Consider the following 72089-nt stretch of genomic DNA (forward strand, 5'->3'; position numbering starts at 1 on the left):
CTGTCTCTTGCAGGATAAGGGATGTCTCTTGCTGTATACGGGCTGTCTTTTGCTGGATAAGGGATGTCTCTTGCTGTATACGGGCTGTCTCTTGCTGTATACGGGCTGTCTCTGGCTGGATACGGGCTGTCTCTGGCTGGATACGGGCTGTCTCTGGCTGGATACGGGCTGTCTCTGGCTGGATAAGGGATGTCTCTGGCTGGATAAGGGATGTCTCTGGCTGGATAAGGGATGTCTCTTGCTGGATAAAGGCTGTCTGGCAGTGTGAAAGGGGTCTTATGGGTTTATCTTCCTCATAAATTAGACTCAATGGATTCTCACCATATTTCTTGAACCCTAGTGAGTGTGGGTCAAATAAAGCTTGATTCCAAAAAACTTTTGGTCTCATTGTTGGGACCTAATTCCCACCACAGCCTCCTTAGTGTCATGCTCTCTTCCACAAATTATTCTAAGGTTGCCATGTCCCACTAAACCCGTATCTGCTTATTTTTTTTTGCGGTAGGAATTGGGTCCCAATGATGGTTTACTAGATGATAAAGATCTTATGGAAGAACGGTTTAGTTTTTTCAAACAATCATGTGATAAAAAGGTTTTGGGTATCATTATACACAGAAGGAAAACAAAATTGAAAAAATGACCTCTATATGGATACGACAGAGAATAGAGAAAAGGCAAACAAATTACAATATGTAGGGGGGTGTGGCCAGGATTTGATTAGGAACAGAAGTGCCTCGGGAGTGCTCCGTTGATCGGCGTTTCATCCTGCTGTTTCTCTGTAACTAAGGCCACCGCTGATACCCTGTGCCAATGGAGGAACATCTGCTGACCTTGCCGCTCCTGTCTTGACCAGGCTTGACCTCCCAGACTGTGCAACTAAGCCTTATGAACCTATCATACATTGTCCAATGAGAACATTTTAGGTTATCAGTACAACCACCTCCCACAGATGGGGTTAACAGATGAGTTAATGGAGAATGTCCTTGTTGTTGATCTCCTACCTTCACCAACTATGCCATCCATCTTCTTTTGAGATCAGTAGTTCCTTTTTAATAGCCTGATGATTTTGACGTAAAACCGTTACTGCTCTGTGATTTCCTGTTTGTAAGACTGGTGGCTGCTATTCCTCCTGTACCTGTACTTCCATCCCTACTTGCTGTAGTGGGCAAGGGGGGTCTCACAGACCCCCAGGCTGTACCATCCATGGAGGTGGTGTTCTCTGCTCCCTGCCAGCACTTGTTCTCCCGAAGCCATATCACCACCCCAACAGCCGCTCGTTATCTGTCATTGCAGCAGGGATCATTAGGATTGTGACAGATCTTGTATGTGAAACGCCAGTCGCCATAAATTCCCACCTCCTGGACCAGCTTTGTGATAGAGAGCATACTGGCTCATTGCCGGTCCAGGAGACAGGACTTTACCGCGACCGGCATTTCACATACAAGATCTGTCACAGCGGGAGATCCCAGCTCTGTCATCTGGCTGGCCGGTGTCTCCTAAGGATCCCTGCTGCACATATGAGACTGCACATATGGGTACTGAATAGACTGCAGTTATGGTCACTGATTAGACTGCACTTATGGGCACTACTGAGACTGAACTTATGGGCACTGATGCTGCACTTTGGGCACTGATGAGAGTGCACTTATGGGCACAGATGAGGCTGAACTCATAGGCACAGATGGCCACATAGGTTGCACTAAGGCTGCACTTATGGTCCAGTGTATTGATAAAGCACTGATGGGCCCTCATGAGGCTGCACTGGTGGACACTGAGTTGGCACTGATAAGGCAGCACTGATGGGCTCTAATAAATTGCACTGAGGCAGCACTGATGAGACTGAACTGCAAGGCACTGATAAGCTGCATTGATGAGACTGCACTTATGGGCACTGATGAGGCTGCACTGAGGCAGCACTTATGGGCACTGATCACTGTTAGAAAGATCTCAAAGCTACAGCAGGAGGAGGAATATTTCTAATACGGAATTACAGCAGAATACAGCGGGTAAAATATATCATTATGGGCATGTGCCTACAGTTCGGTAATGATTACATAAAGCAAGTAAGGGCAATATGTTTATCTCCTGTTGTGGCTGGAGTGGGAGAGCGCAAACATGCTTTGCATTTATAAGGCTGTAACCTACCTATCCTATTGTGTGTTACTGAGTAGTGTGGCTGCCTGCAGAATGAGAGGTGTGATTTATGTTGTAGTGGGCTTGTTCACATTTAACATGTACAGGCCTAGTGTACTCTCCCATATTCACTGCAATTCTCAAAGCATGATGGGAAGTGTAGTTTGGTTATAGTGTACTGTAGAGAGAGGAGAGGATATGCTGTAATCACTGTTCTAACGGTGTGCCATCAGATATGGCGACCCGTCAGAATTGGTAACAGAAGTGACGATTCGTCCCGCCATCTTGCTACACCCCGCACTCCTCCACAGTAAAGATACACAGAGAAGTGGGCAAGCGGACATCTTGTTACACCCACTGAAGTTTTGCATTGCACAGTTATTTTTAACAGGAAACTGAGCTTATATGGTGAAATACAGTATTTAGAAATCCAACGGACTGTTTAGATGTTGAATTTTAAAAGCAGCGGCAAACCTGCTAATCTCACAGGTTTGCTAATGTGTCAGAACAGCACTGCTTTTATAATTCAACATGTAAACAGTCCAATGGATTTCCAAATACCGTATTTCACCATATATGCTCCGTTTTCTGTTAAAAAGAACTGAAGTGCAAAACTCCGGTGGGTGTAACAAGATGTCCACTTGCCCCTTCTATGTGTATCATTAATGTGGAGGAGTGCAGGGTGTAGCAAGATGACGGCGACAGAATGTCACTTCCGTTACCAATTCTGATGGGTCGCCTAATCTGACGGAACAACAGCTCCTCCTTGGCAGAATAGATGCTGCATTTGTTAAATTACAGAGGACTTCCTGAAAGTCCTAGCCCTTAAAGAGTAACTCAACTTATGTTGAGAATAAAACATTCTTCTCTGGGTACATTGCAAGGATTTTGACAAGCTTTGATGCAGATCGGTCTGGGGCTGCACAGCCCTATACACAACAAACTGTGATGCACCGTGTGTTCTGATACCTTTCTATCAGAAACCAGCATAGACTTTTTCAGCAATTTGAGCTCCAGTAGCTCTTCTATTGGATCAGCCTACACAGACCAGCCTTCACTCCCTACATACATGACTAAGACTTGGCCACCCATGACCCTGTTGCTGGTTTCAGTGGTCTATTTAGGTTTTGTGCTGCCCTAGGCCTGACTAAGCTCGCGCACCCCCTAATTTAACTATGACCCACCCCTTCCTGTCAAGGCCACACCCCTTCCTTTTTAAGATCCGCCCTGTCATCTTCATGGGAGGACAGAGGGACACCGCGGGAGGACAGTGAGCGATACGGCATCTTTTCATTTGGGGGGTAAGGGGATATGTGCTGGGTGCTTTGGGAGGCTCTTGCACTGAAGTCGTGTCCCTCCTCTGTGGCTCCTCCTCCTCCTGGCTGTGTACTGAGTGTGTGTGGCTGACAGTGGGGAGAGAGGTGTGGGCTGCTACGGAAAGCCCATCGCCGCTTGTGGGACTCCACGAGGCAGATGTCCTGGGTGCCCACGCTGGCGCATCCCTGTCTGGCCAGTTACCGAAACTCAGTGCCGTAACTTGTTGTGGGCTCTGGGACAGTGGCGTCACTAGGGTTGGCCTAGAGGATATCAGGTTAGGTACTTCCTAATGGCTCAGTTCCTGGGAACAGTAATGGATAATGGCCAACAGGCTCTCTTACCAGACCCGGTGAAACTGCAACAGTGATTCCTCCGGCTGGACGTTCGCTCACTCTGGGTTGCCCAGGCCAACTCTAGTCAGTAGTGTAGCATGTCTCTACCCTGGCAGTGGCTTCATCTTTCTTCCCCTCTGGTGGTGCGTGTACAGCGTGGCTCTCTCGTGGTGCGTGTACAGCGTGGCTCTCTCGTGGTGCGTGTACAGCGTGGCTCTCTCGTGGTGCGGGTATAGCGTGGCTCTCTCGTGGTGCGGGTACAGCGTGGCTCTCTCGTGGTGCGGGTACAGCGTGGCTCTCTCGTGGTGCGGGTACAGCGTGGCTCTCTCGTGGTGCGGGTACAACGTGGCTCTCTGGTGGTGCGGGAACAACATGGCTCTCTGGTGGTGCGGGAACAGCGTGGCTCACTCTCTGGTGGTGCGGGTACAGCGTGGCTCCTCTCTGGTGGTGCGGGTACATCGTGGCTCCCACTCTGGTGGTGCGGGTACATCGTGGCTCCCTCTCTGGTGGTGCGGGTACATCGTGGCTCCCTCTCTGGTGGTGCGGGTACAGCGTGGCTCTCTGGTGGTGCGGGTACAGCGTGGCTCTCTGGTGGTGCGGGTACAGCGTGGCTCTCTGGTGGTGCGGGTACAGCGTGGCTCTCTGGTGGTGCGGGTACAGTGTGGCTCTCTGGTGGTGTGGGTACAGCGTGGCTCTCTGGTGGTGTGGGTACAGCGTGGCTCTCTGGTGGTGCGGGAACAGCGTGGCTCTCTCTCTAGTGGTGCGTGGCTCCCTCTCTGGTGGTGCGGGTACAGCGTGGCTCCCTCTCTGGTGGTGCGGGTACAGCGTGGCTCCCTCTCTGGTGGTGCGGGTACAGCGTGGCTCCCTCTCTGGTGGTGCAGGTACAGCGTGGCTCTCTGGTGGTGCGGGTACAGGGGTACAGTGTGGCTCCCTATCTGGCTTCCCCAGCACAGTATTCTCTTTTTCTCCTCCTGTAACCCCCCCAGCAGAGTGCATGCATGCTGGGGGCTGTAGCATGATGTCTGTGGACACACACAGGGGCCGCCATTCTTTAGGGATTACTTTTCCTATGATGCCCCAGAGTCTTCTGATTGGCCCTCTGCTGTGGCCAATTATGTGGTGGGAAACAGCGGGGAGGAAGCTGGGCGGCGGGACACAGCGAAACCAATTAGAGCCGCTCTCTCTCTTCTCCGTTCAGCTGACAGAAAGGGGAGGGGGGGCAAGCGGGGGAGATACACAGACAGCCCGCATCTCTCCTCTCCCTGTCACAGATCTGCTGCTCCATTTACCAGAGAACTCCCCCGCTCGCCCCCCCTCCCCTTTCTGTCAGCTGAACGGAGAAAAGAGAGAGAGCGGCTCTAATTGGTTTCGCCGTGCCGCCGCCCAGCTTCCTCCCCGCTGTTTCCCACCCCATAATTGGCCACAGCAGAGGGCCATTCAGAGAAAGAGAGAATCACGGCTTTACAGGGCGGCTTGATGGCTCCTGTGCGGGAGGAGAGCGGGTGCCGTTTTGGTGGGGGGGGGGGGGGGGCGGCTTTTTTGCCGCCCCCCACAAAGTGCCGCCCTAGGCCTGGGCCTTGTTGGCCTAGGCCAAAACACAGCACTGGCTGGTTTTCCATCCTTGGACTAATTTTGGTCGGTCATGACCACTGCAGACTGGGAACATCCCACGAGAGCTGCAGTTTTTGAGATGCTCTTACTAACAGGTATATCAGCGTCAATGTCACATCACTTCCTCAAACTCAACCTATCCAAAACCGAACTCATATTTCCTCCCCCACGTGCCACTTCCCCTGATTTCTCTGTCAAAATCAACGGCTCAACTATCAACCTGTCCCCCCATACCAAGGCCCTAGGTGTAATCCTGGACTCTAAGCTATCCCTTCGGCCCCACATCCAATCTCTGCAACATCTCCAAGATACGCCCCTTTCTAACCAATGACAGCACAAAGCTTCTAGTCCACTCTCTGGTCATCTCTCGCCTCGACTACTGCAACTCCTTCCTCATTGGCGTACTTCTAAATAGGCTATCCCCATTTCAATCCATCATGAACGCTACTGCCAGGCCCATCCACCTTACAAACAGCTCTGCGTCTGCTACCCCTCTCTGCCAATCCCTCCATTGGCTGCCACTCAACAAATTAAATACAAAATACTAACAGTAACTTACAAAGCCATCCACAACCTGGCCCCCAGCTACATCTCTAACCTAGCCTCAAAATACCAACCAAATTGTCCTCTTTGATCCTCCCAAGACCTCCTGCTCTCTAACTCCCTTATCATCTCATCCCATGCTCGCCTCCAGGGCTTCTTCCAAGCCTCTCCCATCCACTGGAATACCCTACCCCAATCTGTTCAACTATCTCCTACTTTGTCTACTTTCAGACGATCCCTGAAAACTCACCTCTTCAGAGAAGCCTATCCTAGCCACACCTAACAATTATACATTTATTTTATCCATCAGCACATCCCCCATAGTTATTACCTCTTGACCCTCCCTCTTAGATTGTAAGCTCTAAAGAGCAGGGCCCGCTGATTCCTCCTGTGTTAAAGTGTATTGTATTTGTACTGTCTACCCTCACATTGTAAAGCGCTGTGCAAACGGTCAGCACTATATAAATCCTGTATAATAATAACCCAGCCATCTGGTCATTACAAAGTATATTCTTACACTTGCCCATTTTTTTCTGCTTTCAACACGTCAACTTCAAGGACAACATGTTCACTTGCTGCCTAATATATCCCACTTTCAGGTACCATTTTAAGGAGTAAGAATGAGCTCAGGCGTATTCCCAACCATATGTGCAGAGCCCACCAGGAATTAGGAATTCGGCACTGCACAGCGCTGATCACAGGCAGTGAGACATTTCCCAATCTTTGCAGCTGCGGATCGCGAAAAAGTTTCACTGCTTGCGATAAGCGCTCTGCGGTACCGACTTCCTGGTGGGCTCTGCACGTGCGGTTGCGAATACGCCTGAGCTCATCCTTGGTAATCCGCTAATCAATGTTTTTCACGTTACCCGTCAGTGGTCATAATGTTATGGCTGATCCGTGTATATACGCACAGAGGGGTCTACTTCAGGCACAAATTACAACCAGTGGCCACTACCATCACAATCACATACACAAACACACACAGGAGGTTACAAAATCTATGATATTTATTGACAATAAAGTCCACACCGGGGAGTGCAGGCTGCTACAATTGGAGATGAGGGGTATGAACCTCCATCCACATACACAGTTGTCTGGCAGGTGCGCGCGCATCAAAATCCCACTGCAGGGGTTAAAATAAAACCGCGCATGCGCAGTGCCGGTAGGCGCTGTCTTTGCTGCTATACCGTGTTCTGCGGACGTCACTGCAATTCTGCAAGATGGCCGATCACTGGCGTCGAGTGTGTGATACGTACCAGAGGGCAATCGCTGCCTCCGAGGTGGAGTCCAAAGATGATCCGGAGAATGAGCCCTACCGCTCTAAGTACCGGGCCCGGGAGCTCCTGCGGGAGGTGCGAGCTCTGCTGGGGGCGGAGGAGGAGAGCGGGGAGCGGCAAGAGGACGAAGCACAGGACGAGGATACACAGAGCATGCTGGCTGCACGCCGGGCTGTCATAGAATACCGTCTGGGAGTCAACCACACCGAGACCGAAGAGATGTCTGCCGGGGAGGAGCACCTGGTGAAAGGGACACGCCTCCTGGAGAGATACCGCCTGTCACATGACTGTGTCTCCACCTACATCCAGGCTCAGGTATGTAGAGTGGTGTCACGGCCCAGGCTTAGGTGTGTAGAGTGCTGTCTCCGCCCACATCCAGACTCAGGTGTGTAGAGTGCTGTCCCTACCCACGCCCAGGCTTACGTGTGTAGAGTGCTGTCTCCGCCCACGTCCAGGCTCAGGTGTGTAGAGTGCTGTCTCCGCCCACACCCAGGCTCAGGTGTGTAGAGTGCTGTCTCCGCCCACACCCAGGCTCAGGTGTGTAGAGTGCTGTCTCCGCCCACACCCAGGCTTACGTGTGTAGAGTGCTGTCTCCACCCACATCCAGGCTCAGGTGTGTAGAGTGCTGTCTCCGCCCACACCCAGACTCAGGTGTGTAGAGTGGTGTCCCCGCCCACGCCCAGGCTTACGTGTGTAGAGTGCTGTCTCCGCCCACGTCCAGGCTCAGGTGTGTAGAGTGCTGTCTCCGCCCACACCCAGGCTCAGGTGTGTAGAGTGCTGTCTCCGCCCACACCCAGGCTCAGGTGTGTAGAGTGCTGTCTCCGCCCACACCCAGGCTCAGGTGTGTAGAGTGCTGTCTCCGCCCACACCCAGGCTCAGGTGTGTAGAGTGCTGTCTCCGCCCACACCCAGGCTCAGGTGTGTAGAGTGCTGTCTCCGCCCACACCCAGGCTCAGGTGTGTAGAGTGCTGTCTCCGCCCACACCCAGGCTCAGGTGTGTAGAGTGCTGTCTCCGCCCACACCCAGGCTCAGGTGTGTAGAGTGCTGTCTCCGCCCACATCCAGGCTCAGGTGTGTAGAGTGCTGTCTCCGCCCACATCCAGGCTCAGGTGTGTAGAGTGCTGTCTCCGCCCACATCCAGGCTCAGGTGTGTAGAGTGCTGTCTCCGCCCACACCCAGGCTCAGGTGTGTAGAGTGCTGTCTCCGCCCACACCCAGGCTCAGGTGTGTAGAGTGCTGTCTCCGCCCACATCCAGGCTCAGGTGTGTAGAGTGCTGTCTCCGCCCACATCCAGGCTCAGGTGTGTAGAGTGCTGTCTCCGCCCACATCCAGGCTCAGGTGTGTAGAGTGCTGTCTCCGCCCACATCCAGGCTCAGGTGTGTAGAGTGGTGTCTCCGCCCACATCCAGGCTCAGGTGTGTAGAGTGGTGTCCCTACCCACGCCCAGGCTTACGTGTGTAGAGTGCTGTCTCCGCCCACGCCTACGTGTGTAGAGTGCTGTCTCCATCCAGGCTCAGGTGTGTAAAGTGCTGTCTCCGTCCAGGCTCAGGTGTGTAGAGTGCTGTCTCCGTCCAGGCTCAGGTGTGTAGAGTGCTGTCTTTGCCCACATTCAGGCTCAGGTGTGTAGAGTGGTGTCTCTGCCCACGTCCAGGCTCAGGTATGTAGAGTGGTGTCTCCGCCCACGTCCAGGCTCAGGTATGTAGAGTGGTGTCTCTGCCCACGTCCAGGCTCAGGTGTGTAGAGTGGAGTTTCCGCCTACGTCCAGGCTCAGGTGTGTAGAGTGGTGTCTCCGTCCAGGCTCAGGTGTATAGTGTGGTGTCTCCGCCCACGTCCAGGCTCAGATGTGTAGAGTGGTGTCTCCGTCCACGTTCAGGCTCAGGTGTGTAGAGTGGTGTCTCCGCCCACATCCAGGCTCAGGTGTGTAGAGTGGAGTTTTTCCGCCTACGTCCAGGCTCAGGTGTGTAGCGTGGTGTCTCCGCCCACGTCCAGGCTCAGGTGTGTAGAGTGGTGTCCCCGCCCACGTCCAGGCTCAGGTGTGTAGAGTAGTGTCTCCGCCCACGTCCAGGCTCAGGTGTGTAGAGTGGTGTCTCCGCCCACGTCCAGGCTCAGGTGTGTAGAGTGGTGTCTCCGCCCACGTCCAGGCTCAGGTCTGTAGAGTGGTGTCTCCGCCCACGTCCAGGCTCAGGTCTGTAGAGTGGTGTCTCCGCCCACGTCCTGGCTCAGGTATGTAGAGTGGTGCCCACGTCCAGGCTCAGGTGTGTAGAGTGGAGTCTCCGCTCACGTCCAGGCTCAGGTATGTAGAGTGGTGTCTCTGCCCACGTCCAGGCTCAGGTGTGCAGAATGGTGTCTCCGCCCACGTCCAGGCTCAGGTCTGTAGAGTGGTGTCTCCGCCCACGTCCTGGCTCAGGTGTGTAGAGTGGTGTCTCCGCCCACGTCCAGGCTCAGGTGTGTAGAGTGGTGTCTCCGCCCACGTCCAGGCTCAGGTGTGTAGAGTGGTGTCTCCGCCCACGTCCAGGCTCAGGTCTGTAGAGTGGTGTCTCCGCCCACGTCCAGGCTCAGGTCTGTAGAGTGGTGTCTCCGCCCACATCCAGGCTCAGGTCTGTAGAGTGGTGTCTCCGCCCACATCCAGGCTCAGGTCTGTAGAGTGGTGTCTCCGCCCACGTCCAGGCTCAGGTGTGTAGAGTGGTGTCTCCGCCCACGTCCAGGCTCAGGTGTGTAGAGTGGTGTCTCCGCCCACGTCCAGGCTCAGGTCTGTAGAGTGGTGTCTCCGCGCACGTCCAGGCTCAGGTCTGTAGAGTGGTGTCTCCGCCCACGTCCAGGCTCAGGTCTGTAGAGTGGTGTCTCCGCCCACGTCCTGGCTCAGGTATGTAGAGTGGTGCCCACGTCCAGGCTCAGGTGTGTAGAGTGGAGTCTCCGCTCACGTCCAGGCTCAGGTCTGTAGAGTGGTGTCTCCGCCCACGTCCAGGCTCAGGTCTGTAGAGTGGTGTCTCCGCCCACGTCCTGGCTCAGGTATGTAGAGTGGTGCCCACGTCCAGGCTCAGGTGTGTAGAGTGGAGTCTCCGCTCACGTCCAGGCTCAGGTATGTAGAGTGGTGTCTCCGCCCACATCCAGGCTCAGGTCTGTAGAGTGGTGTCTCCGCCCACGTCCTGGCTCAGGTATGTAGAGTGGTGCCCACGTCCAGGCTCAGGTGTGTAGAGTGGAGTCTCCGCTCACGTCCAGGCTCAGGTATGTAGAGTGGTGTCTCTGCCCACGTCCAGGCTCAGGTGTGCAGAATGGTGTCTCCGCCCACGTCCAGGCTCAGGTCTGTAGAGTGGTGTCTCCGCCCACGTCCTGGCTCAGGTGTGTAGAGTGGTGCCCACGTCCAGGCTCAGGTGTGTAAAGTGGTGCCTCCGCCCACATCCAGGCTCAGGTATGTAGAGTGGTGTCTCCACCCACGTCCAGGCTCAGGTGTGTGCAGGGGTGTACCTAGAGCATTTGGCACCCGGGGCAGATCCTATATCTGGCACCCCCCCCAACTTTAAAATATAAAAACACCCCACTGTGCCCCCTGCATACCTCCAGTATCGCCCAATTTTTTTTTTTTTTTTATACTGTGTACCCCCTCTCCACACTTCACCTCTGTACCCCTTTACATCACACAGCCCCCCGCATCTCTGGACCCCTTTACATTTCACCTACTCCCCGCAGCTCTCGACCCCTGCATGTTACACAGCGCCCACCCCCACCGCTCTGGACCTCTGCATGTTACACAGCCCCCCACAGCTCAGCTCTAAGCCCCTGCATGTTACACAGCCCCCCATCCACAGCTCTGGGCCCCCTGCATGTTACACAGCCCCCCTCCACAGCTCTGGACCCCTGCATGTTACACAGCCCCCCTCAACAGCTCTGGACCCCTGCATGTTACACAGCCCCCCCCCAGCTCTGCCCCTTCCTGCCTTACTCATGCAGAGGGGAAGACACAGCAGCGCTGAACAGAGGGCGAGAACTGCTGGAGTTCATGTTTCATATTAACAAGCTAATGATTGGTTGCTAGGACCACCTAGCAACCAATCAGTTGCTGGTTTCCTTAGAAAGTTAACTCCAGCAGTTCCTGTATTCAGCGCTGCTCTTCTGTCTATGTCCAGGCTCAGGTGTGTGCACTGTGTAGAGTGGTGTCTCTGCCTACCCCCAGGCTCAAGCGTGTGCACTGTGTAGAGTGGTGTCTTTGCCCACATCCAAGCTCAGGTGTGTGCACTATGTAGAGTGGTGTCTCCGCCCACATCCAGGCTCAGGTGCGTGCACTGTGTAGAGGGGTATCTCCTCCCACATCCAGGCTCAGGTGTGTGCACTATGTAGAGTGGTTTCTCCTTCCACATCCAGGCTCATGTGTGTGCAGGGTGTAGAGTGGTGTCTCCGCCCACATCCAGGCTCAGGTGTGTACAGCTGAGGGTAAAGGTGATGGACTGGCCAAGCATGTCTCCAGACCTAAACCCAATTGAGTATCTTTGGGGCATCCTCAAACGGAAGGTGGAGGAGTGCAAGGTCTCTAACATTCACCAGCTCCTTGAGGTCGTCCATGGAGGAGTGGAAGAGGACTCCAGTGGCAGCCTGTGAAGCTCTGGTGAACTCCATGCCCAAGAGGGTTAAGGCAGTGCTGGAAAATAATGGTGGCCATACAAAATATTGACAACTTTGGGCCCAATTTGGGCATTTTCACTTAGGGGTGTACTGATTTTTGTTGCCAGTGGTTTAGACATTAATGGCTGTGTGTTGAGTTATTTTGAGGGGACAGCAAATTTACACTGTTATAACAAGCTGTACACTCACTACTTTACATTGTAGCAAAGTGTCATTTCTTCAGTGTTGTCACATGAAAATATAGAATAAAATATTTACAACAATGTGAGGGGTGTACTCACTTTTGTGATATAGTGTGTGTGTGTGTGTTTGCCATAGTTTGTAGATGCACAAACCAATCAATATACACTTATTGGAATTTTTTTTAACCAAAGACATAGCATAATACATTTTGGCATAAATTATGAAGAAATTATATGAAAAGAACATATGATACAAAATTTTGTTTGGGTACAGCGACACCATGAATTTCCAGTTAAAGTAGCGCAGTGCTAAATAGTAAGAAATGGCCTGGTTATAAAGGGGGTAAACCTTCCGGAGCTAAGGTGGAAAAAGGAATGTGCAAATTCTTCAGTGTCCATGGGGTTGGAACACGTGTACCTTAAATTAACCACTTGCCGCCCGCCATATAGCAGAATGACGGCGGCAAAGTGGTTTCAAAATCCTGACTGGACGTCATATGACGTCCGCAGGATATTGAGCCGCTGCGCGCCCCCGGGGGCGCGCATCGCAGCGATCGTTGTTGCGGTGTGTCAGTCTGACACCCCGCAGCACCGATCTAGGTAAAGAGTCTCTGACGGAGACTCTTTACCACGTGATCAGCCGTGTCCAATCACGGCTGATCACGATGTAAAAAGGAAGAGCCGGTGATCGGCTTTTCCTCACTCGCGTCTGACAGACGTGAGTAGAGGAGAGCCGATCGGCTGCTCTCCTGACAGGGGGGGTCTGTGCTGATTGTTTATCAGCACAGCCCCCCCTCGGATCCTACCCAGGACCACCAGGGAAGCCGCCCAGGACCACCAGGGAAGCGATCCACACTGGACCACCAGGTATGCCCCTAGACCACCAGGGAAATGCCACTGTGTGCCCTGGTAGCTGCCAATATGTGACCAGGCAGCTGCCAGTCAGTGCCCACTTCAATGCCTACCACTGCCAGTGCCACCAGGGATGCCCATCAGTGCCTCATATCAGTGCCACATAGCAGTGCCGCCTATCAGTGCCACCTTTCATTGCCCATCAGTGTCGCCTATCAGTGCCCATCAGTGCTGCATATGAGTGGCACCCATCAGTGCCGCATATCAGTGCCCATCGTCAGTGCCCGCTCATTGGTGCCACCTCATCGGTGCCGCCGTATCAGTGCCTGTCAGTGCCGCCTTATCAGTGCCCATCAGTGAAAGAGAAAACTTACTTATTTACAATTTTTTTTAACAGAAACAAAAGCAAAACTTTTATTTTTTTCAAAATTTTCTGTCTTTATTTATTTGTTTAGCAAAAAATAAAAACCGCAGAGGTGATCAAATACCACCAAAAGAAAGCTCTATTTGTGGGAACAAAATGATAAAAATTTAGTTTGGGTGCAGTGTAGCATGACCGCGCAATTGTCATTCAAACTGCGACAGCGCTGAAAGCTGAAAATTGGTCTGGGCAGGAAGGTGTCTAAGTGCCCTGTATTGAAGTGGTTAAACTGTTGAGCCAATGTTTTCTTTTAATAGATTCAACAGCTCTTTATTGCAGTCACCTTGTAGTATTCTATTATATGCAGCTGTGAAGACTAATCTGATGGATATTTTGTGGCCTTGCATAATTCTACAGGATTTGCTGTAATTTTAAGATATTTTTCTGTTTTCCAGAATAATCTTGGAATTCTCTGGGCTGAGAGAGGAGAGATCATCATTGGACAGAAATACCTGGAATCTGCTGAGTCTTTATATCTTCAGTATATGAAAAAAGTAAGCCTTTCTCTCTTTCACTCTTTCTCTCTTTCTCTCTTTCTCTCTCTTTTTCTCTCTCTCTCGTGATCACAGGTGCAATGTCAGGCTCATACAAGCCCTGCAGCTTTCAGCCCGTATCTCTGTATGGACTGTCAGTTTGAAAGCTGCAGAGCTTGACGAGGGTGCTTATCGGTGCCCTCACAGTTCACTGAGATCTACAAGCTGTCTGCTGCGGTTGCAGAGGGGACTTGTAGTTCTCCCATTCACAGATCACTGTGAACGAAAGACTCCCCTGTGCGGGGGGGATTGGCAGTGGTTGACTGTTGGAGCATGTTACCTCCTAAATATAGGTGTAACGGGTAACATGCTTCAAAAGGCTAACTTGGCCTTTAAATCATAGCTAAACCTAGAGTTCTTGTACTTCTGTAACTATTCTTTGGGTTTTCTTGATGTTATAATAGGGATGGACAGCACATCTGACTAATTGGGGGGGGGGGGGGGGGGGGAATTTGTCCATTTAAAGCATTTTTCTAGCACCTGGTATAAAAGTACATTTTCTTATAATATTCTTTGTCCTGCTTATACTTGGTTTGAATGAATATTTTCAAAACCTATTTTTTTAAACTGGCCATAAATTGTTTTTTTATCATCCATTTTTTTTTCTATGTAGAAACACACATAGCATGAAAATGTATGTTAATCTTTTGTTCCAACATTTATTTTTCAGATTGGCAAGCCCCCAGTTGATCCCGATGAACACTTTAAACCTGAGGAGCAGAAGCTCACTGAGCAGGAAAGATCAAAGAGGTTAGTTTTTAAAGCGTTAATAACATTATCTGTAAAGTCACCTATTCCATGCCTGCTTACTTTCATGATGGTGTAAACAAATTAGACAGCAGATACAAAAATATATTTATTTTTTTAATTAGAAGAAAGTTTTTTTTATTTGAATGCATTCAAGCATACATGTTCCATAAACTCTCACAAAATAATGTAGTGTAGAAAAACAAATAGTCAATTATAGCTTCCAACTTCAACGTACAGATGTCAGCTCACTGAAGAGAATATACAACCCCACCTAGTGGCTGAAAACAGAAATGACAGTACCAATAGAGCACCACTATCGCACATTCCAAAGTCGCAGATGCAAGAATATTTTAGCTGCCTTTTTTTTTTGCACTGCCCATTCCTTGTCCAGCCTGCTACATGTTTCAGCCTTGGTCATTGGGCAATTAGTAGTTAACCCTTTTTTAATTTTTCTTATCCAACCACATACAATAAATAAAAGTAAATTACATTATGACAATATACACTGATCAGCCATAACTTTATGACCACCCACCTATTATTGAGTAGGTCCCCCTTTTGCCACCAAAACAGTCCTGACCCGTTGAGGCATGGACTGCACTAGACCTCTGAAGGTATGCTGTGGTATCTGGCACCAAGCCGTTAGTAGCAGATCCTGGAAGTTGTGAGATGGGGTCTGCATGGATTGGACTTGTTTTTCCAGCACATCCCATAGATGCTCGATCAGATTGAGATCTGGAGAATTTGGAGGCAAAGGCAACACCTCTAATTCATGTTCCTCAAACCATTTCTGCAGTGTGGCAGGGTGCATTATCCTGCTGAAAGAGACCACTGCCATCAGGGAATACTATGTCCATAAAGGGTTGTACTTGATCAGCAACATTATATGTTAGGTGGTAATGTCAAAATATTATCCACAAGAATGGCAGGACCAGTTTTTCAGCAAAATATTGCCCAAAAGTATCACACTGCCTCTGCAAGCTTGCCTTCTTCCCGTACTGCATCCTGGTGCCATCTCTTCCTCTGCTAAACGGCGCACATGCACTGGACATCCACATGATGTAAAAGAAAATGTGATTCATGAGACTAGGCCACCTTCTTCCATTGCTCTGTGGTCCAGTTCTGAGGCTCATGTGCACACTGTAGGCCCTTTTGGCTGTGGACACGGGTCAGTATTGGCGCCCTGTCTGCGGCTACATAGCCCCATACACAACAAACTGTAATGTCAATTTTTTTTTCTGCTTTCAACACCTCAACTTGAAGGACAACATGTTCACGTGCTGCCTAATATAACCCACCCACTTTCAGTTACCATGTAAGAAGATAACGCAGCCCAAGACACATTTTGGTGTCTGGAATTATAGACCTGTTCCTGGGCATATTTGACTGGCTGATTCAAAAAATGGCACCAATTTTTCAGCTCTAGTGTTTGAAATACAGCATAAATGCCATATACTACTCTTCACACTCAGGGCTGCTGTTAGAAATCACGAGGCCCCATACTGCCTACCTGACAGGGCCCCACTTCCCTCCTATCCTAACCCCCCTATAAAATGCCAAATGATATTTAAAAATGCACAGCTGGTAAGACAGGAGGAGAAGCTGCCAGCGCTGCAGGAGGAGGCAAAAGAGGATCAGTATCTGCAGTAAGGCAGTACAGCTGGCCTTCCTGCTCAGCTGGTGCCCGAGCCCCTCTTTTGAACTGATGGGGCCCGGGCCCAGTACAGGAGGGTTGGCTGTACTGCCTTATCAGCGGCCCTGTTCATGCTGGTCGTCCATCAAAAATCAGGATAAGAATATGGCAAAATACATCAGGATAATCCAGGCAGCACTGGTTGTGAAGTAGCCATAACCTCTTTGGTACTCGATCTGCAAAAATGAAACCATGCGAGTGGCAATATACACACACCTCCTAACCTCCTATAGGATTATAACTATAATACAGTTGATAACTTGTACTTTAGAATTTTTTGCTGTAAAATTACATTTGGAAGTTCAGGAACATGTAGAAGAAGCTACAGAGTCAATCTGATCTTTTGCACAGGGCTAAGGGCATTCTACCTGCCCACATTTGACAGTGCTCGGGCATGGTAATTGGCTGCTTATTTACCCAGCATTGCGTTGTGAGTAGAAGGGGAGAGAGTCACGTGATCCTTCTATTCAGAGGTAATGGCTATTTCTTCACTACAGGCAGCAGGCTAAGGTGCTGGGAGAGTGGAGGAAAAGAGAATAATGTACAGGTTGGGGGGCATTTAGGTGTATCTGTTGCTTTGACTTGCATTAACAAGGTAAAGTTTAACTTTAACTGTATCGTTCAATAACCTTGGTGGCTGTTTTTTTTTTCAGATTTGAGCGTGTATACACCCATACAATGTACTATCTAGCGCAAGTCTACAAACATTTGAAGCAGGATGAGAAGTCAGCTCAGTACTGTCATACAACCCTTCAGAGGCAGCTGGAATATGATGGCTACAACCCAGTGGAGTGGGCAATCAATGCAGCCACATTATCACAGTACTATCTGGGAAAGGTAAGGTACTTTTTTGAATGAGTATTATTTATTTTAAATTCTTCCTTTTTTTTTTTTTTCTTTGTGCAAGCGGTTGCAGTGTAGTGGTGTAGCATTTACAGGTTTAAAACAGGCAATGAGGAGGCAACAAATCGCCTCCTCACCGCCTGTCAAACATTTCTGGAACGCAATCCACAGAGTTAAAAATGGTTCCACATTAAAATTCAACAAAATAATCAAAGTTCCCGCTGCCTACCTTTCATTCATTTAAACATTTATTGATCAGCTTTCCTGTATTGTGAGAGTATGGGGAGGATCTCAAATGTAAATGTTAGTGCTGTTGACATCTGTTATTGGCCCTCACAGAGCTACTCTGATTGGTGCTGTCTAAGAACACCACGGACTCCACCTTACCATTTTAAAACATGTAGCAAAGTTAAAGGGTCTTGTGTTTACTGTGCTCAAAGTTCTGGGCTGGTTGCTAAGGGAAGTGCTGTTTGCCAGGGGAGCAAAGGCTCACGTAAGTAAAAGTGCTTTTTCCATCCTAGCCAATTGTTTGAAGTCCAGTATTTTATAAAATTCAGCTATAAGGCACAGCATTGGCTGTAAATAAGAGGGCATGGGTTAATTGACTCCTCATCTTTTTACTAAAAGAAGATATATATTAGAGAGAGATGGGTAGATGCATATAATTTTATTCCCCATATATGGCCTCTTGCTTTTAGCCTGGTAGTAGACTTTTTATATTAGCTGTCCCAACCTCTTTAAATACTGTAGCCAGTGTAGCCCATCTGACACAGTTCTAACATTTCTGAACCAATATTCTGTTTATAAACACAGCAATGTTACATGGAATCCAGGCACTGTCTTGCTGCGGCCAATGTCATCTTCAGCAAAGCTGGACAGACTCCTTCCCCTGAAGCTGCTAAAGAAGGTATGTTCTTAGTTTGGTAATATACTCCTCTTGTATAAACCATATAACATCTGCTCGCATTCGCCATTCAGCAGCCATTAGGGAAGAATTTGATGTTTGAGTTCCAGGTCCCCCATCAGCTTCTAACTCTTCCAACCTACCCCTCTCCAGTAGAAGGAAGATAACGCATGTATTTGAAGCAGGATTGCATGATGGATCCATATTCAGACCTTTTTATAGTGGGATTAATGTAAACGTATTTCTTGATTGCTTGTTGGAAACTAGATTTCAAGTGCTAAATTCTAAGGCTTCATGTACACGGGACGTTGTTCAACCTCTCCTGAACGATTTAACTTGACAGCTAGAAACCGGCGTCTAAAAACGGCTGTTTAGTTGCGTTTGCATCTAGAAGCATTTGAAGAAAAAAAAAATTTATTTTTTTTTCAAAATAGCCAAAAATGAAAAACGCCTGTAAATGAAACGCAACTAAATGCGAGTTACCACGTTTAGCCATGTTTGGCATTTGAAATTCCTCTAAACAGAGCTTCTGAACGCATTTTTTTTGGGTTCCAAAAAAAACCTCTAAACACAACTGCCTAGAAACGACTATAAACGACCCCGTGTACATGTACTGATAAGATAACATAGAGGAGGGTTCAGGAGGAGTTGAAAAAAATGCCCAACTGCTCCTAAACGGCCGTTTACCAGCAACAGTGTACATGAGGCCTAAATGAACTGGTGTCCCTTATTCTTATTATTCTTAAAGTGATATTAAGCCTTTAACTTTTTTTAAATTTAAATAACAAACTTGTTTTACCTGCTCTGTGTAATGGCTTTGCTCAGATCAGCTCCAATCCTCCTCTTCTCGGGTCCCCCGCCAGCGTCCTGGGATTCTCCCCTCCGCTGAGTACCCCCATAGCAAGCGGCTTGCTATGGGGGCACTTGTGCATGCTTTCTCCCTATTCCTGCTCTGTGTGTTCACTTTCTCGTTACTGGTTGTAAATGACAGCAGCAGGAGCCAATGGCTCATACTGTGTCTCAGCCAATAAGGTGGGGGAGAGCAGCTGCTCACATTGCTGGATCGAGATGGGGCTCAGGTAAGTATTGGAAGGTGTCTGAAGGGATGCTGCACACAGAAGGGTTCTTTACCTTCAGGAAGGTAAAAAAAACTTTTATCCTTTAGAATCACGTAGGTATACGTTCCGCGCGCGGCTGGCCACGACGATCGGATCCGATCAGGAACCGATCAATCCCCAGGCCAAGGCCAATAATATCTGGCCTGGACCTGGTGATCGGTCCTGACAAATGAGATCCTTCCCCTGTCTGTGTAACTGTAAACACTGACAGGGGAAGTGACGTCATCTCTCCTCGTGTCGGTCTTTTCCGTTCCAGACCAAGAGGAGAGAGCATCTAAAAGTGAGTTGCACAACACTACACTGACACCAGGTCACATAGGCACACAATTAACTCCCTCGATCACCCCTCCCCCAGTTAACCCTTTCACCACCTGTCACTGTGTCACCTAGTACAGCAATCAGATTTTTTTTTTTTTTTTTGATCGCTGTACTGGTGTCAGTGACAAAAATCGGTGTTAGGGTAATTAGTCTTAGGCCCAGATAGGTCTAGGGACCCCCCCAACCCCCCCCCCCAATAAAGGTTTAACCCCTTGATTACCCCGTCATCTGTGATAACGGGTGATGCAGTTTAGCTAGTTTATTTTTTATAGCGTCAGGGCACCCGCCGTATTTTACCCAATAAAGGTTTAACCCCCCCCGACGGGTGATCAAAGTTAGGTTTTAGCGTCAGATAAGTTCTGCGTCGCCCCAGGCAGCGTCAGATTAGTGCCAGTACCGCTAACACCCAAGCACGCACCGTACACCACCCTTAGTGGTATAGTGTCTGAACGGATCGATATCTGATCTGATCAGATCTATACTAGTGTCTCCAGCAGTGTTAGCGGGATCAGCCCAGATACCTGCTAGCACCTGCGTTTAGCCCAGCCCAGCCCACCCAAGTACAGTATCAATCGATCACTGTCAAAAAACACATAACTGCAGCGTTGACAGAGTCAGGCCTGATCCCTGCGAACTCTTTTTTTTGCAGCGTTTGAAGCAGTCGCTGACAGTCAGGTGCTTTTTTACCTGTGAGTCTCACTAGTGTACCAGTAAATTTAGAGACCAAAATGTCAAATTGAAGGTACACTAGTGAAGAGGCCTACACGTTTCTGAGCATGACAGATAGTGAAGAGGAAGTCACTCATCTGTCAGATTCAGGCTCAGAATATGAACCTTTAGACAGCAACGGCACCCTGACAGATAGCTCTGACGACGGAGTTGTGGTCCCTGCCAAGATCAGGCGTACCAGACCCCGATCTTCTTTTGCTGTCGTTGAGCTGCAAGAACCGCAGGTCCCTCGTATGGAGGAGAGAGCCAGTACTAGTGCCGCTCATCCTTCTGGTGAACTGCCAAGCACCGGCGGCCTAGTACATCCTGGTCATACATCCAGCCCTGCAGTAATACTTGGTGACGTGGCGAGTCCCATAGGTGCAGTTCAAGCTGGCGAGGTGGCAAGCACAAGTAGAGGTCGACCGATATATCAGCCGGCCGATATTTGGCTTTTTTTACTTATTCGCATTGGCTGATTGTGCTGATAAAAAAAGCCAATTATACATTCAGCGGGACTTGCAAATGACTTCTGTAATAGAAGTCAATGCAAGTTTTCTGAAGGTTTCTTCTCTCCTCCTCTGGGCAGCCTGCCAAGTCTGATAAGAAGATACATTGTATCTCTTTCAGGTTCTTTTATCAATAGACTGAACTCCGTGGAGAAGTTCTCAGTTTAACCATTTAAAGACTAAATCTTTTCTGACACTTGTTGCTTACAAGTAAAAATCCTGTATTTTCTGCTAGAAAATCACTTAGAACCCCCAAACATTATATATATTTTTTCTAGCAGAGACCCTAGGGAATAAAATAGCGGTTGTTGCAATATTTTATGTCACACGGTATTTGCGCAGCGGTCTTTCAAACGCAATTTTTTTTTTTAAAAATACACTAATGAAATAAAAAAAAAAAAAAAAGCAGTAAAGTTAGCCCATTTTTTTTCGTCAAAGTTTTGATTACCTGTTTTTGTGTATTTAATATTTAAGATAGTTAGTTATTTTTTTTTTAATCTAAATTATACATACAAGTGAACTGATTGGAGGTTTGTTTTGTTTAATAAATGTTTAAATATAAAAAATGTTCTGTATCACTTATTACTTAAGGCTGCTTTCACACTGGAGCGGGCATGCGGTGACGGTAAAACACTGTTAGTTTTAGCGGCGCTTTGACCGTCATTTTAGCGGCGCTATTCGGCTGCTAGCGGGGCGCTTATAACCCAGCTAGCGGCCGAAGAAGGGGTTAAATGCGCCCCTGAAGCGCTGCTGCCGAAACGCTTTGCAGGCGCTTCGGCAGCGGTGCGCATTTATTTCAATGGGCAGGAGTGGTGGAGGAGCGGTATACACCGCTCCAAAGATGCCGCTTGCAGGACTTTTTTTTAACATCCTGCCAGCGCATCGCCTCAGTGTGAAAGCACTCGAGCTTTCACATAGACTGCAGGGGAGCCGTTTTACAGGCGCTATTTTTAGCCCAAAAGCGCCTGAAAAACGCCCGAGTGTGAAAGGGGTCTAACTGTTAGATTTTATGCGATGAAGGGGAAAAAAAAAGAAATCGGCCTAATATATCGGCCCCAAAAAATCGGCATCATATATCGGCCATCGGCCACCGCGATTTCTATATATCGGCTTTGGCATCGGCCAGAGAAAAACCCATATCGGTCGACCTCTAAGCACAAGTAGTGTCCCGCTGCGACCAAGAAGACAAACACAGGCCCGTCGTGCCCATAGTGCCCTTCCTGCTGCATTCGCCAATCCTAATTGGGAACCCACCACTTCTGCAGCACCCGTACTTCCCCCATTCACTGGCAAACCCGTAATTCAGGTGGAAACAGTTGATCTTACGTCACTTGATTTTTATTTGCTGTTTTTCACCGAAGATCTCTATAGATCTATTATGGACCAAAGCAATTTGTATGCTGGTCAATTCATCGCCGCTAATCCCCAGCTGACTCTTGCAAGATTGGAAACCAATTACAGTTTCCAAATTTAAGACCTTTCTGGGTCTTTCCCTCTTCATGGGCGTAACTAAAAAGAGTGAGTTGTGGTCATATTACCAAATTCACCATATGCCCTTGTTCTCTGCCTCCATGACCAGGACACGATACAAGCAGATCTTGCGGTTCATGCACTTCAATGACAATCAACTCTGTCATCCTCGGGGTGACCCTAGATTTGATCGGCTCTAGAAAATTCAGCCCCTCGTAAACCACTTCAACTAATGTTTTGCAGCCTTGTTTACTCCCGTCCCGATCAAGTTGTCTGCGTTGATGAGTCCCTGATTAAGTTTTCTGGCTGCTTGTCTATCAAACAGTATCTTCCCAGCAAGCATGCCAGATACGGGGTCAAGTTGTATAAGCTCTGTGACAGGGCCACAGGCTATACATGTAGTTTTATGGTTTACGAGGCAAAGATAGTCACGTAGAGCTGACAAACTGCCCTGACTACATAGGAAGCGCTGGCAAGATTGTGTGGGACTTGGTGTCACCCTTATTCGGAAAGGGGTACCATATGTACGTGGACAATTATTACATGAGTGTGCCACTTTTTAGTCACCTTTTTGATCAACAGATTGGAGCATGTGGCACTGTGCGATCTAATCGTCGGGGGTTTCCCCAGTGGCTTGTAGATTCCCGTCTTAGGCTGGGGGAGAGAGCCTGCTCCAAGTGTAATAACTTGCTCGCTATGAAGTGGGGGGATAATAAGAATGTTTTTGTTCTTACCTCCCTTCATGTAGACACGACGGTCCAAATTCCTACAGTGACTGTAGTTTTGTGGTTTGAAGGAGGAGATGGTCACGTAGAGCCGGAGAACTGCCCAGACTACATAGGGAGCGCTGGCAAGCGTGCCAGATACGGGGTCAAGATGTATAAGCTCTGTGACAGGGCCACAGGCTATACATATAGTTTTACGGTTTGAGGGAAGAGATGGTCACGTAGAACCGGAGAACTGCCCAGACTACATAGGGAGCGCTGGTAAGATAGTGTGGAATTTGGTGTCACCCTTATTCGGAAAAGGGTACCACTTGTGCGTGGACAATTATTACACGAGCGTGCCACTTTTTAGTCACATTTTTGATTATGGAATCATTAGATGAGCTAAACCTTGCCCTGCCAGGAATCAGGACATAATAAAAGTTTGTTCAGAACAGTGATAAAAAAGGGGGAGAGCCTGGAGTGTGGTGCAGGAAAACCTGGGGAATATACAGGTGAAAAGGGCCGGACACGGTGTGTCCATCACCTAATCTCAACATTCGGTGCATGATACCTGGAGAGTCACTTAAAGACAGAGACATCTTAGTGGAGGATGGAGGAATAGAAGGTCAAAGGCTGCCGATATGGTGCTGATGCTGGTTATAAACAGATTTGAGGTGAGAGTTCTGTGAGCTCATTTTCTACTGGATATATATTACAGATGGGATGGGAGTTTAAGATTTGACATACTGGAGAAGCGGTCACCTTACTGATATATTAACCTACATCTGTGTATGGACTCCTGTCATTATATATTTCATTTTGTCAACCGTCTAGTCTGTGGAGACTCACCTCTCCCCATTTTTTGACCATTTTTCTGGACTTTATTATTTATTTTGTTTTTTTCACATTATTGTCAGCCTGTTCTTTAGGCTGAGTGCTAATACACCAGTGCGCAAGATCACTGTTTATTATTTATGTTTGTTTTGTGTATTGTGAACATGAATAGGTTTTGCAGCAGGTTTATTTTACATTAGCACTTTTTATTTGTAGTTTATACACTTTGTATACACATATAGTTTTTGTGTTTTAATTCGGTGTATATTTCAATTTTATTAGCACTTGTTTATTTGTGTGTTTATTTTCTTGCTTTTTTGTGACATATTTTTTGTAGTAGCGCGAAGGCTCTTTTTTCAATTAGGGGCGGATTGCCCCTATGCTTCTGCATATATTTTTTAGGTACAGGTTGCGTTAAAAAATGTTTTATTTTGACTATGTTTTATTGCGTTTTACTTTGCAGGTATGGTAAGTCTTACTGTTATACTGTAATGTTACTTTGTTTTATTGTTAACCATCATTTGCTTAGCACTTACGCCATTCAGCTGCAGCACGGGTTTATTTATCTTGACAGCAACAGTGTTTGCTCCCACGATATGTAAAGCCTTGACTCCAGTGCTGTCGGAGGTGATTTTACCACCACAGTTAAAAAAAAAATGGTGCATGTATGCCCATCATTAGAAGTGGGTGGATGAAGTGCGATATTCTAATGGTGGGCATAACCACCGATCATTCTTTTCTTTCGTTCAGCCCACAGGCTGCATGAAAAAAAGAACATTACAATATATGCCCAACAAGGACCAGCAACGTACTGGTATGTTGCTGGACTTTGAGTGGTTATACCAGAATGATGCCTGCAGGTTTAGGTATCATCTTGGTATCATTCTTTTCAGCCAGCAGTCGGCTTTCATGTAAAAGCAATCCTAGTGGTTAATTAGCCTCTAGACTGCTTTTATAAGCAGTGGGAGGGAACGTCCCCCCCTCCTCCCACCATCTTCCATGGTTTTCTCTGGCTCCCCTGTCCCAACAGGGAACCCAAGAATGCAGCCGGTGGTTCAGCCAGCTGACCATAGAGCCGGGTATAAACAGCGCCATTGGGAAATTGGCAAAGCATTTTATCACACCGATCTTGTGTGGTCAGATGCTTTGAGGGCAGAGGAGAGAGATAGGGTCTAATAGGGGGATATTTACATTCCCTGAGATAACAATAAAAACGATAAAAAAAAAATTATAGGAACTGTTTAAAAATATAATAAAAAAAAGCAAAATAAATAATTAAAAAAAAAACAGCACCCCTGCCCCTTCGTGCTCACGTGCAAAGGCAAACGCAAGCGTCGGTCTGGTGTCATATGTAAACAGCAATTGCACCATGCATGTGAGGTATCACCGCGAAGGTCAGATCAAGGGCAGTAATTTTAGCAGTAGACCTCCTCTGTAGATCTAAAATGGTAATCTGTAAAGGCTTTTAAAAATGTATGTAGTTTGTCGCCGCTGCACGTTTGTGCGCAATTTTAAAGCATGTCATGTTTGGTATCCATGTACTCGGCATAAGTTCATCTTTTTTATTCCATCAAACATTTGGGCAATATAGTGTGTTTTAGTGCAATAAAATTTTAAAAAGTGTGTTTTCCAAAAAAATTGCATTTGCGCAGCGATTTTTCAAATACTGTGTGGAAACAAAAATTGCAACACCCACCATTTTAATCTGTAGGGCCTTTGCTTTAAAAAAATATAATGTTTGGGGGTTCAAAGTAATTTTCTTGCAAAAAAAAAAATATTTTTTCATGTAAACAAAAAGTGTCAGAAAGGGCTTTGTCTTCAAGTGGTTAGAAGAGTGGGTGATGTGTAACATAAGCTTCTAAATGTTGTGCATAAAATGCCAGGACAGTTCAACCCCCCCCCCCCCCATATTACCCCTTTTTGGAAATTAGACACCCCAAGCTATTTGCTGATAGGCATGTTGAGTCAATGGAATATTTTATATTTTGTCACAAGTTTCTGGAAAATTACACTTTTTTTTTTTGCACAAAGTTATCACTAAATGATATATTGTTCAAACATGGCATGGTTATATGTGGAATTACACCCCAAAATACATTCTGCTGCTTCTCCTGTGTACAGGAATACCTCATATGTGAGACTTTTTGGGAGCCTAGCCACACACAGGACCCCAAAAACCAAGCACCGCCTTCAGGCTTTCTAAGGGCGTAAAATTGTGATTCTTTACCGTACATCATGGCACATGGAGCCTTAAGTAATTACTTAATAGGTTATAGGCCACCTTCAGGTGTTGACACTGGTAAACCCAATCAAAGGAAGTTTACTCCCCTATATAACCCCTCCTCCTTCCAGCAGCACATCAGTTTTTTCGCCAGTGTCTAAGGTGTTGATCAAGAGTGAAGAAGTGCTCTGAGGAGCTCCAGGAGGGATCCACGCTGGATTTAAATTTCTCCATAAAAAGAAGCCAGATCCATTAATGTATTAATGGATCCCGTCGTGATGGGTGAAAGTTGGATTTTCTGTTAATTCAGCAAAATCCTGTGCTGAGGAGAAGGTAAGGGAAGAAAACTTAGACATAAAAAACATCTATGCATTTTCTTTCATTTAAGGAAAATATGTTGTCATGCCAAAAAATCTCCACTAGATGGAGTCTATGCACATACCTTACTCTATTGTCTCACTCTTTGCTCAGTTCCATGTCTGGCTGCTCAGCGTGTGGAAGGAGATTTTTGCAAGGTAAAAAATCTGCAAAAAATGTCTTTTTTTTTGTTTTCTTCCCCTGATGGGACCAGAGGGTTAGGGGGACAGCAGCGCTGCAGCCCAAACCCCCCCCGGCACCGTGGGGGATGTGGAAGGTCCCGCAGTTTTATCGCTAAAGTCTTTTACTGTGGCTGTATTTTTTCACATGTCTGTGCCTCACTGCAGGAGGCTCTAACACACCCCCCCCCATGTTGGGTCTGGGACCCGACAAACGCCGCTGTCAGGCGGCGGAACCAATTTAAATAAAAAAGGGGTGGAATATTTTCGGAGGGGGCGGGGCCTAACACAGGTGCCGTGAAATGTCCACGAGGACACACGGCAGGCTAATAGCAGATAGATATACAACTGTGTCAGTCTCTCCTCTGCTGATGAGGAGGAAATGAGCTGCCTGCACACAGGGATGCACGAGCTGTGGGACACGTATGGGTTGCAAAACTGGCATTCCTGATACAGGAAGGACACTTTTCCAGCACTATGCTGAACTTTATAGCAGCTTTAAAAAGTCATGACTATTTTCAGTGATTTTGTGCAATGTGTATAGCGCCTCTGTTTTTTGTACATAGGACTATGCCTGCCAAAAAAGACACCACAAAAGCCAAGAGTAAAGGTTTCACCCCCAGGCATTGGGATTTCCAGCTGTATTTCCATGCTGTCATCCTCGCCTGAATTACCAATTATGGCAACTCAGGGTGAGCCATTGGAGCAAATTAATGGTGCAGTTGCCTCTCACATTCAGCACCTGTATACATGACTGAAGATGTCCTTTCCTCCTCCCTTCAGGATCTGGAAAAAAGATTAGCGGCTTTAATCGCATCCTCCATTCAAATGGATAGGAAGCGTACTAGGTCCCCCTCCCCCGAAGAAAAGCAGCATTTCCAATTCGTAGCCCTGCCCTTCGGGCTAGCCACAGCACCTCGGGTGTTCACCACAGTGCTGGCCCCACCTCTAGCCAGGTTAAGGGCACAGGGCATAACAATTGTAGCGTACCTAGACGATCTATTACTTATAGATCAATCAGTGACTCGTTTGGAGAAAAGCGTACACGCTACAACCAACTATCTGAAAAGTTTGGGTTGGATTCTCAGCCTAGAGAAATCTTCCTTAAATACCGCTAAAAAGGCTGGAGTTCTTGGGTCTGATCATACGTAAGCACAGCCCAGGAAAGGGTGTTCTTGCCTCAAGCAAAAATCAATTCCATAAGTGAGCTGGTGCGGAGGGTCAGGTCAAATGGCAATCCCTCCATTCGCCTCTGCATGAGGTTGCTAGGAACCATGGTAGCTTCGTTCGAAGCAGTTCCCTATGCCCAGTTCCATTCAAGACTGTTGCAAAACAGTATCCTATCTGCTTGGAACAAAACAATTCAAGCTTTAGACTTACCAATGCGGCTGTCCCCAAGAGTGGCTCAAAGCCTCAATTGGTGGTTATTAACCCAGAATCTGTTGAAAGTAAAATCCTTCAGACCAGTCATCTGGAAAGTGGTAACGACAAATGCCAGCCTCTCAGGCTGGGGAGCAGTAGTAGAAAAGAGCAACTGTTCCGGGTACAGTGGTCAAGAACCGAAAGATTCTTGCCCATCAATATCCTAGAGATTCGGGCAGGACATCTGGCTCTAAAGGCCTGGACTTTCAGGGTACAGGATTGTCTTGTCAGGATTCAATTCAACAATGCCACAGCTGTGGCCTATATCAATCACCAAGGGGGCACCAAGAGTCTCTCAGCGCAGAGAGAGGTGAACCATATTCTAACTTGGGCAGAAAGGAATGTTCCATGCCTTTCTGCAATCTTCATTACGGGAGTAGAGAATTGGTAGGCAGACTACTTAAGTCACCAGCAGTTATTCGCAGGAGAATGGTCTCTTCACCCCGACATATTTCAGCTGTTTGTCAAACATGGAGGACTCCGGACGTGGATCTTCTATCATCCAGGTTCAACACGAAGTTGGTCAACTTTGTGACCAGAACAAGGGATATATTCGCATGTGGAACGGATGCGTTAGTGACCCCATGGGATCAGTTTTCACTGATCTCTGCATTTCTCCCTATTCAGTTGCTGCCTCGACTTCTTTGCAGGATCAAGCAGGAAAGAAAGCTGATAATTCTGGTGGCACCAGCATGGCCCAGAAGGTCATGGTACGCAGAAATCATAAGGATGGCAGTGGAGGGCCCATGGTCCCTCCCACTACAGCCAGATCGGCTCTCTCAGGGACCGATATTCCATCCTTCCTTACGGTCTCTAAATTTAATGGCTTGGCTATTGAAACCCACATTCTAAAGAAACGTGGGCTTTCTGGGTCAGTTATCTCTACCCTGATTAATGCTAGGAAGCCAGCTTTCAGAACTACAGGGGGTCCCCGGGTTACAAACAAGATAGGGACTTTAGGTTTGTTCTTAAGTTGAATCTGTTTGTAAGTCGAAACAGGTAAATTTTTTAAGTGTAGCTCCAGCCAAAAAATCTGTTTTTAAGTTTTGTAGATAGCATAGGGAAGGGTTATCACCCCTGTAACATTTGTTTTGCTGTCTGTGCCCCTGTTCAGAAGATTTCACCACACTTTCTGTCCCAATGACAATTGGATTTTGAAAATTTGGGGTTATTAGGGAAATAAGGATAGGTGATAAAGCATCAGTGGAGACACCTTTTTCCCATATTAACTCTTACAGGAGTGAATTTCCCTTCCTAGGGGTAGATTTCCTCTCACTTCCTGTTGTCTCCCTCCGTTTGTAAGTAGGAGTTGTTTGTAAGTCGGATGTTTGTAAGTAGGGGACCCCCTGTATATATTATAGAGCCTGGAAGGCTTATGTTTCCTGGTGTGAATCCAAGGGTTGGCACCCTTGGAGATATATCATAGGCAGAATTCTTGCCTTTCTACAATTAGGGGTAGAAATGAAATTGGCCTTAAGTACTATTAAAGGGCAAGTCTCAGCTTTATCGATCTTTTTTCAAAGACCACTTGCTACTCATTCTTTAGTCCGGGGCTTTATACAAGGGCTGACGCTGCTTAATCTGCCCGTCAAACCTCCCTTGAACCCTTGGGACTTAAACTTAGTTTTGTCTGTGTTACAGCCATTTGAACCAATACAACAGATTCCCCTAGTCCTTCTGACAAAGAAGTTGGTATTTTTGGTTGCTATATCCTCGGCAAGGAGGGTTTCAGAATTGGCTGCTCTTTCTTTTAAGGAGCCATATTTGATTTTTCATGAGGACAGAGTGGTGTTACGCTCTCGTCCAGGCTTTTTGCCAAAAGTAATTTCAGGTTTTCACCTGAACCAAGATATTGTCCTGCCATCGTTTTTTTCCAAAACCATGTTCCAGGTAAGAAAAGTCACTATATTGTCTTGATGTGGTGAGAGCAGTGAAAATCTATTTAAAGAAAACTGCTCAGATTCATAAGACTGATGTCTTATTTATTCTGCCGGAGGGCCCTAAGAAAGGACAGGCAGCATCGAAATCCACTGTCGTTAAGTGGCTTTGGCAAGTGATAATTCAAACTTATGATTTAAGGGGTAAGATTCCTCCGTTTGAAGTTAAGGTGCATTCTACCAGGTCGGTTAGTGCTTCTTGGGCGAGCATCATCAGGCCTCCATGGCTCAGATCTGTAAGGCCACAACTTGGTCTGGTCAGGTGGATGTAAGGTAGTATGAGGATATCACCTTCAGGCGCAGTGCGATGCAAGCAGAGCAGTATAGATCCTCAAGTCTGGGTGTACCCTGCGGGTTGTTTTCTCCCACCCCTCATGTGGCATTGCTATGGGACATCCCATTAAGTAATTAAGGCTCTGTGTCTGATGATGTACGATAAAGAAAATAGTATTTTTATTACAGCTTATCTGTAAAATCCTTTTCTTGGAGTACATCATGGGACACAGAGGTCCCGTCCCTCTTTTGGGATACAAGTATATTGCTTTGCTACAAAAACTGATGTGCTCCTGGAAGGAGGAGGGGTTATATAGGGGAGTAAACTTCCTTTGATTGGGTTTACCCGTGTCAACACCTGAAGGTGGCATATAACCCATTAAGTAATTACTTAAGGCTTTGTGTCCCATGATGTACTCCAAGAAAAGTATTTTACAGATAAGCTGTAATAAAAATCCTATTTTTACTTTTTACTCCTCACTACCTATCACAGTTACGGAGGCCCTGAAATGTCCAGATAGCACAAACCCCCCCCCAAATGACCCCATTTTGGAAAGTAGACATCCCAAAGTATTTGCTAAGAGGCATGGTGAGTATTTTACAGATCTCATTTATTTTTGAAAATGAAGAAAGAAAAGAAAATGTTGTTTTTTTTTTTTTTTTTTTTTTTTTTTTTTTTTTTTTCAATTTTCAAAACTTTGTGACAAAAAGTGAGATCTGCAAAATACTCAACATGCCTCTCAGCAGATAGCTTGGGGTGTCTACTTTCCAAACTGGGGTCATTTCAGGAGGTTTTGTACTATCTGGGCATTTCATGGCCTCCGAAGCTGTGATAGGCAGTGAGGAGTGAAATCAAAATGTATGCCCTTAGAAAGCCTGAAAGCGGTGATTGGTTTTCTGGGTCCTGTACGTGGTTAGACTGCCAAAAAGTTCCACACATGTGGTATCCCCATACTCAGGAGAAGCGGCAGAATGTATTTTAGGGTATAATTTCACTTATGTCCATGGCATGTTTGAGCAATATATAATTTAGTGACAACTTTGTGCAAAAAAATTTTTTTCATTTTCCAGCAACTTGTGGCAAAATATAAAATATTCCATGGACTCAACATGCCTCTCATCAAATAGCTTGGGGTGTCTACTTTACAAAATGGGGTCATTTGGGGGGGTTTTGTGCTATATTGGCATTTTGTGGCCTTCAAAACTGTGATCGGTAGTGAGGAGTGAAATCAAAAATTTACACCCTTAAAAATCCTAAAGGTGGTGATTGGTTTTCGGGGGCCTGTACACGGCTATGCTCCCAAAAAGTCTCACACATGTGGTATCCCCATACTTGGGAGAAGCAGCAGAATGTATTTTGGGGTGTAAATCCACATATAACCATGCCATGTGTGAGCAATATATAATTTAGTGACAACTTTGTGTAAATTTTCTATTTAATTTTTTTTGTGTCATTTTTCAATCACTTGTGACAAAAAAATAAAATATTCCAATGAGCTCAACATGCCTATCAGCAATTTCTTTGGTGTCTACTTTCCAAAATGGGGTCATTTGGGGGGGGGGGGGGGGGGGGTTGCACTATCCTGCCATTTTAGCACCTCAAGTAATGAGATAGGCAGCCATAAATTAAAAGCTGCGTAAATTCCAGAAAATGTACCCTAGTTTGTAGATGCTATAACTTTTGCGCAAACCAATAAATATACGCTTACGCAGTTAAATACCATCAAAAGAAAGCTCTATTTGTGAGAAAAAAAGGACGCAAATTTCAATTGGGTACAACATTGTAGGACCACCCAATTGCCAGTTAAAACAGAGCAGTTCCAAATTGTAAAAAGTCCTCCGGTCTTTGAGCTGCCAAATCCTCCGGGGCTGAAGTGGTTACGGTGTAAAAAAAAAAAAACCTTTTGCCTTTACAACCACTTTACTATGTCGAGCTAGGGTTGAAATCCATACTAACTTTCACAATATGTTTTCTTTTTTTTTTAACAGATGAAGCTGAACAGGAGCGCCTTGATCAACTAAGACAAAAAAGAGCTCAAATAGCCAGATGCTGGGTGAAATATTGTATTAATTTATTGCAGGATGCACGTAAGAAACTTGAGGTAACTTATTCATTTATCAAATACATTTTACAGTAAAGGATGTATTTAATTTTCAAATGCTTGAGAACACGTTCGCACCAGTTGTGGTGCGGGAAACGTGCGTTTCAGCGCGAGTTTCCCACATGGCATGGAAATGCGCTGTGGTCTGCAGATGCATGCAGGTGCCATTAACCACTGTAATACCAGGCATACCCCCCCCCCCTCCTGCCCAGGCCAATTTTCAGCTTTGAATGACAATTGCGCAGTCATGCAACACTGTACCCATATGACATTTTTATAATTTTTTGAGACAGAGCTTTCTTCCAGTGACATTTAATCACCGCTGGGTTTTTATTTTTTGCTAAACGAAATATGAAAAAAAGTAATTTTTCTCCTTCTCTGATATGTGCTGATGAAGCTGCACTAATAGGCTGTACTGATCAGAGCGGGCCAGATGCGCACCCCAGGGGGGCATGGTTCTAGGAGGACGTTCATGGATGCCCTCCCAGAACTGGATGACTGCGCTGTAGCCATCTTTTGGCTATAGCGTGGTCGAGAAGTAGTTAATCATTACTGGCACCACAAAGCATCTAGCAAACATGCGCGCATTTGCAGCTGCCAAAATGCATGGTACCTCAGTACCAGGTTTGGTGTGAATCGATTTTTAAAAGATGCGCCTGCCATACTTTTTGTGCCCATTTAACAGCCTATAGAAATAGCTGGGGCTGTCAAACACACATTGTGGTGTGAACCGGCCCTAAAGGCTGCCTGGAAAAACATTTTTATATGAAGGCTTCTTATTTCTTCCCCTATAGAAAATAATTAGTCCTTTTTGGGATGAAGGAGTCATGAAGTAGAATAAAATGAGGACATAAATCCGGTCTCTGAGAAAATTAAAATGGAATGATATAGGTAATATGTTTTATATGTACAAAAGGCAACTAGCGCAATAGCCTTGATACAAAGCCTTGCTAAAATGGAAGACAATAATTAGTTTGTTAAATGTACCTCTGCTTATGTCTTTGGAGTCCTTTTGGCTGATCTGATTCCAACACTGATTGTTTGTTGGCTTTTCCTGCCAATGGCAAATGGGTTTCCATTTGCTCTGGAAGGCATGAGTAACAAGAAGAGTGGGGGGAGAGTATTGTGGGGTATTTTCATGCTCATCAGCTTTAGGTAGGGAGTTCCCAAAACTCCCTAAAAAAAAAAAAAAAAAAAAAAAGTGCAAACTATATTGATTACTTTTAGTATTCATTCTGATTTGAGTGTATCTGTAGCATTTGAGAAATGCAAAAATCTCATATTGAAATGTAGACCACACGGTAACAATTAGCTTATTTTAGATGGATTGATGGTTTTTCTACAGATATATCTGTTAATGATGGTGTTTTTACTGTAGGTTTCTTTACATTCTAAAATTCATTATACTCCCCCCCCCTTTTTTTTTTCCCAATAGGACAACATAGGTGAACTTGATGTTGAGCTTCAAGGAGAACTTAAGGCTAAACGTAGAAAAGAAGAAGATGAAAATGAGAAGGGCAGGAAGAAGGCTGTCCTCTTCGGCTCAAGTGACATATACGACTCTATTTTAGCTGTTGAAGAAAAAGTTGTCTGCTCGCTTCCTCTAGACTTTAAAGAAGCCAGGGAGGTCTTTCTAGTGGGGCAAAATTATATAAATGAAGCCAAAGAGTACTTTCAGCTGGATGGACATGTTACAGACCACATTGAAGTTATCCAGGACCACAGTGTTCTGTTTAAGGTTCTGGCTTTCTTTGAGGAAGACTATGAGCGGCGTTGTAAGATGCATAAACGTAGGATAGATATGTTGGAACCGCTATGTATGGAGCTAAACCCACAGTACTATCTCCTAATTTGTAGACAGCTTCAGTTTGAGTTGGCTGACACTTATTACGAGATGATGGATTTAAAGGTAGCAATTGGTAATAAGCTAGACGAGATGGACTCTCACACAATAAAAAAAATCAACAGCCTGTCACAATCTGCAATCAAATTTTACGAGATGTTTTTGGACTCCCTAAGAAACCCATCAGATAAGAAGTTCCCTGAGAAGCTGCAAGAAGATGTTCTCCGTCCTGCTTTGGTAGCCAAGTTCCACATTGCACGCCTCTATGGAAAGCTAATTTCCAGTGATCTTAAGAAACAACTGGAGAACATGCAGACATCTCTAAATTACTATACATTCCTAGTAGAATACTGTGCAAATGATGAGGAAGCTGTGAAATCAGTGGAAACAGAGTTGGAACTTACCAGGGCAATGGTAGCTCTTCTTCCTGCAAGGATGGAAACATTAAGAGCACAGTTGACCTAAGACATACCATGGGATGTCCATATTTAAAAAGATTTATTTATTATAGTGTATCTATAGTTAAAACTTCTTTCATTTGGAATAGAGTAGGAGATGATTAAAGCCCCACTCCAGGATAAAATCATCCCCTGCCCACCAGCCTCCAACTAATTGCTGTACTAAAAAAATAACAAATTAAAAGCTCTTTTTACTTGCCTGTAGCAGCAGTTACATGATGTTCTGGCCCGACTCTTCTCCCCTTCTGTTTACTTCATGCATCCCCTTCTGTTTACTTCATGCATGTGTCCTTTTGTGGGTACCCATGTAGCGGCCTGCATGATGTTGACAGGTTTATTGGATGGCCAGTGAGTGGGTCCTTGTAGGATCAAGAAGACTGACATCAGTGGATGGAAATAGGAAGAGGGGTAGGGGCTGGGTGACAGTCTCAGTGGGCCATTTCAGTGATAGTTTAGCAGTCTGCCTACCCAGAAACAGCAGAAGCCTGGACTGGCTTCACAAGGTTGCGCAATCCACTAATCCTGACAAGATAGGTTCGAGGAGGATGAGAAGGAAGGATAGTGGGTACGTTTTGTCCAGAGTGGATCTTTAAAACTGCTGTCAGATTTTTTTTTTTTTTCTGTATCCCACCACACCGCTTCCGGTCCAGATACACAAGAGAAAAATGAGGTAAATTCTCCAAAAATTGTGGGATTAATCACCTCTTAGACAATTGTCCCCTGTCCTCATATGGCTAGAAGTTAAAGGAAAACTTTCTAGTGTGAGGATAGTTTTCCTTTAGGACAACAGTCTTAAGTGGCTATTTATGCATTTGCTGCACGAATGTCAGAAGCATTCGTGCAAGTCGAATGAAATTGTTCAATATTTTTATTCTAAGAGATTAGTGCTTGCATCGGCCAGCTCCATCTAGTTGCCAAAATGAGGTATTGTTTTCTTTATTGAGGTATTTCAGAAAACTATACTGTATTTTGGCCACTAGATGGAGCCAACAATACAGGCATTCATTTTGTTCAATTTACATAAACGTTTCTGACATCCATGCAACAAATATTTTGGGAATGGAGTAAGTGTCCTTTATAAGAAGATTTCCCCTATATCGGAAAATGGTCACCAGAACAAATAGTGAATCTTCCCAGAGAGGACAAAGCCTTATGAGTTGTTACTGATTCCTACTCATCCGAAAAAAAAAAAAGTTTTGGTTATAGACACAATTTAAGTCCAGTATCAGCAGAAGATAAATATATAAGTAACTTTCAATGCAAGAAAAATATTATTAAAAAAAAACACTACCCCTGAATATTGTTGTAGATATTTTTTTTTTTACTAGTGATTGGTTTGCCCTCAGAACTTTATTTGTTTGACAATGTTGCATATATTAGGCTTTTTTCATGTACTTCATGCTCCCCTTATGAAATTTGGTTGAAATTACTATACAGTCTTCATGTACATAAAAGAAGAGTTTTTTCCTACCTAATAAATTGTAAAGTGTAGCATGTTTATAGTCGTACATTTATTTGTCTTAGTGCCATTAATGCCTCGTTTCTACTGAGCGGATCAGTTCGGGTCGGTACAGTTTGAATGGCCTAGAATGGTCCGGTCTATTCTGGTGAGCGTTTCCACTGCAAGTGGGACCACAAGGAGCCATACAGGGTTTAGAAAAAATGCTAGTGTGATGTCATATTAGTGCGACAGGAAACCTGAGAATCAACAACAATGGAGGTCATCCAGCAGCTCATCTTTTCTCTAGTTGCCTTTTGGTTCTTCATATTTAAAAAACATGCCGCACTGTATGAGAGAAGGTTGCGAGCGGCAATGAGAAACAGAGCAGAAAAGAAAACTTCTAGCTTGGATATGTAGCCGAGAGGAGAAGTACACCTTTATGCGGCAAAGACAAAGACGGCAGCGCTATAGGGTAAGCATATGACCTACCTACCTGACACACACACACACACACACACACTGACCTACCTACCTGACACACACACTGCCCTACCTACCTGACACACACACTGACCCACCTACCTGACACAGTTACCAAGAATAATGAAAAATGTATATGTTGTATGAATATTTTTTTATTTTATGATCTGTTACCATCTGTGTTTGTTATTTTTTTAGATGCTTCTCCTCTTGGCAAAGCAGCGCCGCCGACCAGTCATTTGGGCTCTCCCTCGCGCCGGGATTCACACACACACAGTGGTGCACAATTTCACAATGTCTGAGGAAACCTTCTCATACCTTTGTACAAATCTACGTCCAGCGATGGAGAAGCAAAACACCAACTTCAGAGCCAGTTTGCCTGTGAGGAAAAGAGTTGCCATTGCACTTTGGAAGCTGGCTACCAACAGTGAATACAGAAGTATAGGTCATCTTTTTGGTGTCAGTAAATCCTCTGTGTGCCGGTGTGTGCAGGACTTAAGGCTGTCTGCACATTGCTAGCTCCTGAAATTGTACATTTTCCAGACAGGGAAAAACTTAAAGACAAGGCTGACTACTTTGAAAACAGGTGGGGCCTTCCACAGTGTGTTGGTGCTATTGATGGCTCACACATACCAATAATAGCACCACAAGAATACCACACTGACTACTTTAACAGAAAAGGTTGGCATTCCATCATCCTCCAGGGAGTAGTGGATGGAAAAGGACTGTTCTAGAATGTGAATGTAGGAAAGCCTGGGAGTTTGCATGATGCTCGGGTTCTACGATTGTCCACATTTTGGGATTGGGTTGGCCAGGGAGGCCTGTACCCTGTTTACACTAAGAACATTTGTGGGGAGAATGTTGGCTATTATGTGCTCGGGTACTCTGCCTACCCTTTACAAAATTGGCTCCTGAAACCATTTCCTGACAATGGCCGTCTGACACCAGAACAGCAAATCTACAACAAGAAAACATCCAGGGCACAGGTTGTAGTGGAAAATGCTTTTGGAAGACTTAAGGGTAGATGGCGGTGTCTTATGAAGAGGAATGACAGTGACATTAAACTTGCCAAATCCATGGTGCTTACTTGCTGTGCTCTTCACAATCTTTGTGAAAGTCCTGGAGAAGACTTCCACCAGGATTGGAATACATCCTCAGAAGAGCCAGTACTAGTGATAGCAGCACAGGATATGGAAGAGTGCAGTGAAATACGTCAGGCTCTGATGCGGCACCTCAACGTTTAATTTCTTACCATTCATTTTTACAAGTTTTAATAAAGTATTACTGTATTGTTAATAAAGTGTTACATTAAATCAGACATACTCAAAAAAGTCTCTTGTGATTTTTATTTCACAAAAAAAAAAATTTCTATATATTCTAGAAAGTCAAAATGTGAAAAATATATTTAAAAATAAGCTTTTTTTAATAAAAACTTAACAAAAATTTTTTTAACGAAACATGTACAATTCCTGTGCTGCATGAAAGGCCCTACTCTCTGGGTGGTAACCTGGGATCACGACTGCCTCCAAGCACTTGAACAAGCTGACCCAGGACACCAAGGAAGGCCTGGTTGAAGGTAGCCAACTGCTTCATCTGCTGCCGGGCGATTTCTGCCTCCTGGCGCATAGCTTCCTGTGCATCCTGACGCAGTGCCTGAAATTGCCTCTCAGAGAGGTTCTCAATCCTTTCCAGCTGCCTTTCCTCTGATGCCCGCATATCCTCCATGACTGTGCGCAGATCCATCTGCAACCGTCTCCTTTCACCTGTAATATACAAAAGACCAGAATAGTTTTTGGAAGCATCAGTCCCACCACTGTAACCCCCTTTCTCATCTACCCCATCAGACTGTACCCCCTGCTCTCTTGTCCCACCTCTGTTCCCCCTGATATTCTGCCCCACCTCTGCTCATCTGCCCCGGCAATACACCTCCTTTCACATCTGCCCCACTGCTCTTCTGTCCACTGCTGAATTCCCTTCTCATCTGTTCCACCACTGTACCCCCTGCACATCTGCCACACTGCTGAAGCCCCTGCTCTTCTCTTCCACCACTGTACCCCCTGCACATCTGCCACACTGCTGAAGCCCCTGCTCTTCTCTTCCACCACTGTACCCCCTGCCACACTGCTGAAGCCCCTGCTCATCTGTTCCACCACTATACCCCCTGCACATCTGCCACACTGCTGAAGCCCCTGCTCTTCTCTTCCACCACTGTACCTCCTGCACATCTGCCACACTGCTGAAGCCCCTGCTCTTCTCTTCCACCACTGTACCCCCTGCACATCTGCCACACTGCTGAAGCCCCTGCTCTTCTCTTCCACCACTGTACCTCCTGCACATCTGCCACACTGCTGAAGCCCCTGCTCTTCTCTTCCACCACTGTACCCCCTGCACATCTGCCACACTGCTGAAGCCCTTGCTCTTCTCTTCCACCACTGTACCTCCTGCACATCTGCCACACTGCTGAAGCCCCTGCTCTTCTCTTCCACCACTGTACCCCCCTGCACATCTGCCACACTGCTGAAACCCCTGCTCTTCTCTTCCACCACTGTACCCCCTGCACATCTGCCACACTGCTGAAGCCCCTGCTCATCTGTTCCACCACTGTACCCCCTGCACATCTGCCACACTGCTGAAGCCCCTTCTCATCTGTTCCACCACTGTACCCCCTGCACATCTGCCACACTGCTGAACCCCCTGCTCATCTGTTCCACCACTGTACCCCCTGCACATCTGCCACGCTGCTGAAGCCCCTGCTCTTCTCTTCCACCACTGTACCCCCTGCACATCTGCCACACTGCTGAAGCCCCTGCTCTTCTCTTCCACCACTGTACCCCCTGCACATCTGCCACACTGCTGAAGCCCCTGCTCTTCTCTTCCACCACTGTACCCCCCTGCACATCTGCCACACTGCTGAAGCCCTTGCTCTTCTCTTCCACCACTGTATCCCCTGCACATCTGCCACACTGCTGAAGCCCCTGCTCATCTGTTCCACCACTGTACCCCCTGCACATCTGCCACACTGCTGAACCCCTTTCTCATCTGTTCCACCACTGTACCCCCTGCACATCTGCCACACTGCTGAAGCCCCTGCTCTTCTCTTCCACCACTGTACCCCCTGCACATCTGCCACACTGCTGAAGCCCCTGCTCATCTGTTCCACCACTGTACCCCCTGCACATCTGCCACACTGCTGAACCCCCTTCTCATCTGTTCCACCACTGTACCCCCTGCACATCTGCCACACTGCTGAAGCCCCTGCTCTTCTCTTACACCACTGTACCCCCTGCACATCTGCCACACTGCTGATTTATTTTAAGAAAATGCACAATTACAACTATCATCATGTCTTACCAGTGTGCCGGGGTGCATTGGGCGTACTCTGTGGTTGACTACTCTGTGGTTGGCTTGAGGAAATAGTACTGGTGCTGCTGAAAGAGGTTGAAGGTCCATCGTCGGAAACGGTTGATGCATCATTGGAGACTCCATCACTTGTTTCTGAAAATGCACATATGGTTATATATATATTTTAAATGGTTAGCAGAGCAAAATCCTATGTATAATAAAAAAAACTCACCAAAAGGGGTCTATCATGGATTTGAGCATTGAAGTTACAGAGTCCAGACCTCCCTCCCTACCTTGGTTTGCTGGCCTATGACCGTAAATGGCGTCCATGGCGTCGTACCACTTCCAAATACTCTGACTGTTTCCACTACGGCTGTTGTCGTCCTTAAATTTTTTATATTGGCCTTTAAGCTTCTTAAGCTTTGCCCTACACTGACCCGGCGTGTGTTCAAATCCCTCGGCTGCCATCTGCTGAGAAATATCTTTGTACACCTTTTCATTCCTTACTGATCCATCAAGCTCACTCTGAATAACACTATCACCAATTATGCTTAGGAAAGTAGATAGTTTCTGTGATGACCAAACACGGCTGTTGTTAGCAGGCATCCTTCTCCTTTAATTCTCCTTTATATGCAGTTTGTGTGGCGCTTTCCTTTGACATCATCATAGCACAGCAGAGGGTTTTGTGTCAGCCAATCAGTGGAAAGTATCGTGTGACGCCGGTAGCTCCGCCCTAACCGAACTGTTCCATTTTCTATGGCCCCACATCTGAAGCAGGACCCTGAATGGAGCGGTACGGTTCGGTTGTATGGGCCACTTTCGTAATGGAAACACCCAAAATAGCGTACCGTACCGAACCGAACCGATCCGCTCAGTGGAAACGAAGCATTAGATTTGTTATTTTTAAACTGCAGACAGCCTTATAACCTTCTCTGCTATTTCTTGTTTTGGATATATTTGCATTATACTGTATATTTCTATTTACTTCTAGTGCTGTTTAATATACTATACATTCTACAACTGGAAAATATCTTCCACAAAGTTCTCACCTGTGGTATATTAGAATTGACCTATGAGTATGGATGTCATGCCACTTCCTAAAGCTATATCTTTCTAAAACTGAGCTCAGTATATTTCTTCCCCTGACTTTTTCATTAAGTTTAATAATCTAAATATCATTCCAATCCTCATACCAGGGTGCTAGGTATATTCCTTGACTATGGTCCCTCATTTCAGTCCTGCATCCAATCACTATCTAAGGCCCCTTTCACACTTATACGACTTCAAAGTCGCGCGATTTCACGGGCGCTATTTTGCCGCGATTTTACTGTGATTTGGGAGCTGTACTACTTTGTACGACTTACAACTTAACAAATGAAAACATACAGTAGGTGACCGCGATATTGTGTCAATCTCGCTGCTGTTATCGGCGAGATTTGACACCTGCGAGCCCCGTCGCGGGAGCCAGCGCCGAGCTGGCTCGCTGATCGGGAAAGAAAAACTTTTTTTCCTTTCGCGATGAGCGACAGGCAGTGCTGACAGCTGTCTGGTATGAATCATGAGGGGGAACTCTGCGCCAAATTTTAAATAAAAAACTGGCGTGGGTTCCCCCCCAGGGGTATACTAGGCCCTTAGGTCTGGTATGGCTTTTAAGGGGAACCCCCTACGCCGAAAAATCGGCGCGGGGGTCCCCCCAAAATCCATACCAGACCCTTATCCGAGCACGCAGCCTGGCCGTCAGGAAAGGGGGTGGGGACATCGGGTGATGTTGACCACGCCCCCTTATGAAGGCACAGTCCCAGCATGCCCCGGGACTGTGACGGCATAAGGGGGCGGGGTCACCGCCTATATAAGTCCATTGCAGAGCGCTCAGAGAGCATTCCAGCTGGAGAGAGCGTCCTGTCAACATCGGAAGAAGAGAAGAGGGGACAAGACAGCGCAGAAGACCGGGCTCCCGCTAGCAAAAGAGCAAGAGAAGATAGCGGAGGAGCTGCCAGAAGATCAGGACACCGGGAGGAGACACCAGAGAGACCCCCGAAGTCAGAAGAAGACCCCCGAAGTCGGAAGAAGACCCCGGAGCTGCCTAATAAATTACTTTAAAAACCTGTGTACTGTGCTTTTTCATTGACACTTTTTCCCTAGGTGTATGGGTAGGGGTACAATGTACTCCATACTCATTCACAAAGGGTGGGGGGCCGGGATCTGGGATTCCGATAAGCCCCCCGCCCGCAGACCCTGACAACCAATGGCCAGGGTTGTCGGGAAGAGGCCCTTGTCCTCATCAACATGGGGACAAGGTGCTTTAGGGTGGGGGGGCCCACAGGGCGCCCTCCTGCCCCACAGCACCCACCCCCCCATGTTGAGGGCAGGCGGCCTGGTACGGTTCAGGAGGGGGGGCGCTCGCTCGTCCCCACCCCCATTCCTGACCGGCCGGGCTGCGTGCTCGGATAAGGGTCTGGTATGGATTTTGGGGGGGACCCCCACGGCGATTTTTCGGTGTAGGGGGTTCCCCTTAATATCCATACCAGACCTAAGGGCCTGGTATGCCCCTGGGGGGGAACCCATGCCGGTTTTTTCATTCAAAACTTGGCGCGGCTTTCCCCCTCATGATTCATACCAGACAGCTGTCAGCACTGTCTGTCACTCATCGCGAAAGGAAAAAAAAGTTTTCCTTTCCCGATCAGCGAACCAGCGCGACATGCACAGTACCCTGTCGGTGAGAAACACAATCTCGCGGTCAGGTACTGTACATGGCGTGAGGCTTGTGCTTACATAGTCATACTGAAATCGTGTCTATATTATTCAGGTACGATTTGCATACTACTTGGGGGTTTACCATTGAGGTCTATGGAGTACAACTCACATAGAAGTTGGACCAAAGTAGTGCAGGGACTACTTTCAAGTCGGCACGACTTAAAGTCGTGCCAATATGAATGGTAGTCATTGAAAATCATGGACTTGTCATACGATTTTGCAGTACAAAATCGTGGGACAAGTCGTATAAGTGTGAAAGGGGCCTAAACCTTTTTGCCTTCACAACTGTAACATTTCTAAAATATGCCCCTAACCAATAACACAACCAAGATACTAATTTACTCTCTTATTATCTCATCTCGTCTATTGCAGCTCCCTCCTCATTGGCCTACCTCTACACAAGCTAGTTTCACTCATGAGTGCTTCATGGCTCATCTGCTGTACCCACCACTCAACCTTCTCCACCCCTCTCTGTTATTTCCTCCATTGGCTTCTGCTCGTTCAAAAAATAAAATTCAAAAACCTAATAACTACAAACAAATCTGTGCATAGCTCTGCCCCAAGCTACATCCCCAACCTTGTCTCAAAATATCACCCAAATCATTCTCCCTCCAGGACCTCCTGTTCTCTAGCTCTCTCATCACCTCCTCCCATGCTCACCTTCTGGACTTCTTCAGAGTATCTCACATCCGTTGGAACTTTCTTAATCTGTTCCGCTATCTCGTACTCGGTCTGCCTTTAGGCGATCCCTAAGAAAATCATCTCTTCGGGAAAGCTTATTTTGCCTCTGCCTAATAACTAACTTTTACTTTCTCAGCTCATCCCCAAATATTTGTTACCTGTTGCATCAATTGACCCTCCCTGTTAGATTGTAAGCTCTCTCGAGCAGAAGCCTCCTAACCCTCTTGTCTTGAAGAACTGTTAAAGCTATATAAATCCTGTATAATAATATTCCTACTATAGATTAAAAATTGATTTATAGAGTATAACAAGGTTCCTAGCAACAGAAGATCTGCTCAGGTTAAACGACAGTAATGGATGATGAGTTCACCTAGTAACCTGGATTGCTGAGGGCTGTAATGCTGCATTAGTGCAAAGTTTACCTTTGACTAGGTCCTAAAGGGGCATACTTCTAATGACGGCTAGTCACAGTGCTGAAAATAGAAAATCTTTTACTGCCCCCTGTGATTTTCCTTCTGCGGGGCAGTACATGAATGGATTGTGCTCCACCCCTTTACCCCGAGCTTTAGTGCTTACATCTTTCCCCCAAGATGCTGGAGAACCAGTTTATATAAGTATCCTTGAAAATTGGGAATACAAGCATCGTGGAGAAAACCAAAAAAGGAACATAAGGGCTTTGTCTGTTTTCCTGGCATCTACATGGCAGCTCACAAATAGGGTATAACTAGAGAAGGGTGTATGGGCAGGCAAACAAAGAATATGGTTACCAGTACATAAAGACGAAATGGAGAAAACAATTTGTCCAAAATGATCGTTGTAAACAGGACTGGATACATTATTTGTGTCACAAATGTAAGCATTACTGTCCAGGTACAGGTGCATTCAGCAGATGGGGGGGGGGGGGATACATACCAGGAATGATTGATGTCATCCATTACCACTGAGCATTGAAAGGAGAACTTTCCAGGGAGAGCCTACCTAGTCTTTAGAAAGATGACAGATATAAGAAAACATGGAAATAAAGACTACTCACTGTACTGAAATCAGTGTGCCTCTATGTTCTGCCTGTGTTTTTGTTTTTTGTTTTAGATTTTCCAGATGCTGTTCTGCCCTGAATATCAAAGAATCCCATTTTTGAAGTTGGTGCAACTAACAGGCAACCATGCTTTTGCGCTTTATAGGCTGCTGCCATGTTGTCTAGTTAAGCTCACCTTGCCTGTTAGTAGAGGTGACTAGACCTCTGTTGCTGAATGAGGAGCCCCCTGCTCTAGGATATTGGCAATTGACTATAGGGCAACATGTTTACTTCACTTTCGGATCCATACTGTGGAGACACCAAGAGGAAGGCTAACTAACACTTCTGGCCTTTAAACATCAATCCTTGTGACATCAGCAGATGCTGTAGAGTACCAGGATGTGGTGGAATGGAAGGGGACATAATAAAGATGATGCCTCAAATAAAACGGTGTATGTACACTCGCCATTCATAGGCAGACTGCAGTGAGAGAGATCGCCAGCGTGTGCATTCCAGGTCCTCGTGGGCCAATGCTCCTGACAGAGTGGAGACACAGCGATAGAAAGAAACACCCACACACGCATGGGCATGTACTTATAGTTCAGAGGCACCACATGTATTGTAATGTACAATGTAGTATGAACAGTTGGCAAAAAAAAGAATAGTTATTCTCTATGCAAGCACTTATTTTCTTTGTAGAAGATTTTCCAAGCAGTACCTCCATGCAAGAAAAGATAGCCAGAAGTCTCACCACCTTTTGTACCCTGAGAGACATCTGGCTTTGCCAAGGCTTTAACTACTTAAAGTGGAGTTCCACCCACTTTTACAACTCTTCAGCATCCCTCACTAAACTGCGCACTGTAAACGAATTGGATATTTTTACATTTTTTTTCTCAGCACCTACTGTATATCTGCTGTATTCATTTTTCACTTTCTCCTTCCTGACCGTGGCCCAACCTGTTTGCAATGCCTTCTGGGAAGGGGCGGCAACTTCCTCTGACACTGCCGTTGCTATGGAAACCTGACCTGAAACCTATTACACTGCTTGTGCTGCACTGAGCATGTGCGAGATCTGCAAGGATGAGATCTAGGAAGAAATACAGTCTGACTTCAGATGCCCACACATAAGATGGCCACGGCCTGCTGTAAGTTTATAAAATAACAAACTACTGCTATAAACGAACAAAACAGACCTTAGTTTACAGACTAACTTTACTAGAATACATTAAGCTTGTGTATTATAGGGTATTTTTATTTAAAATGTATAATTTTGGTCGGAACACCACTTTAACCACTTCCATACCGGGCATTTTCACCCCCTTCCTGCCCAGGCCAATTTTCAGCTTTCAGCGCTGTCACATTTTGAATAACAATTGTGCGGTCATACAACACTGTACCCAAATGAAATTTTTATCATTTTTTCCCCACTAATAGAGCTTTGTTTTGGTGGTATTTGATCACCCCTGCGTTTTTTATTTCTTGCGCTATAAACAAAACAAGAGTGACAAGTTTAAAAAAAACACAATATTGTTTACTTTTTGCTATAATAAATATCCAATTTTTTTTTTAAACAAATTTTTTCCTCAGTTTAGGCCGATACATATTCTTCTACATATTTTTTGTAAAAAAAATCGCAATAAGCGTATATTTATTGGTTTGCGCAAAAGTTATAGCGTCTACAAAATAAGGGGATAGATTTATAGCATTTTTATTATTATTTTTTTTACGGCGGCGATCTGCAATTTTTATCATGACTGCGATATTGCGGCGGACACATCGGACAATTTTGACACATTTTTGGGACCATTTACATTTATACAGCGATCCGTGCTATAAAAATGCATTGATTACTGTATAAATGTGACTGGCAATGAAGGGGTTAACCAGAAGGGGATGCTGTAGGGTTAAATGTGTTCCTAAGGAGTGATTCTAACTGTGGGGGGAGGGGATTCACAAGGGGAGGAGACCGATCGGTGTTCCTCTGTACAAGGAACACACCATCGGTCTCCTCCCATCTGACAGGACGTGGATCTGTGTGTTTACACACACAGATCCACGGTCCTGCTCGGTTACCGAGCAATCGCGGGTGACGCGGCGGGCGCGCGCGCCCCCTAGGGATCCTGGAAGGCAGCGCCGTCATATGACGGCAGCCCAGGATAACAGCTGCACCGTCCCGCCGTCATATGACGGTGGGCGGGCATCAAGTGGTTAAGTACCAAACCTCTTTTTGAGATTTGTTGTTTACAAGTTAAAAACATTTTTTTTGCTAGAAAATTACTTAGAACCCCCAAACATTATCCATTTTTTTCTAACACCCTAGAGAATAAAATGGCGGTCGTTGCAATGCTTTTTGTCACACCGTATTTGCGCAGTGGTCTTGCAAGCGCACTTTTTTTGGAAAAAATACACTTTTTTTTAATTAAAAAATAAGACAACAGTAAAGTTAGCCCAATTTTTTTTTTATTTTGTGAAAGATAATGTTACACCGAGTAAATTGATACCCAACATGTCACGCTTCAAAATTCCCGCTCGTGGAATGGCGACAAACTTTTACCCTTAAAAAGCCTCCATAGGCAACATTTAAATGGTTGCATGTTTTAAGTTACAGAGGAGGTCTAGGGCTAGAATTATTGCTCTCGCTCTACCGATCGCGGCGATACCTCACGTGTGGTTTGAACACCGTTTTCATATGTGGGCGCTAGTCACCTATGCGTTTGCTTCTGTACGCAAGCTCGTCGGGACAGGGCACGTTTAAAAATTTATTTTTTTATTTTTTATTTTTTTACATTTTTTACATTTTTACAAAAAAAAAAGTCACATTTATTCCTATTACAAGGAATGTAAACATCCCTTGTAATAGAAAAAAGCATGACAGGACCTCTTAACCACTTGAGCCCCGGACCATTATGCTGCCTAAGGACCAGAGGTCTTTTTCCAATTTGGCACTGCGTCGCTTTAACTGCTAATTGCGCGGTCATGCAATGCTGTACCCAAACGAAATTTGCGTCCTTTTCTTCCCACAAATAGAGCTTTCTTTTGATGGTATTTGATCACCTCTGCAGTTTTTATTTTTTGCGCTATAAACGGAAAAAGACCGAAAATTTTGAAAAAAAATGATATTTTCTACTTTTTGTTATAAAAAAAATCCAATAAACTCAATTTTAGTCATACATTTAGGCCAAAATGTATTCGGCCACATGTCTTTGGTAAAAAAAATGTCAATAAGCGTATATTTATTGGTTTGCGCAAAAGTTATAGCGTCTACAAACTAGGGTACATTTTCTGGAATTTACACAGCTTTTAGTTTATGACTGCCTATGTCATTTCTTGAGGTGCTAAAATGGCAGGGCAGTACAAAACCCCCCCAAATGACCCCATTTTGGAAAGTAGACACCCCAAGGAAATTGCTGATAGGCATGTTGAACCCATTGAATATTTATTTTTTTTGTCCCAAGTGATTGAATAATGACAAAAAAAAAAAAAAAAAAAAATATTTACAAAAAGTTGTCACTAAATGATATATTGCTCACACAGGCCATGGGCCTATGTGGAATTGCACCCCAAAATATATTCAGCTACTTCTCCTGAGTACGGGGATACCACATGTGTGGGACTTTTTGGGAGCCTAGCCGCGTATGGGACCCCAAAAACCAATCACCGCCTTCAGGATTTCTAAGGGTGTAACTTTTTGATTTCACTCTTCACTGCCTATCACAGTTTCGGAGGCCATGGAATGCCCAGGTGGCACAACCCCCCCCCAAATGACCCCATTTTGGAAAGTAGACACCCCAAGCTATTTGCTGAGAGGCATATTGAGTCCATGGAATATTTTATATTTTGACACAAGTTGCGGGAAAGTGACACTTTTTTTTTTTTTTTTTTTTTTTTTGCACAAAGTTGTCACTAAATGATATATTGCTCACACAGGCCATGGGCATATGTGGAATTGCACCCCAAAATACATTTAGCTGCTTCTCCTGAGTATAGGGATACCACATGTGTGGGACTTTTTGGGAGCCTAGCCGCGTACGGGGCCCCGAAAACCAATCACCGCCTTCAGCGTTTTTAAGGGCGTGAATTTTTGATTTTACTCTTCACTGCCTAACACCGTTTCGGAGGCCATGGAATGCCCAGGTGGCACAAAACCCCCCCAAATGACCCCATTTTGGAAAGTAGACACCCCAAGCTATTTGCTGAGAGGCATGGTGAGTATTTTGCAGCTCTCATTTGTTTTTGAAAATGAAGAAAGACAAGAAAAAACTTTTTTTTTTTTTCTTTTTTCAAATTTCAAAACTTTGTGACAAAAAGTGAGGTCTGCAAAATACTCACTATACCTCTCAGCAAATAGCTTGGGGTGTCTACTTTCCAAAATGGGGTCATTTGGGGGGGTTTTGTGCCACCTGGGCATTCCATGGCCTCCGAAACTGTGATAGGCAGTGAAGAGTGAAATCAAAAATTCACGCCCTTAGAAAGCCTGAAGGCGGTGCTTGGTTTTCGGGGTCCCGTACACGGCTAGGCTCCCAAAAAGTCTCACACATGTGGTATCCCCATACTCAGGAGAAGCAGCAGAATGTATTTTGGGGTGTAATTTCACATATTCCCATGGCATGTTTGAGCAATATATCATTTAGTGACAACTTTGTGCAAAAAAAAAAAAAAAAAATTTGTCTCTTTCCCGCAACTTGTGTCGCAATATAAAATATTCCATGGACTCGACATGCCTCTCAGCAAATAGCTTGGGGTGTCTACTTTCCAAAATGGGGTCATTTGGGGGGGTTTTGAACTGTCCTGGCATTTTATGCACAACATTTAGAAGCTTATGTCACACATCACCCACTCTTCTAACCACTTGAAGACAAAGCCCTTTCTGACACTTATTTTTTACATGAAAAAGTTTTTTTTTTTTGCAAGAAAATTACTTTGAACCCCCAAACATTATATATTTTTTTAAAGCAAATGCCCTACAGATTAAAATGGTGGGTGTTTCATTTTTTTTTTTCACACAGTATTTGCGCAACGATTTTTCAAACGCATTTTTTGGGGAAAAAACACACTTTTTTAAATTTTAATGCACTAAAACACACTATATTGCCCAAATGTTTGATGAAATAAAAAAGATGATCTTAGACCGAGTACATGGATACCAAACATGACATGCTTTACAATTGCGCACAAACGTGCAGTGGCAACAAAATAAATACATTTTTAAAAGCCTTTAAAAGCCTTTACAGGTTACCACTTTAGATTTGCAGAGGAGGTCTACTGCAAAAATTACTGCCCTCGATCTGACCTTCGCGGCGATACCTCACATGCATGGTGCAATTGCTGTTTACGTTTGACGACAGACCGCCGCTTGCGTTCGCCTTAGCGCAAGAGCAGGGGGCGACAGGGGTGCTTTTTTTTTTTTTTTTTTTTTCTTTATTATTTTTTTGCTTTTTTATCTTATTTTTAAACTGTTCCTTTCATTTTTTTTTTTTAAATCATTTTTATTGTTATCTCGGGGAATGTAAATATCCCCTATGATAGCAATAGGTAGTGACAGGTACTCTTTTTTGAAAAAATTGGGGTCTATTAGACCCTAGATCTCTCCTCTGCCTTCAAAGCATCTGACCACACCAAGATCGGTGTGATAAAATGCTTCCCCAATTTCCCAATGGCGCTATTTACATCCGGCGAAATCTAAGTCATAAAATGCTCGTAGCTTCCGGTTTCTTAGGCCATAGAGATGTTTGGAGCCACTCTTGTCTCTGATCAGCTCTATGGTCAGCTGGCTGAATCACCGGCTGCATTCTCAGGTTCCCTGTTGAGACAGGAGAGCCAGAGAAAAACACGGAAGACGGTGGGGGGGGGGGCATTCCCTCCCACGGCTTGTAAAGGCAGTCTAGAGGCTAATTAGCCGCTAGGATTGCTTTTACATGAAAGCCGACCGCTGGCTGAAAAGAATGATACCAAGATGATACCTAAACCTGCAGGCATCATTCTGGTATAACCACTCAAAGTTGTGAATGGCGTACCTGAAGACAAAAAAATGGTTAACAATAAAGCACAGTAAACAGTAAAGTATAAATAATTACATACCTGAAAAACAAACATGATAAAACATAATAACAATAACAATAACAATAAAACACTGCAGAATAGAATACAGTAAAAAAAGAGCAGAACAATAGAGAGAGAGAATAGAGAGAGAGAACAATAAAACGACAACTATTTTTTTTTATTTTATATATATATATTTTTTTTTTTACACTTTTTTTGTAACTAACTTTTATAACTGTAACCGGTTCCAGGTTCGGGTCTCTCAAAATGCGATGGCATCTTGGGAGACCCTGTGAAAGTGTGCCTAGTCTGTGCAATGCTGTACCCTACGCTAATACTCAACTAGTGTATGGTAGCGTTCAAAACATTCACCAATGCAAAGACCAGGATTGTCAGGACAGGAGGGACAATAATAGCGGGTGTCACGCCTATATCCGCGCTTGCTGCAGACACAACATCTTTTTGGGGGGGTTCGTTGGGTAGGGGTACTCGGGAGCACATAAAAATGCCTCTCATGCAGCCGACTGCATTTGGTTGGGGATGTGAATGGGGGAAGTACGGGTGCTGCAGAAGCGGTGGGTTCCCAATTAGGATTGGCGAATGCAGCAGGAAGGGCACTATGGGCACGACGGGCCTGTGTTTGTCTTTTTGGTGGCAGCGGGACACTACTTGTGCTTGCCACCTCACCAGCTTGAACTGCACTTATGGGACTCGCCACGTCACCAAGTGTTACTGCAGCGCTGGTTTGACTACGACCGGGGTATACTAGGCCGCTGGTGCTTGCCAGTTCAATAAAAAGCTTCCAAAAAAACTGTTAGCGATCGCAGGGATCAGGTCTGACTCTGCGAACGCTGCAGTTATGCGTTTAGTGTTTTGTAAGTGTCAGTGATCGATCGATACTGCACTTGGGTGGGCTGGACTGGGCTGGGCGGAGGGGCAAAACGCAGGTGCTAGCAGGTTTCTGGGCTGATCCCGCTAACACTGCGTTTTTGGGAACCCTAAACTGCTGGGGACGCTAGTATAGATCTGATCGGATCAGATATTGATCCGATCAGATACTATACCACTAAGGGAGGTGTACGGTGCGTGCGTGGGTGTTAGTGGTACTGGCGCTAACCTGACGCTGCCTGGGGCCGGTGCTTGCTAGTTCACCAAAATGCTACCAAAAAAACTGTTAGCGATCGCAGGGATCAGGCCTGACTCTGCGAACGCTGCAGTTATGCGTTTAGTGCCTTGTAAGTGACAGTGATCGATCGATACTGCACTTGGGTGGGCTGGGCCGGGCGGAGGGGCACAACGCAGGTGCTAGCAGGTATCTGGGCTGATCCCGCTAACACTGCGTTTTTGGGAACCCTAAACTGCTGGGGACGCTAGTATAGATCTGATCGGATCAGATATTGATCTGATCAGATACTATACCACTAAGGGAGGTGTACGGTGCGTGCGTGGGTGTTAGCGCTACTGGCGCTAACCTGACGCTGCCTGGTGCTTGCTTGCCAGTTCACCAAAATGCTACCAATAAAACTGTTAGCGATCGTAGGGATCAGGCCTGACTCTGCGAACGCTGCAGTTATGCGTTTAGTGTTTTGTAAGTGACAGTGATCGATCGATACTGCACTTGGGTGGGCTGGGCGGAGGGGCAAAACGCAGGTGCTAGCGGGTATCTGGGCTGATCCCGCTAACACTGTGTTTTTGGGAACCCTAAACTGCTGGGGACGCCAGTATAGATCTGATCGGATCAGATATTGATCTGATCAGATACTATACCACTAAGGGAGGCGCATGCTGCGTGCGTGGGTGTTAGCGGTACTGGCGCTAATCTGACGCTGCCTGGGGCGACGCATATCACCGCCGGGCGATCAGGGGGCTAAACCTTTATTCGGTAATAAACGGCGGGTGCCCTGACACTATAAAAAATAAACGAACTAACCTGCGTCACCCGTAACGGTTATACAGTGGTGAAAGGGTTAACTAGGGGGCAATCAAGGGGTTAAAACATTTAATAGGTAGTATATGGGGGTCCCTGTCACTATAAAACGCTGACGGCGAACCTAAATATTTACCTCACTAACTAGCGTCACCAGTGACACTAATACAGCGATCAGAAAAATGATCGCTTAGCGACACTGGCGATGGGGGGTGATCAAGGGGTTAAAACTTTATTAGGGGGGGTTAGGGGGGTATCCTAGACCTAAAGGGGGGTAATACTCACTGTCCCAACACTGTAACTGTCACAAACTGACACTATGCAGTAATCAGAAAAAAAAAAAAAAAAACCTGCTGGTGTCAGTTTGTGACGGGGGGGGGGGGGGGTGATTGGGGGGGGATCGGGGGGCGATCGGGGGGGGGATCGGGGTGTTTTGTGTGCCTGGCATGTTCTACTGTGTGTGTAGTGTTGTGCACTCACATTGATGTCTTCTCCCCTCGGCGCTGGAACGGAAACTACCGAGCCGAGGGGAGATGACATCATTTCCTTTGCTGCTGTTTAGCATACAGCAGCAAAGGAGTGTTCCCATTGGCCGGCGGCGATCGCGAGGGGGGGGCCACGAACGGATGGCCTCCCCCTCATCTCCGATCGCCGGGGAACAGAACGGGACCGCTTCGGGCACCGGGGGGGGGTCCGATCGGACCCCCCACCCGCGAGAGGCAAATCACGTACATGTACGTGATTTTGCCTGCCCGTGCCGCCTTGCCGACGTAAATCGGCGTTAGGCGGTCCTTAAGTGGTTAAATATGGGATCTGGGGTCAAAAAGACCTCAGATCTCATATATACATTAAAATGCAATACAAAAAAAAAAATCTGTTATTTAAAAAAATGAAAAAAAAAGCCCTTTAAGAGCTATGGGTGGAAGTGACGTTTTGACATCGCTTCCTTCCGCCCTGCAGTGATATGGAGACGGGTGGGGGCCATCTTCCCCTCACTCGTCTCCATACCTAGGCAGGGGACAGACGCAATCGCCTCAGCTGCTGCCGACGGCTCCGGTAAGCGGCGGAGGGCTCCTCTCCCGCCCCCGATAAAAGTGATCTTGCTGCGTATCCGCCACAGAGACCACTTTTGTCTTAAACCGGACCGCCCGCTGGAGAAGAGGATACCGGGGTTATGGCAGCCTGCTGCTGCCATAACAACGATACCTTCCTTCAAAATACCAACATATAATGACGGTGGGCGGTCCGGAAGTGGTTAAAGTATTTCTCTACTCCTGGAGCCCAAGTTCACATCGGGTCGTTTTGACATGTCAAATTGCCAGCAATGACACAATGCAGTAAGACATGCTTCCAGAAGGTAGCCAAGGTCCTTCACTCTCCTCCCTGCCGGAGGAGTACCGCGATTTTAGTGATGTCTTTGACAAAGGTCAAACCGGTAGTTTGCCTCCACACCAGTTGTATGATTGCGCAATTGACCTTCAACCTGGTTCCATACCTCCGCGTGGCCGGGTTTACACTTTGTCAGTCTTGGAGGATAAGGCCATGGAGGCTTATGTTGCAGACGCACTTTCTCGAGGTTTTCTCCGCAAATCCTCGTCTTCTGCTGATGCTGGTTTCTTCTTTGTGAAGAAGAAGAGTGGTGAACTGAGACTTTGTATTGATTATAGGGGTCTCAATTGTTTCACGATTAAGAATCTCTATCCGATTCTGTTGATTACAGAGTTATTTGACTGCCTCAAGAGAGCAACGTTTTTCACAAAGCTTGATTTGAGAGGGGCATACAATCTCGTGAGGGTTAAGGAGGGCGACGAGTGGAAAACTGCATTTAATACCAGAACAGTCTATTATGAATACCTCGTAATGCTCTTTTCCAGGAATGTATTAACAATGTCCTCCGAGATTTGTTGCAGTTATGTGTGGTAGTTTATCTCAATGGCATCCTCATATTTTCCAAGTCCCCGGAGAGCCACCACACAGGTGTCTGTCGTGTGCTTCAGAAACTAAGAGAGAACAGTCTCTATTGTAAATTGGAGGAGTGCAAATTCCATCGTGAACAGGTTAAATTCCTGGTTTATGTCATTTCCACTGCTGGTTTTTTGATGGACCCAGAGAAACTTTAAGCAGTCCCACAGTGGCCCAGACCCGTGGGTTTACGTCCTCTGCAGCGTTTTCTTGGCTTTGCCAACTATTATCGAAAGTTTATTCGTAACTTTTCGTCTCTGGTCAACTGACTGATATAACCAGAAAGGACAGTAACCCACAGAGTTGGTCTCCGGAGTCCATTAAGGCCTTTGAGAGTCTCAAGGCTGCCTTTGCTTCTGCTCCTGTGTTGGCACATCCTGATCCTACGTTACCTTTTATCCTTGATGCTGAGACTGGAGTTGGCGCCCTCCTGTCTCAACGTCCTACCTCTGAGAGTGCTATGAATCCTTGTGGCTACTTTTCCAAGAAATTGTCACCTGCAGAATGCAATTACGAGATTGGTGTCAGAGAGCTGTTAGCGATCATTTAGCCCTGAAAGAATGGAGACATCTCCTCGAAGATACCACTGTGCCGGTTCTCATTCTTACTGACCATAAGAATCTCACTTTCTTGTCTGAGGCTAAACGCCTCTTTCCCAGAGGGGCCTGGTTGGCTCTTTTCTTGTCAAGTTTCAATTACATTGTCTCATTCTTACCCGGTACTAAGAATGTAAGGGCTGACGCTTTGTCACAACATTTTTCCTCCACTTCCAAGATGGAGTCTTGGAAGTTCTGGTTCCTGTGATTCCTCCTGATCGTATTCTGGCTATGGTTCGCACCAGTCTTACTTCTCCTTTGGGTGACAGGATTCTTGCTGCTCAGGTCCATGCTCCTCCTGAGAAACCTTGTGACCGCTGCTTTGTCCCAGAGAGTCTACGTACTGCCGTGCTCCAGACTTACCATTCTCCCAAGGCTGCTGGCCACACTGGGAAGAATCAACTCCTTTGGGCCATTTCCCAACAATTCTGGTGGCCTAGTCTACATGCTGATGTAATCGTCTTCATAGCTGCCTGTATCGTGTGTGCTCAGAGTAAGACTCCACAACACCTTCCAGTGGGCTTCCTGCAACCCATACCCAATGGAGAGAAGCCCTGGACCCACCTGTCTATGGATTTAATTGTGGAGTTACCCAACTCCCAGGGCAACACAGAAGGATAAACCCCTGGTTTTGGTTACCCTTTCTTGGGCCGCGTCGTCCATCGAGATACAGGCTCTAATCGACTCTGGGGCTGCAGGCCTGTTCATTGATGCTACCTTTGTATCGAAGCACTCGATTCCGCTGCAGCTGCGTGACACTCCATGCACCATTGAGGCTCTTGACGGGAGATCTCTACAGCCTGCCCATGTGACTCATAAGACTGTTCCGTTGTACATGGCCGTAGAGGCTCTTCACCATGAGATAACTCAATTGAGAGAGGCCTTGGACCCACCTGTCTATGGATTTCATTGTGGAGTTACCCAACTCCCAGGGCAACACATTTATCCTTATGGTGGTTGACCGGTTCTTGAAAATCTCTCATTGTATTCCACTTAAGAAGTTGCCCACTTCTAAGCAACTGGCTTCCATTTTTGCTTGGGAGATCTTTCGCTTATATGGGTTACCCAAGGTGATTGTCTCTGACAGGGGTAGTCAGTTTGTGTCCCAGTTCTGGCAAGCCTTTTGTGCACAGTTGGGAATTCAGCTTGCTTTTTCTTCTGCGTATCACCCGTAGTCTAATGGGGCTGCAGAATGAGCCAATCAGTCCCTGGAGCAATTTGTATGGTGCTATATTTCTGACCATCATAACAACTGGTCAGACTTCTTACCGTGGGTGGAGTTTGCTTACAATAGTGCCTTGAATTCTGCTTCCCGATTGTCCCCGTTTATGGCGAACTATGGTTTCTGACCTTCCATGTTGCCTGACTCATTTGTTCCGCAGAGTATTCCTGCGTTAGAGGAGCATCTCCATGGTCTTCGTTCCACTTGGGCACAAGTCCAGGAGGCTTTGCGACATGCTAATGATAGGTACAGACTCCATGCTGACCGCAGACGTCTGCCTGTGCCTTCCTACCAGGTAAGGGACAGTGTCTGGCTGTCATCTCGCAACCTCCGACTTCATGTTCCCTCTCTGAAGTTCACACCTCGGTTTATTGGGCCTTTCTGTATTCTTTGCAGGATTAGCCCAGTGGCTTACGCATTGGACCTTCCTTCTAATATGCGTATCTGGGGCTCAGCCCTTCCTTCTCAAAGCTGCCGCTCAGCTGTCGGCTAATTGCCAGCTGCTTTCTCTCCACAGTAACTCACTTGTTGATGATATCCTGCTCGTCAGTCCTGCCTACTTAACCCCTCGGTGCCCGCGCTATAGCCAGAAGACGGCTACAGCGTGGCGCTCAATTGCTGGGAGGGCGTCCCTAGACGTCCTGTTTACTCGTTTCCCGCGCACCGCCGAATTACATTAATATTGATCAACCCTCCCCATCCACCACATGCCCATCTTTTCCTCAGTAATGCCCAGAACCAGATATCTCATGATTATGAGATTCCTACACTATAATGATAATACCCAGTGCCCTCCCCAAAATGACCCACATTTTTTTAAGCTTTATAAAATTCGGTCACTACTAAAGTATTTTTCTGAAATCTTGTGCGACCAAGCCACAGGGTATACATATGCCTTCATGGTTTACGAAGGGAAGGACACCCAGCTGCATCCCCCTAATTGCCCAGACTTCATGGGATCAAGCAGGAAAGTCGTTTGGGAACTCATAAACCCACTCCTGGAGAAAGGCTACCATTTGTACCATTTGTACATAGATAACTTTTATACAAGTTTGCCCCTGTTCCGCAACCTTCCCAGAAAGAACACTCCAGCATGTGGCACCGTAAGGACGAACCGGAAGGGCTTTCCTCAAAGCCTCTTCAACACAAAGCTAAGAAGAGGCGAGACGGCGAGTTTACGGAATGAGGAAATTCTGGCTGTGAAGTGGAGGGACAGAAGGGATGTCTACATGCTTTCTTTGATCCACAACAATACATTCGTTGAGATCACCAGGAGGAATGGCCCAATCCAAAAGCCAACATGTATCTACGAATACAATATGTTTATGGGGGGTGTCGACTTCAACAACCAAATACTCGAACCCTACCTTGCCACAAGATGAACATACCAGTGGTATAAAAAAGTTTAAATTTATTTGTTTAATTTGGCCATATACAACAGCTATGTTGTCTATGCAACTCCACTGAAAGCCCAAATCCTTTCTTGGCTACCAGGAGGAAATCACCACTGCCCTTATATTCCCGAACGGCCCAACAGAAAACATTCGATCCGATGTGATTAGCAGACTCTCTGAACGCCACTTTCCCGATAAAATCCCTCCCAGACCAACAGGCCAAAAACGTCAGAAAAAAAATGCCGGGTGTGCACCAGAGGAGGAGTTAGAAGACACACCACTTATCATTGTCCCCAATGTCCTTCCCAACCAGGCCTCTGCATAGTTGACTGTTTCCGCCGTTACCATACTTCACTAAATTATTAATTAAAAAAAAAATCTTCATTTTGCAAAGAATTGTGGGAAAAAATGACAACATCAAAAACCTCACCATGCATCTTACTAAATACCTTGGAATGTCTACTTTCAAATAAAAGGGGTAATTTTGGGGGGTATTATTACTTTCCTTGCTTGTTCGGGTTGCAAGAAATGAGATAGGCCACCAGTACCTCAGGTGTGATCAATTTTTTATGATTTGCACCACAGCTTGTAGACTCTCTAACTTTCACACAGAACAAATAATATCCACTAATTTGAGTTATTTTTACCAATGTTTTGTAGCAGTATAAATTGTGGCCAAAATTTATGAAGAACAATTAATAATTCGCAAAATTTTATCACAGAAAGAAAAATTTGTTTTTTTCCAAAATTTTCGGTCTTTTTTCATTTATAGCGCAAAAAATAAAAAAAAACAGGAGGTGATCAAATACCACCAAAAAAAGCTCTATTTGTATGAAAAAAAGGACAACAATTCATTTGGGTACAGTTTTACATGACTGAGTAATTGTCATTCAAAGTGTGAGAACACCGAAAGCTGAAAATTGGTCTTTGCAGGAGGTGGGTTTAAGTGCCCAGTAGGCAAGTGGCAGAGATTATCTGAGCAGTCCAGCCCAGATGATCTCTGCCTTCGCCTTGGTCACATCTCTAGAGACGCTCTCCTGTGTTCCTGTTAAAGACTTGCTTGGCTGACATTTCTTCTCCCTCCAGATCCTGCTTGCTGTTCTGCTACGCTCATCTCTGGCTCTCTGACGTTTTGGCTTGTCTGACTATCCATTCCGGTTCCTGAACTCTGGCTATGTTATTACTATGTTTACTCTGTTTCCCTTTTTATTATTATTATTATTATTATTAAACAAGTGTGATTTAACTGTACTTCTGTCTCAGTCTGATTCATGGTTTCTGACTCTCTCATACTGGTCACTGGAAATTTAACATGGCACCTCATGGCAAAAAACTCTCTGAGGATTTGAAAAAAAAAGAATTGTTGCTCTACAAAAAGATGCCTAGGCTATAAGAAGATTGCCAAGATTGGCCACCTGAAACTGAGCTTCAGCACAGTGGCCAAGACCATAGAGCAGTTTAACAGGGCAGGTTCCACTCAGAACAGGCCTCGCCATGGTCGACCAAAGAAGTTGAGTGCACATGCTCAGCCTCATATCTAGAGGTATTCTTTGGGAAATAGACATATGAGTGCTGCCAGCATTGTTGCAGAGGTTGAAGGGGTGGGGGTGGGGGGTTGGCCTGTCAGTGCTTAGACCATACGCCGCACACTGCATCAAATTGGTCTGCATGGCTGTCATTCCAGAAGGAAGCCTCTTCCAAAGATGATGCATAAGAACCTGCAAACAGTTTGCTGAAGACAAGCAGGCTAAGGACATGGATTACTGGTACCATGTCCTGTGGTCTGATGAGACCAAGATAAACTTATTTGGTTCACATGGTGTCAAGCGTGTGTGGCGGCAACCAGGTGAGGAGTACAAAGACAAGTGTGTCTTGCCTGCAGTCAAGCATGGTGGTGGGAGTGTCATGGTCTGGGGCTGCATGCGTGCTGCCGGCACTGGGAAGCTACAGTTCATTGAGGGAACCATGAATGCCAACATATACTGTGACATACTGAAGCAGAGCATGATCCCCTCCCTTCGGAGACTGGGCCGCAGGGCAGTATTCCAACATGATAACAACCCCAAACACACCTCCAAGACAAACACTGCCTTGCTAAAGAAGCTGAGGGTAAAGGTGATGGACTGGCCAAGCATGTCTCCAGACCTAAACCCTATTGAGCATCTGTGGGGCATCCTCAAATGGATGGTGGAGGAGCGCAAGGTCTCTAACATGCACCAGCTCCATAATGTTGTCATGGAGACGTGGAAGAGGACTCCAGTGGCAACCTTTGAAGCTCTGGTGAACTCTATGTCCAAAAGGGTTAAGGCAGTGCCGGAAAATAATGGTGGCCACACAAAATATTGACACTATGGGCCCAATTTGGACATTTTCACTTGGGGTGTACTTACTTTTGTTGTCAACGGTTTAGACATTAATGGCTGTGTGTTGAGTTATTTTGAGGGGACATCAAATTTACACTGTTCTACAAGCTGTACTCTCACTACTTTACATTGTAGCAAAGTGTCATTTCTTCAGTGTTCACATGAAAAAAATATAATAAAATATTTACAAAAATGTGAAGGGTGTACTCACTTTTGTGAGATACTGTATACTGTATATATATATATATATACTCACTGGCCACTTTATTAGGTACATCTGTTTAATTGCTTGGTAACACAAATTTCTAATCAGCCAATCACATGGCAGCTACTTAATGCATTTAGGCATTTAGATGTGGTAAAGGTGACTTGCTGAAGTTCAACTCGAGCATCAGAATAGGGAAGAAAGGGGATTTGAGTGACTTTGAACGTGGCATGGTTGTTGGTGCCAGACGAGCTGGTCTGAGTATTTGAAGAACTGCTGATCTAATGGGATTTTCACATACAACCATCTCTAATGCCCTGTACACACAGACGGATTTTCCGACGGAGAAAGTGCAACCGGATTGTGTTGTCGGAAATTCCGATCGTGTGTGAGCTCCATCAGACTTTTTCCATCGAAATTTCCGATCGGAAAATCCGATCCTTTAAATTCCGATCGTGTGTAGACAAATCCGTCGCACAAAGTGCCACGCATGCTCAGAAATTAAGAGACGAAAGCTATTGACTATTGCCCCGTTTATAGACCCGACTTACGTGTTTTACGTCACCGCGTTCAGAACGATCAGATTTTCCGACAACTTTGTGCGACCGTGTGCATGCAAGACAAGTTTGAGCCAACATCCGTCGGAAAAAATCTGAGGATTTTTGAGAATATTGTAATCGGATGCAATCCCCTTGTGGGACACAATCTTTGCTCACCTGGATAGGCCTCTCTCACTTGCCTAGCAGCCAGCACGTAGCACGAACAAAAGTCTCTGCCACAGACTTGCTTGAAATAAACCCGTACGATCCTCTGCCACAGGATGTATTCGTTTTTGCGGTGAATGTCAGACACAGTACTTGGACCTCTAAGCCAACCCGGCAGTACTATGCTGTAGAACTACTTTAGGATACGTCCTCCAACCGAGTCACCAGGCCCCTCTCCAGACCAGCACTCTGCATGATCCTTCCATGACAGGTCCTCCCCTGGAATCTTCTCAGTTGTCCAGCTTCTTCACTCGGGATAGACAGCTCAGGACCATTCCTCGGCCGCTGTGGTAGGCCCCAGACATGCCTCTGGGCCCACCCACACGCCGCAGGCCTCCAGAAACGGAGGACCACGAGGTAGCACTCTAACGCATACCTGTCGGCCAGGAGGGCCAGCAGGTGGCTGTAAAACGAACCCCAAAACATTGCGTCTGTCCCATAAATACCCTCTCCCAGAATGCAACTCGGAGGACCACCTACACCGAGTTGTCTCCGGGACAGAGGAGCACCCATACGCTTCGACACGTTGCCCTTCCAACACTAGCCAATGGTAACAGCGACACCCACTGGCTCAGTGTGGAACTACACGCAACGTCAGCCAAGCTGGAACAGAGGCAAATCTAACACCCTTAACGAGCAATTCACTAAATTTACCTATCAGATGGTAGATCATAAATCTACCAGCGCTACATATACTTACCTTGGTCTAAGCTGGACCAATGTAACTATGCAAAAAAGAAAAAAAACACAACTGGAATTCAGTTTTAAGGTCGATTGGCTCCTCAGCTGAGCCTTGGGGGCCATACCTGGACCCTGCCTGGAAGAAGAAATGGGGTTGATGTGCCTTGTCCATTTATTGACACATTGATGTGCATTAAAGGGCTTATTGATGACAATGGCAGCGCATAAGGATCTCATAGTTGATTACATAGTCTCATATCGAAAGTGAAGAGGTTACTCAACATACAACAATTTTCATACGACAGAATACAACTTCAGAAGTGATATAATGTGTTGAATGTTTTATAATGTATTCTTTCATTTCCAAACATGTGTAGTCTAGCTCTTACAATTTTTTTTTGGGATGTTCAAGTACGATAAAAAATTTATAGCCTGCACCTTCAGTTTTTGTTGCTTGAAAAGTCTAAATCAGCTGTCGAAAGCACTATACTAATGATCAGAAAATTGTCAGATGGTTTGTCGTTCTAAATTTTACTTCCAATTTTCTTATGATGTGTGCCTTAGGACACTGCACAGGAAATCACTACTATGCATTGTGCCGAAAAAAAAGGTGCAGGTTCAGTGGGGTTTTTTTTGTCCATTCTGATGCATTGGCAACTTATTCATGGGTACATGGCAACTCACCATATAATGCACCAAACCAGAATAAGGTGTGTTCCAAATGAACCATGCTTCTTCTAAAGCCGGTTCGGTATCTGAATCACGTTTATGCCTTTCAAAGTGTGAATGTTGCCTACATTATTGTCTAGACATGTGCACTGCCAAAACATGTGTTAGTTTTCATTTCATTAGTTTTTGTTCTTGTTTTTTCTGTTTTTCGGGTCATTTGTTATGATCGAAATTTGTTATTTAGAATAAATTCGGAAATCCAAACTCTGGAAATTCGAAAAAATGAAAATAAGAAAGAAAATCTGAAAATTCAAAAGAACAAAAATCTGAAAATAAGAACGAAAATTTGAAAATCCGAAATAATAACAAACTATTAAATTATAAGTATTGGAATTTCCTTTCAAATTCGGCTGTTAGTGAACGTAATGAATACGAATTTATCTGAAGTTACGAATTATCCGAAATAACGAATGCCGCATGTAAACGAATGGAACATAATGAATTAATAATAAAACATTTTTAAAATTATTATTATTTATATATTATTATTATTATTATTATTAATTCCTTACGTTCCATCCATTTAGATGCAGCATCCGTTATTCGGATAATTCATAACTTCGGATAAATTTGTATTCATTACGTTCACTAACAGACAAATTTAAATGGAAATTCCAATACCTAAAATGTAATAGTAAGCAATAGTTATTATTAGCTAGTTATTATTTGAGATTTTCTATTTTTTGGGTTTTAAAATGTTTGGATGTTCGGATTTTCGTTGTTATTTTCAAATTTCCGAATTTTCGATTTTCGAATCTTCGAAAAAAAAGTATTCATACCCCTTGAGATTTTCCACATTTTGTCATGTTACAGCCTAAAACGTAAGTGTATTTCATTGGGATTTTATGTGATAAACCAACACAAAGTTGCACAGCTGCAAGTCTTTTTGGGTATGTCTCTACCAGCATTGCACATCTAGAGAGTGACATTTTTCCCATTCTTCTTTGAAAAATAACTCAAGCTCTGTCAGATTGGATGGAGAGCATCTGTGAACAGCAATTTTCAAGTCTTGCCGCAGATTCTAAATTGGATTTAGGTCTGGACTTTGACTGGGCCATTCTAACACATGAATATGCTTTGATCTAAACCATTCCATTGTATCTCTGGATGTATGTTTAGGGTCGTTGTCCGGCTGGAAGGTGAACCTCCGTCCCAGTCTCAAGTCTTTAGCAGACTCTAACAGGTTTTCTTCTAAAATTGCCCTATATTTGGCTCCATCCATCTTCCCATCAACTCTGACCAGTTTCCTTGTCCCTGCTGAAGAAAATCATCCCCACAACATGATGCTGTGGGGATGGTGTGCTCAGGGTGATGTGCAGTGTTAGTTTTCTGCCACACATAGGGGTGATTTACTAAAGGCAAATAGACTGTGCACTTTGCAAAGTGCAATTGCACTCTGCAAGTGCAGTTGCTCTAGAGCTTAGTAAATGAGGTAAAGCTTCACTTTGCAAAGAATACCAAATCACGTGCTAGGAAAAAAAAAAAAAAAAACAGCCTTTTCGCTTGCATATGATTGGATGATGGAATTCAGCAGAGCTTTTCCTCATTCACTAAGCTCTGGAGCAACTGCTCTCACAAAGTCTATTTTCCTTTAGTAAATCAACCCCATAGCGTTTCGCTTTTAGGCCAAAAGGTTCAATTTTGGTCTCATCTGAGCAGAGCACCTTCTTCCACATGTTTGCTGTGTCCCCCACATGGCTTCTCACAAACTGCAAACGTGACTTCCTATGGCTTTCTTTCTAGAATGGCTTTCTTCTTCCATAAGAAGCAGATTTGTGGAATGCACGACTAATAGTTGTCCTGTGGACAGATTCTCCCACCTGAGCTGTGGATCTCTACAGCTCCTCCAGAGCTACCATGGGCCTCTTGGCTGCTTCTCTGATTAATGCTCTCCTTGCCCGGCCTGTCAGTTTAGGTGGATGGCCATGTCTTGGTAGGTTTGCAGTTATGCCATAGTCTTTCCATTTTCAGATGATGAATTGAACAGTGCTCTGTGAGATGGTCAAAGCCTGCTTTAAACTTCACCACAACTTTATCCCTGACCTGTCTGGTGTGTGGCCTTTATGATGCTGTGACTTCTGAAGGCAATTGCTTCCACTAGTTTTTAGTTAAGTGTAAAGGGGGCTGAATACAAATGAACGCCACACTTTTCAGATATTTATTTGTAAAAAAATTTGAAAACCATTATTTATTTTCCTTCCACCTCACAATTATGTGCCACTTTGTGTTGGTCTATCACATAAAATCCTAATAAAATACATTTACGTTTTTGGTTGTAACATGACAACATGTGGAGGGGTATGAATACTTTTTTAAGGCACTGTAAATGCTATCTGCTATAATTGCACACTGTTGCTTTTGCACTAGTGACGTAGAGTTCATTATGATGTACAATATTATTCCTGGGAAGTATTCTGTTACAGTGGTGGACAGGACATGGTCAAATCCGGTTAGTTACATAGAGTGCATATTAATAGAATAACTGTTAAGATGAGTCATAGTTGGGTTCCCTACATATGACTATAGTCCTGCATTGCTCTTGTCAGACATCTAAAACATTTTACAGGTTTACAGCAAGAGTTATTTAAAGTGGGGTACACACTAAGAAAATGGGACAAACGGTCATCCGATTTTCCATGAAGGTGCGTATCATGCTGTAACCGACAATGGTATTGACTTGTATGAAAATACTCAAACAAAAAAGGCAAATGTTCTTTCTCATGTATGATCTCTATATTTGTTGCCACCTTCTCCTGGGTCGTTCTTTGCCTCTGATCATGCGCAATTTTCTATATTCGATTATTTCCGTACTTTTACTGTACACATTGAGCTAAAATCGGACATTGTGTTCACAGACGATAAAAAGTTTAGAGCTTGCAACTTCCTTTGTTTTTTGGAACCGGCTGCCCAAACCACGATACTAATGATCAGATAATCGACCGATCGTTCTTCATACAGAATTTTTTTTCCATTTATCTTATAGTGTGTACCCAACTTAAAGTGGATGTAAACCCAATGTCATCCTTTCTAAACTACTGCCACAGGTGTTATCTATAAGGATATACACGCCTCCTGCATGTATCTTTACCTGTCAAATTTCTCCGTTCTGTCTGTTATTAGACCTGAAAAACTGCATATTCTGTGGGTGGGTCTGTTGTCTGGAGCTCGGTGGGTGGAGTCGTGATGTCAGTAGACTCCCCGCCCACCTCTACACTCCCCTTGTCAATATGCATTTTCTCCTGTGTATTTCTTACACTGAACTTCTGCTATGATCTCTAACATCCAGTGAAAAGACAGGAAAGTAACCACATGACTTCAGCATGCCAAATCATGCTGAGGTGTGGAACAGCCAATCATTGCAGAGCTGCTGAAGAAAGGAGTGGGGGAGGGAATTAAAAAATACTGCATGTCTTGAAGGCCCCCTTCACACGACACGGACTCCGCTTCCACGGAGTCCGCCTCGGTCCGCCGGCTCAGCGGGAGATCTCTCCATTGATCTCCGCTGAGCTGGCGGATGACAGGTCCCTCTCTGTTCACTGAGCGAGGAGGGGCTTGTCAGGCGCCGCTGCCGCCTATGGAGGGATCGGATGAAAACGGACATCATGTCCGTTTTCATCAGATGTCACCCGATCCGATCCACCAGCGACGGACCTGGACATAGGGCCATCCGTCTGCTTTTAGCGGATCGGACCGGGTCAGGTGTCAGCGGACATGTCTCCGCTGACATCTGTTGCTCCATAGGCTAACATGGAGCGCCCGTTCAGGTCCGCCGTCAAAACTGTCAGGTCCGATCGTGTGAAAGGGGCCTTAGGCTGTCACTCACAGCAAGGGGGATATTTGACAAAGTTTTTGTCAATTTGTCAAGAATTGTCTCACTGAACAATAAAAGAGGATTGCTCAGAGATGGATTAACTCTGTGTGGCAAGACTGGGCTCAAATGATAGGAAATCTTATACTCTACAGTATGATATTAAAAAAAATGTTTTCGGGTTTACATCCACTTTAAGGGTCCTTGTTGGTCAAAAGTATATGGGCCCCTTAATTGCTGAATAATTTTGCAGAGCCTCATGATCAATTTTGTGTTATTGAGAGGTTGGTGACCAGCAAACATTGCATTAAAATGTGTATGTAAAAAGGAAACCTCCGTGGATAAAGTAGGAAAGGGTTAGGCTTCATGTACACTAGCAGCTCCTAAACTTGTGTTTAGGAACTTTACAGATTTTTTTCCAAAGCTCCTAAAACCTCCATAAAAGCCTGTGTCCATGTACACATGGGCTTTTAGCAAAGTTCAGGAGCTGCTGCATTTAGGTGAGGTTAAACCTCCCTCTCCTGAACGCAGAAAAATTGCATTCAGAATAGGAACGTTTTGACCACCGGCCGTGGGAAACCGCAAAATGCAGCAAAATCATTCCAAAAATGTGGTTTGCTTTTTTGCCACGGTTTGAGTTTTCCCATGGCCACGGTCAGGGTAGGCTAGTGTACATGTAGCCTTAAGCCTAGTACACATGGGCCGAACATTGGGCAGCCCCGGCCGGTTCAATAGAAACCGGCCAACATTTGGCCCGCGTGTACTGGAGTCGGCCCGACAGAAGCCGGCCAAACGGGACATGACCGAAAAAGGTCTGCAGATCGGCTCCCGATCAGCGCTTTCAGCCAATGGATTTTTTTGGTGGGGGGCATCCCCCTGTCAGAACCCAATAGAATAGCAGGGGAGATCGCTGTACTAACATCTGATTGTCAGTACAGCGGCTCCTCCCGAGCTGTCAGCTTTTTTTTCGTTCAGCCCTGCTGGGTTGAACGAAGCAAAAACTACTATTAGTGTGTACTAGGCTTTAGACTGTTTGCTGAGGTTTTTTTGCTGCCTACTGACTGCCTGGACCTTGATGGGGAGATTCACCCTCTCTATTGACCAAGACAGAAGACCTGAATCTTATGCCCCATACACACGATAGGATTTTCCAACAACAAATGTTCGATGGGAGCTTGTTGTCGGAAATTCTGACCGTGTGTAGGCTCTATCGGACATTTTCCGTCGGAATTTCCAACAAATAAAATTTGAGATCTGGATCAGCGTTCTTGACGTTTGGAACTTCCAAAAACATTTGTTTGACCGTGTGTATGCAAGACAAGTTTGAACCAACATCCGTATGAAAAAAATCCACGGTTTTGTTGTCGGAAAATCCTATCGTGTTTACATGGCATTGCAGTTGTCATGTGTGCAGGAGGTGATGGGAAATCTTCCAATGGAGACAAATGTTCCAGAAAAAACTAAGATTTGTGTCCAGGACAGGAAACCTGAAACGTGTTTTAACCCTCCTCTACTCTATCCAAAAATAAAAATAAAGGTTTTGGCTATACATGCATTTGTATACATTGCATGCATTGTATGCATTTTTTATTGTTATATTTTATACATGCATATATGTGTTAATGCACATATCCCTGCCTATCTGGCAGTTCAGCTGTGCAGGCTGTGTGCGGCGAACGCGCATCCATTTACTTTATATGGGCTGCCTGCATGCAGTTCAGTGCTAATATAAAAAGTAAACAAAAGGCTCTTCCCAATGTACAAGGCTGAGCACCTGTTTGAATGAGCCCTTAACTGCCCATTTGTAAAGTACTCCTTTGACCTGATGGAACTTTCTGTAAAAATCACTTCTGCTATATATTTCCAAGCTACGTTGGAGCATAAGAGTCATCATACCAACACAAACTATTTGCGGAAGGAGCATTTTTGTAACACCTTTTTTTTCTTCTTTTTTTTTAAAGGGCAAGAGATTATTTTGCTTCTGTTACAAACCTTGCATTTTCTGTAGGTGGCAGTGCCATCAGTGTTTTGATGAACATTACTAGCAAGCATTGTCACATAAGGTTATCTACAAGTTATTTTTTTTTACCTATGAAATAACTGTGTTTTTGCTATAGGATTACTCCTTTTCAGCCTTACATTATCTCCCCTTTCTGTATTTTTAAAACACATCTAAGACACTGTAGGTTATCATGTTATATCTCTATGTTATACTGTAGATAGAAACAAGTAAACCTTTGAGGCTGAATTCACACTTTAGCAAAATTTTTTACAGTGTTGATAATGTGCACCATCCCATTCATAATAAATGCACTGCAATGGATGGAAAAAATGTAACCCCTTTCTATAGTGTAGCACTAACTCACGATGGGGCTGCTGGTTTAAAGCGGACTGTTACCGTCACCTTCGTCACCTCTATTTCTCAAGAACCGGGTCTAGGGTCCCGTTGAGTTTAATACCAGACAATGTAGGCACCGGACACTTGAGTATCTTTTCCAATGCTTTAATAAATGTAAATTGAAGGAAGTAGCAGGAAAGCGGTAGAAGGAGAGTTGCTGGGAAGTTCAAATACCTTTTCTTGGTGTAGTATTAGGAATTGAGAGCTTGAAGATAAATGTACTCTCTATGTAGTTGAATCTTTGCCCGCCTGGATAGGTTTCTCTCACTAACCTAGCAGCCAGTACGCAGCACAAACAAAAGTCTCTGCCACAGACTTGACTGGAACAAAACCCGTACGATAGCAAACACAGCACTAGAATCTTTAAGCCGACCCGGCAGTACTATGCGGTAAGATTACTTTAGGATGCGTCCTCCAACTGAGTCACCAGGCCCCTCTCCAGACCAGCACTCTGCATGATCCTTCCATGACGGGTCCTCCCCTGGGATCTTCTCAGTTGTCCAGCTTCTTCCCTCTATGACAGACAGCTCAGGACCATTCCTCTGCCGCCGTGGTAGGCCCCAGACAGGCTTCTGGGCCAACCCACATGCTGCAGCGACATGGTCCTCCCGGTCGGAGGACCACGCGGTAGTACTCCTAGCACATACCTGTCAGCCAGGAGGGCCAGCAGGTGGACCGAAAACGAACCCCAAAACATGGCGTCTGCCCCATAAATACCCCCTCCCAGAATGCAACTCGGAGGACCATCTCCACCGAGTTATCTCCGGGACAGAGGAGCATTCATACACTTCAGCGTGTTGCCTTTCCAACACCAACCCATGGTGACAACGACACCCACAGGCACAATGCGAAACTACATGCAACTCAGCCAAGCTGGAACAGAGGCAAATCTGACTATGTATAAAACAGATAACCCACTAAATTTACCTATAAGCAGTAGACTGAAAATCTACCAGCGCTACAATAGGTTTGCCACTTTTTCTTCAAGCCAAACCCGACGCACAGCAATTTTTATTTTTTTAGTATACACTAAAGAATTGTGACAGACCTGGGACACCATTGGGTGCTCCAAAGAGAACAGTAATGTAGCACGCATAGTGCCCCCTCACCCAACTGTCAGGCCCTGTTCTGAGCCACATTCTTGTCTGAATAATGCAGGAAAGGCCAGGTTTTGAATCGTGTGTCCGGGTTTCAGTCCACCTGAAACCCGGACACATGATTCAAAACCGGTAATGTCCGGGTGAATCCCAAACAGGTGGCAACCCTACCTTTCTAGCAATGCAGCACAGCACAATGCACAGTAAAGTGTTGTGTTGTGATGTAGTGCCTTGTGTGTTCTGCTCTACTGTCGAGTGTTTTAGAATGACATTCACAATGAACACATGGCTCACTAACCTGGAGCATTCCGGTTGTTATATCACAATGCACAAATGTAAGTGGGCCTTGAAAGTCTTCCCAATCGGCTCCTTAAGGCCTGGTTCACACCTAGTGCATTTTGTGTTTTGCAGAAATGCACTACAGTCCATTTAACATGGTTTCCTATGGGACACGTTCACATCTTTACCTTTTTCAGCTGCTGCGTTTTTGGAAAAGGGTCAGGAAATTTTTAAATTTGCAACACTGCATTTTTGGTTCAATAGACTTCAATGGAAAAACTGTGGAAATGTAGTGCATTTCTTGATGCGTTTTTTTAAAAAATGCATCAAAAACGTATTTCTGACAAAACACAAAATGCACCGCAAAAAGCACTGCAGAAACGGATCAAAAGCAAAATGCATGGGTGTGAACTAGGCCTTGGCTTGTTTCACACCTATGTGTGTGGCTGCGGGTGCGGGAATCGCAACAATTCCCACACCTGCAACTACCCACAGTGAAAACGCCCTGCTGTGAGAAAACGCACGGGTCTGCCATTGATTGTGAATGGCATGCCCACACATTGAAAAACACAGCACATTTGCAGGTGCGGGAACTACAGGAAAATCGCATGTCAAAATGACCCTGCAATTTCCCTGTGGGCTGCATTTTGAAAAAGGTGCATGCACCTTTTTCTGCGGGAAACGCAGGCACGGCAGTCCACTCAAGTGAATGAGCTGCTGTGCCTGTGCAAATGTGGGCCACAAAAATGCAGAAATGTGAGCCAAGGGTTAATCTTGCTCACAAGGCTCAGATCTACTGTTATTTTTTTCCCACTAAAAGGAATATATAGACTGTCATTGTTAAAGTGTTTGTTAAGCCTTTTTTTTTTTTTAAACTGCCAGCCGCTCTATTAGAGGCTGGCATACAACACTGTGTAAATCCTTTCTAAAAATGAGCAGTGTAAATAGCTATTTAGAGCTCTCTTCAGGCCGGTCACCTGACTCGTGGCCGCTTTTCAGCTCCGATACATGGCTACTGCAGGAGGGACCGTGATCTCCCTCTGACATCAGCCGTGAGATCACGTAGCCGCTCGGCTCCTCCCACAGAAGCCCTGTCTCTGAACTGTAAAGCGGCCGTGAGTCACGTGACCAGCCTGAAGACAGCTCTAAATAGCTATTTACACTGCTCATTTTTAGAATGGATTTACACTTTTAGGTTTTGTATTTTCAATAATAGTGGCGGGGGGAGGGGGCGAAGTGGAGATGGAGACAGAAGGTGGGCGCTGAAGGCAGGAAGGAGGGGGGTCAGGGGGGAGAGAGGAGAGCAGGGCAGGGCAGCGTATGACGGAGGGATGCACTTTGACCACAGTGATCAGGGCTGAGTATTCTGGTAATCGTGGTCAGATTAGAGAGGGCATACAGGAAGTGGCAGATTCAGGGAGGTTTTTTTTACAGTTTAGAGGGGGGCAGATTACACAGCACAAGTACTGTGCTGTGTAATCTGCTTTAAAGGACCAGGATCTGTATTATTATTTTTTTGGGGGGGTTAACAAGCACTTTATTGTCTTGTTCTGATGTGCTAGTTAGTTGTCTGGCTGTGATGTTGATCCAGTGGCTTGAATATTTTAAGCAATCAATCTAGAATAAGTATGCAGAACACAAGTTCTGGTTTCACTTCGACTTTTATTGCTGTATACTTGTTCTGGGTCAGAGACTCACAAGTAGTGAGCCAGACAACTGGCATTTTCAAAACAACAATGGCAACCCCCTTATTTCTCTTAATGCATTTTCATTTCATTTTAAGTGCATTAAGTAAAAAAAAAAAAATCAAAACCCCCCCATCCCCTGACCCTGGCTTACTTTATTATGAACCCAACCATCAGCATCAGGCTGTTGTTTTAAAAAGATGAGGTTGTAAAAAAAACGGAAAATTGTATCATACTTACCGTAATTTTCCCTTCCTGGTGCCTGTCCGTGGCAGCATACCTGTGATAAGCTCCGCTCCGGACTCCTCCCCTCAGGATAGTTAATACATTATAAAAAAGACAACTCTACCCCCCAATAGCATTCTCCTATTACATTGAATACCATGGGAATGCATGTATGCTGCCATGGATAGGCACCAGGAAAGGAAAATTACGGTAAGTATGATACAATTTTCCGTTTTCCTGGTGCCTCCATAGCAGCATACCTGTGATAAAAATGAATAGATAACAACAGGATGGGTAATGCTCATAACTAAATTTTAATAAGGCAACACAAGAGCTGACTCAATCAACCTTCTTCCAAATTCTACTGAAGTGAGTGCCCCTGGGTCAATCCTGTAATGACGCATGAATGTGTTTGGGGATGACCACGTGGCCGCTGTGCAAATGGTCTCCAGAGAAACATTGGCCCTTGCTGCTCATGATGCAGAAACTGCCCTAATTGAGTGGGCCTTCACCGCCGGAGGATCTATCCCTCTAGCCCTATACGC

The 72089-nt window shown here is 45.5% G+C and overlaps 1 protein-coding gene and 1 long non-coding RNA gene across 2 annotated transcripts; one reads left to right on the forward strand and one right to left on the reverse strand.

Moving 5' to 3' along the window:
- Positions 1–7055: 7055 nt before the first annotated feature.
- KIFBP (kinesin family binding protein) lies at positions 7056–35948 on the forward strand. Its single transcript, XM_073596471.1, has 7 exons — positions 7056–7525; positions 13674–13772; positions 14482–14561; positions 16908–17091; positions 17911–18004; positions 32044–32156; positions 33592–35948. Exons 1-7 carry the CDS (start codon positions 7154–7156, stop codon positions 34462–34464), a joined length of 1815 nt encoding a protein of 604 aa, XP_073452572.1. The 5' UTR covers positions 7056–7153; the 3' UTR covers positions 34465–35948.
- Positions 35949–37840: 1892 nt separating this feature from the next.
- LOC141105305 (uncharacterized) lies at positions 37841–40058 on the reverse strand. Its single transcript, XR_012235561.1, has 3 exons — positions 39953–40058; positions 39730–39873; positions 37841–38141 (listed from the first exon to the last, which is right to left on the reverse strand). It is a non-coding gene; the product is annotated as an uncharacterized lncRNA (long non-coding RNA).
- Between the last annotated feature and the right edge of the window lie 32031 nt (positions 40059–72089).

This window comes from Aquarana catesbeiana, linkage group LG08 (assembly GCF_042186555.1).
Source record: "Aquarana catesbeiana isolate 2022-GZ linkage group LG08, ASM4218655v1, whole genome shotgun sequence".
Classification (NCBI taxonomy): Eukaryota; Metazoa; Chordata; class Amphibia; order Anura; family Ranidae; genus Aquarana; species Aquarana catesbeiana.

Coding starts and splice junctions, on each gene's coding strand:
- KIFBP (XM_073596471.1), top strand. CDS start 7,154: ATGGCCGATCACTGGCGTCGAGTGTGTGATACGTACCAGAGGGCAATC. Junction 13,773..14,481: donor ATCTTCAGTATATGAAAAAA/GTAAGCCTTTCT, acceptor TTTATTTTTCAG/ATTGGCAAGCCCCCAGTTGA. Junction 17,092..17,910: donor CACAGTACTATCTGGGAAAG/GTAAGGTACTTT, acceptor TTATAAACACAG/CAATGTTACATGGAATCCAG.